Source organism: Lynx canadensis, chromosome A3 (assembly GCF_007474595.2).
Source record: "Lynx canadensis isolate LIC74 chromosome A3, mLynCan4.pri.v2, whole genome shotgun sequence".
In the NCBI taxonomy this organism is placed as follows: Eukaryota; Metazoa; Chordata; class Mammalia; order Carnivora; family Felidae; genus Lynx; species Lynx canadensis.
The window spans coordinates 31,408,686-31,480,774 of NC_044305.1; the positions used below are offsets into that span (position 1 = coordinate 31,408,686).

A 72,089-nucleotide genomic window follows, 5' to 3' on the forward strand; every position below is an offset into this window, starting at 1 on the left:
GGAAAAATAGGCAAATCACAAAAAGAGGGGGGAAAAAGTATAAAATAAAATAGAAAAAACTCCTTGGACAAGAAATCAAAATGATGCTACCAAGCGACTCTGGGATGGAGTACAAATGTCCCCACTCTCCTTTTGGGTAGTAATTACCAGGTGCAATCATATACCTGGATTTACACTGAGGTCCCAGAACTCCTAAGGGAGCCAACCACAAGACCAGCAGAGAAGCTGGAAGCAGGAAAGAAACAAGAGCATGAGCTCGTGCACCAAAACTCCAAACCACACCAGAAACCTCAATGCAAATAAAGATAGCCAACAAAATCAGAAAAAGAATTCATTCCAGAAAGGCCTAAAAAGTATAGGGTAAAATGAAATAGGTTGAGAATGTTTAAAGAGATAAGTGGAAGTTACACTTCTACTAAAAAAAAAAAAAAAAAAAAAAAAGAACTGCAAATTATTCAATAAAAATGGAAAGTAATGAAATAAAATCAGATGGACATAAAGAATTGATTAGAAATCCTGGAAATGAAAAATATAGTTTAATATTTAAAAATTCAGTAAGAAGTGTAAATGAGATACAGTGGAAGCAAACAATTGGAATACAACACTGAGGAAATCAACCATCTCACTCACACACGTGCACACACACACAACCTTTCCACTTACACGTCTGACAGGCATCTTAAGTGTTTTTAGCCAAGGAGCCCTACCTTCAAATCACATCTCTATTAGCAGAACCAAAACAAGTCAGAACAGAGTCACTGTGGCTGAAGTGTGGTAGGACTTATCTGTCATTAAATGAGCTAATATCAGGCTAATGCTTAGTTACTTTCCTTCTGTTGCCCTCTTCGACAACTGCTTTACAATCTTAAAACATACATTATACCTCAACTAAGTAATAAGCATGTTGAAGACAGAAGCTACTTTATTCTCCTAAGCCCTCAGTCTAGCTAGAAACTAAAACATAAGGTTCACACTTTATACATACTTCCATCATGATAGAAACAATAGCTCCTTGTATAGACTTTTTTTTCAAAAAGTAAAATTCTTGTTCCCCTTTGATTAAAACAATGGTTTTCCAGGGTGCCTGGGTGGCTCAGTTAAGTATCTGATTTTGGCTCAGGTCATGATTGCACAGTTCATGGGTTCGAGTCATGTGTCGGGCTCTGTGCTGACAGCTCAGAGCCTGGAGCCTGCTTTGGATTCTGTGTCTCCCTCTCTCACCACTCCCACCCCCAGCTCATGGCTCTCTTCTTCAGAAATAAACATTAAAACATTAAAAACAACAACAGTATTTTTCCAAGGCCAACTCTATTATGTTGTTATAGTATTGAGGGAGGTTCAACCCAAGAAAAGGTACCAAATAAATCTACATTAGGTAAAATTTTGCACACTAAATTTAAGAGTAATTAATGAAAAAAAACAAAAACAAACACTGCTCAATACTAGTAAAGCCTAGTTTAAAAAGTAGATCTTTAGCAATCTAATCAAGGATAACTCACCCCTTCACACCAAAGAAAATATTAAGAAAAAGTGATTGTTTCTTGGAAGACTTCTTGGAAGTATATACAAATACATATATATATATATATATATATACACACATACATACATACATATATACACACATACATACACATACGTATGTTTACATACACTTATGGTATCCAGTATTTAGTATGTATTATAATGTATATAATGTATAATATATACACACTATACAGCTGGATGTACAGGTAATTTTTTTTTTTAATCCAGGAAAACTAGCTGGTGTGCCCAAAAAATATAAATTTAATAAAAAAAAAAAGTAGAGAGGGGCACCTGGGTGGCTCAGTTAAGCATCCAACTCTTGGTTTCAGCTCAGGTCATGATCTCATGGTTCCTGGAATCAATCAGGCCCCCATCAGGCTCTGCACTGACAGGACAGAGCCTGCTTGGGACTCTCTCTCTCCCTCTCTCTCTGCCCCTCCTCTGCTCATGCTCTCTCTCAAGATAAATATTTTTTTAAAAAGTAAAAAAAAAAAAAAAAAAAAAAAAAGAACATTAACAGGTTCTAACTAAAGAAGTAACCGTAAGGGTAGGAATACTTCAAAATATGCACATAGTTTTATAGGAGCACTTATCAAAGTGCCAATGAACAGACTATACTAACATTACATAAACTGTTCCAAAGACAGAAAAACCTGAAAAGCTACTCAACTGACTTTATAAGGCTATCCTAATGGTCTCCAAAACTAGACAAAAATAGCAAAAGAAAACGAAGTCAATCTCATTAATGAATACACATAATAAATCCTAAACAAATCAGTCAATACCTGTCAAAAGAACATTAATAAGTGTTATACCAATTACTGAAGGGTAATTCAACATTAGAAAATATATTAGCCTCATTCACTCCATTAATATTAACAGATGAAATAAGAACTATGATTGTTTTCTAATTCCTCAAAAACCCACAGAATAAATTCAGCACCTATTCCTTGGGGGTGGGTAGGGGCTGGGGGGAAGGGATCCTTTAGCTAACCTAGAAGAAAAAGAAATTTCCTTAATTTCATAAGGGTCACCTCTATAACTAGAAACTCCAGCAGCCATCATATTATTTCCCATGACGGTAAAGAAATAAGGACGCCTACAATTGTTATTAGCTACTGAAGTAAGACAAGATAAAGAGAAAGCTGTCATTAAAAAGTAGAAAACGTATTTGATAATATGATCAACTAGAAAACCCCAGTTAAATAACAAAATGTTTTGACTAATCGGATTCAGCAGAGTAGCTACAGATGAGAGCAGTAAACCAAAATTAACTGATTACTGAAGAACATACTTAAGGAAAACAGGAATTAAAAAACAAATTTATTAAGTTTTTCTAATGTAAGAATAAGCTTTAAAAAGTTTAAAACACCTATGTGAAAAACTAATTTTACTGGAAGATGTAAAAATTTTGAAAAAAAATGGAGACACACACTATGTTCTGGATAGACTTCATACTTGTAAAACATTAAATCCTTCCCACATGTTAATCCAGAAAATCAACCCAACACTGATCAAAATCCCAAGGGGACTGACTTTTCTGGCACTTGATAAGGTAATTCTATGCAATTAAAAGAATATGTGCAAGATTTTTTTTAATTAAAAAGTAACAAATGGGCAATTGACCTATCACATACCATAATATAAACTTCCATGATTTTTCTCTTCCTGGTAACGAGTGATTAGTGTAATACTCCTGGATGTCACTTACTAAGACTCGGATCATTGCGGGAGGTAGAATGGGAAGTTTTAGCGGAAGGAAGGAGGAAGAGTTTTTTGGAGGCACATGACGTGTGAGGTGCCCATTCAACCTTCAACTAGAGATGTGCACAGACAGTTGGATGTGTGAATCTGAGCTTACAGAAGTCTGGGCTGCAGACAGACACTTGAAGCCATGGGGTGGAACATTTGCTAGACTTTTAGTTATCTTCTGGTGACATTACATAGTTTGGCTTTGCAAGTTTAGTTTCAGAAGTTCACTTATCCTGTCTGCATTTGTTTTCTGAGCAAACAGGTAGATGTATGCTTGGACCAATTTCATACAAGATTAGATAAATTAATCTCTGTACTTCTTTTATTAATCCTGTACTAATACTACTTTCCTCATTATTTTAAAATGCATTTCTCTCATTTCCCTTTAAAATCAGTAAAAAAAAATATCCTCCACACTGTCAGGATGGCTTCTTCATTCTCCCTAAACATACTACAAATACTACCTTGGCCTGAGTTTACAATGATTATGCCCCAAAGTGGCTTCACAACCACCCTGATCTCTACCCCATTCTGCAAGGGCTCGAGAGCTTTGTTTCAACTTAACCTCTTTCTCTCATCTCTAACACATACTTGTACGGTCTTAATCATATGCTCTCTTGCATTTTCAACATTTCGAATCTATTTCTCAAACTATGCAAACCCACTGAGATATTTGAGGACACTTCCACTCATGAACACCAAAATAATGCAGTGTTCCTCCTGTGTTTACTTTGCTTCCTACCCCAACACCACACAATCCAAACCGAAAATGCAAAGGAGTCGGCTGTAGCCAAATCTAAATGAACAGGACTCCACTGCCAACCTAGAATACCAAGCCAGTGATAACATGAAAGACAGAAATGCGGTCCAGCTGTGAAGAGAAAGAGCCAAGGCACAAAAGACAATGACACTCCACCGGGACTAATGAGACAGCCACTCCGCAGGTCACCCAAGTCCTATCCAAGGCCGCGTACCCTGCCCTATCAGGCCACCAGCTGCAGGATTTAGGTGTATTCCCCAGGAAGGGGCAGCCGGGCCTGGGGGGAAACCTGTACCTCATCTTCCACTCAGTCTCATAATTGTCCTCACTTAGCATGAAGTAGAAAATTGGTTTACAGTAACCCACCTGTGACCCCAAGCAACTGGGGCAGAGTACACATGCAAACACACATGCACACGCATGCACACGAGCACACACACTCCAGACAACATAGCCAAGCATGCCATACAAAACCATATGTATACTGTGAAACAATCTGAGTTAGGAAACTAGGATCGTTGCCACCGCCATTTATTTGTCTAGTTCATGACTAAGTATGGAACACTATAGTAGTGCTAGAAATGCAAAGAGGTCCCTGCCCTTAAGGGGCTTACAATCTTAGGGAAATAGAACAGGCACATAGAGAGACTGTAAGAAAGCACATGCTAACAAACGCCACGAGAATTCAGAAGGCAGCATAGTTCAAGAACACGGGATTAGGAATCACAAAACCCAGTTCTAGTCCCAACCTGGTAAAAAAGTCAGTTCACTTCTCTGGGTTTACTGGCCCAGCTACAAAACGAAGCAGTGAGATTTAGAGGCTGCACGTATTTGTTTGCATCATAATTCCAATCAGAAGCTGAGCAAAGTTTTATGGAAGAGGCGGTACCTGAGCTGGACACTGAAGGAAGACAGAGAAGGCATTTCAGACAAGGAAAGGGGTACTAAGGTACTGAGGTAGGCCTAAGGGGGGGGGGGGGGTTGGGAGGAGAGGAGACACAAGGAACAATGGCAGTGAGGTAATGAGCGGCTGTGGTAGCCCTGAGGCACTACCGACACAGGAATGAACTGTATTCCTCACATTCACATCCAGTCAGTTACAGTACAGAGTTCCAGAGAGTAGAAAACACCAGAGAACAATGGCGGCATTTTATCAAACATTGCAATTTCCAGAAAATATAAAACGATTTTAACATTATACCTCTACATTGAAAATTGACGTCAACAAACTGTTCCCACTGTCAAAATGTAAACCAAAGTTTACATTCTTAGTAAACATAATTAAATCTCTTAATTCAAAAGGACATTTGATACAAATTATTATCCCAATAATTCCAACATTTTTCTACTATGTTCCATGCACTGTGGAAATAAAAAGCCAAGGTCCCTGCCCTTGAAGAGACTGCAGCCTGGTGAGACAAACCACCATGCCTACCTAGAATGCACGGCATGATCCAGGTATGGACATGGCTATGGAGTAAAAGATGGACTCATCCCTTCTGAACAAGTTTCAGCAAGGACTCAGAGGAGAGGCCGATGGCTCAAGGAGCAAGGAGTCTGGCAGGGCGAAAATGTCTGTGGGGAGGAGAGGGCTTCCACGCACAGGGCGCATGGCTACAGACAGGGAATAGCGTAGGAGCATGGCGTGGCCAGGGGAATGGTGGGCACAGTGGGTACAGTGTGGCCAGAGCACTGCACAGGGCAACGGCTAGTGGTATGGACGCCTGGACTTAGTCCTAGAAAAGTGGGGGAGCTACTGCTTGCTATGCTTTAATTTTCTACTAACCCTGGTTTATAAGGTCAGGAAGGGATGCAAAGGAAGTGAGCAGTGAGGCTCTTTCTGCGTCATAAGCAGTCCTTGCGAGCTCTTTGCAAATTACATTGTTCAGGAACCGCCCCCCCCCGCCCCTCCCACCTCTCCTTTCCCTTTACGATCTTGAGTCTTCAACATGGAGCTGCACTGCCATGGGACTGGAAAGGCACAGGGGAGGAGGGCAAGTGAACAGGACCGAAAACGCACACCTACAGCTAACCGAGTTACCATAAGGTAATGGTCACTGTACTGTACACAGGTCTGCAGACAAAATGAATTTTTTCAGGAGTTTTCTAAAACTGCCTAATTCACACCAAAGTCACACCAAAGTGTTGGAAAATCTTTCAGTGTGGGAAAAGTATATAGAACACTTGTAGAAGACTGCATTTCCTAAACTCTTTTCCATTAAATATCAGTGTTACAGCACACCACCATAACATAGGATTTCAAAGCCTATCCTCACACGATTAAGACTGAACCAAAACCGCATTGTTTGGCTTAAAAGATAAAAAAGATACACCGTGTAATTCCAAGTCTTAGGTTCTCAGCTAGGATTCTCAGCTAGTACTAAAATGTGTCAATGCATGACTAAATTGCCTAAGTGAAGAACATGCAGTAAAAGGCAGATGCAAGTAGGGCATTACTTTAGGGCAGGAGTCCAATGTCTCGTAGTAAGAGAACCAAGTCTATAAAAGTAATACCTTCCTGAAATTTTGTTTTAAAAGGAGGAAAATAAATCTGTGTATTTTATTCAACATTCATTCTGAAGTTACAGTTAATGCCAGAACAATCAGCTTCTAAGGAAAGAAACCTTAGTATAATCCTAAATACATGCACATACATTTAGAAGGATCGTCTACGTTTCCTAAATAAGTTACATGCCTGATATACATTAACCAATAAAAAATACCAATGTGAGAATTCAGGACATTTATTTTTCTGCATGGAGATTTAACTGCTGTACAACACACACGCACACACAACAAACCCACAGAGCAACGGTGTGTAATAGGTAGTGAGAGACACTTAAAATAAGCATATTTAAAATGCCTACAAACAGGCTTTTTTTTTTTTTTTTTTTTTTTTTAGGCAACAAAATATTTTCAGTCCTTGACACCTTCTCACACTCACCTAGCACCACAGATGCAAGGACTTACAGTAAACATGTACAATCTCATGCTTAAAACCTAAAGCATGCATGGAATAGAATTTACACATTATGGCCTACTCTATTAAGTATGCACTACATACTTCTAATATTTTATACATTAAATTACCCTGCAGCATTTTGAAACTTTAACATTTATGCAAAACAACTTTTGAAAGACTTATGAGACAAGTTTTCAAGGATCACCTCCAGGCTGTTTACACAGGCATTGGTTTGGTTAAGTGGGAGAATGGCAGCAGCCTCAAGGTTCATACTGAATGAAAATGGTGTGTGTGCATGTCAATCCATGTAAAAAATACATATATACATAGATGGCACAAAGATTTGTGCAGTTGGAATCACCAGTGCAAATGCATGCATTTGAGGTACTTATTTTTTCCATGGTCAGGTATAATTATGCATAGTCATGTTCCTCAAGTGCTAAATATTTCAGACCCGATCAAATGAAAGTTGTAAGAACTGTAAATATAAGATATTTATATAGTTAATTTCCAAGCACTATGGTTTTAATGGACGTTTAACATTATATGCTTACATATTTAGTTTAAAATGTTTGCCAACCAATAAATTTTCTCATTGTAAAGAGACTGACTGGTAATTATACCTGGCCAAATGATTTAAATAGCATACTTGAAATCCTAGCAAGAATTGTAGTGAAATAGTAAAATACTTCATTATTGCTTCATTGGACTGAGAAACCTAGAAGGCATAGATAAACAATGCTCAGTGATGAAAAGTGAATCCCCACAACAGTGGTGCGTGCCCCAAAGGGGCCTCTGCCCAGTAAAAACTAAGCACTCCCCACGTTATCAATGCCGTTGGCATCCACATGGATATCAGGCTCCCCGCACAAAGATGAGGGAACAAAGCGGCTAACAGTGGGACACAAACAGCTCTTAAGCTCTGGCAATTCTTGCTTCAGGCGTTCCAACTGCTCCACTTGGAATATATTTGGCTGTTCAGGCATCCAATCATATATCCTATGATGAAACAAACAACAAACACATAAAATAGTGTAATTTCATGGTTCCCTTAAGACCTGACTTAACCTTTTCAGGAGAATTTGATTACAGAACGCCTGGAACATTCATAGTACAGGAGCACACCCTCCCCCAACTTTTTAGTTATCAGCTCTGTTTAAAAATACTTCTCCATCTTTCTAATAATGCGGCATAACAGCATTTCTTTTTGGGCCCGTGATGAAAAAGCCTGATTATAAAGCAACTGAAACAGAAAATGAAATAAATCTGTAGTTTACTGAGTGACTGATTCTTCAGGTATCTTCTCTCCAAGCGAATCAATCGACAAGGCCTTATTTTATGACGGGAAGCTAGAAAGAGGCAGAGCTGGAATCCATACCCAGTTGTGACTTCAAAGCACTGAAGATGTGCACTGAGAACTGTCCTGAAGTTGTGTGGCACAGGCACACGCACTCACAGTTGAGAGCCCAGAAAAAGCCCATGTGACAATGCCAGCACTGCACTGCCCATCAGCAGAGAGAGGACAGCCTCTCAGGCCTAAACGTGAGGGCCGGGCAGCTCACGTGAGGTGCGATGACAGAGGTCGCTGTGGTATCAGAGCAGGAAACAATTTCCAAGAAAATGAGAAGTGACCTCTGGGTCAAGACAGAAGACTGAACTGAAGCATCTACGTTTACTTTCCCTGTATATCCCATTAAAAAGAAAATAAAGGGATTAAAAAAGAATCCATGCATACAGGGAAAAACAGAAACAAAGAGACACAGTAACACAGTTTTGGGAGCTGGGAAACAGATGCGTAAGTAATAAAAAAGTATTTTAGTTAGCCGAGCGGAAAAGGCCAAATCACCAAATCACAAGCCAATAGTGGAAACCATGAGAAGGCAGAGTTAAAAGCAGCACCCGTTTCCCCTTAGAACTAGGGGGAGGGGAGACTAAAACAGGGCAGATGAGGTGAGGGCCTGAGCAGCAGTGAGCATCTCCCTTCCTCCTAACTTCCTGCCATGGAGGCTGCCCCACACCCCTGAGGTTGGTATTTCAAGAATTTAACAGGAAATGTCTTGGAATGGAGGACAAGACAACCAGGTAAGGGTTTGGGCATTTTACAAAAGCCACCAGCACCAGGAGACAGTCCACACATTATCACACATGCAAAATTCAGAGACATGCCTTCCCTTCCCCAGATCTCGTCCCTTACCTGATTCCCAAGAACCCTGGGAGCCAGATCTGGATCCTCTAGGTAGTTTATATAGATTCTTCTGTGAGGAATCTGGTCAGTCAAAAAGTAAAGTTCTGAATCTACTGACATCAGAAGTATGACCAAACAGGCCACTCACATCATCCCACAGTGAAATCCAAGTGAACACGCCCCATGCACACAGAGCCTCCAACAAGCTTTTTAGATCCCTATTTCTTATCACGAGAAGCAGTCAAGGGTTTCTAAGCAACTTGACGAAAGCTTCTAACATGTAAGATAATGAGCCAAAGAGAAGAAAATTCCAAACACACACACACACACACACACACACACACACACACACGTCCTTGATGCCTTCCTACAAATAGTTCATTAAGCCCAAACAGAATGTTATATATAGAGAAAAAAAAGCGCATTCAGAGAATAAAGACAGTTCTTAGAAATTAAAGACACAAAAAAGTCAAGAGAATGGGTGGATGATAAGGTTGGCAAAATCTTTCAAAGTGGAGCAAAAAGACAAAGATAGAAAATAGAAGAAAAAATAAGAATTAGAAGCCTGGTCCAAGAGTGTGTCATATGTAAACTAAAGGATTTCTTTTATAAAGGGGGGAAAAAAAACCCAGAAAAATGGGAGACAAAAATCAAAGAATAATTTACAAAATTTTCGGCATCTTCAAGGACACGCATCAACAGATTAAATGGGCTGCCATGTGCCCACCACAAGGGATGAAACCAGACCCACAACAAGACCCATCTCTATGAAATTTTACCACACTGGTGACAAAAAGAAGACTCTCCAAGCTTCCAGACAGGAAACAAAGAAACCACTCGTGCAGAAACAAGATTCAACATCGTTTCACACTCCTCAACAGTAACACTGAAAACTGTGAAGCTGACAGAGAAATGCTTTTAAAATTCTGAAACAAAATGGTTTCTAACATGAAAATTTATGCCCAGCCACAATACTTCCAAGCATGCAAGACCACATATTTAGTTTCCATGTCTTCCTTTCTTAAGAAGTTACTGAAGGGTGTGTTCCATAAAAATAACCATAAAGCAAAAAATATCTGGACCACAGGAAATGGAAGCTCAGACACAGGAAGGGTCAGGGAGCAGTCTTCACTCAGGATGACAGGAAGCAAAAGCAAAAGTTTTGCAAAAGCAAACTTGGCAATTACCTAAATGTTCTCAAGTAGAATAAACAGTGGTAGAGACATAGCCATGAATACTACACAGTCACGAAGATGAATAAATTATAATTACATACAATAAACAGATTGACTTTAAGAACATTATAACAAGTGGGGAAAAAAGTACAAATAAAGTCTAAAGCCATGAGAAACTAAATGATACTATTTAGTGATCGAAGTAAGAATTTAAAATTTTTAAAAAGAGAATAATAATTTGATAAAGTTGTATCTGAGAGAGGAGATAAGGGAATTGAATTAGGGAGAGGCAAACGGCAGACTGCAAATCTAATGCTAATATTCTTTAACATGCGTGTCTGTTACTGAATTTATATTTTAATTTTTTAACCATTTGAGCAGGTACAGTAATTATTTTATAAAAAAGGAACATTGCCTAATTACTCTATTTGGCAGGTATTTGCCCCATACCAAAATGAGAAACCACCAGTTGAGAAAGGTAAATTAAAGGTCATCTTATCACAAATGCAAAAACTCCAAATATCACCAAATCGAACACAGCTCTTTATATGCCATAATGTACTGCAAAAACATGATTAAATGTAAAATCTACGGTGTGTTAATACCTTTGTAAAAGGAGACTAAATCGGTTTTTGACCCACTAAAACACCTCATCTTATCAATAATTCCCCCAATGTAAAATAAATCAAAGGCTCCCAAACCACTAATCGTTCAAAAACTTCTCCACAATGTCTAAATTTGATGATTAAAAAAAAAAAAATAGTAACATAAGCACATTACATACCAGAACAAAATAGCTTAAAAAACATCAGGGCACAGGAACTCAGCTAAAAACAATGAAAGGGATAACAGGCCCAGGGGACTGCTGGTTTTCACTGTAAATCTTGTATACACATACAAAACACACATACATACTTATATATGTAGTTCTCAGATTAAAGTGTTAAAAAAAAAAAAAAAGTTCAAGGGTAAACACCAACTCTAACAGATCCTAGCAGGAGCCCCACCCTGAGCTATCTCCTCAATGTCTTCAACATAGTCCTGCCCTGAGTCATGCTATTGCTTCTGCCTGAAACTCAAATCCTGTCAAAGCAAACTTAGCCACTCCCAAAAACCAACTCAACACTTCCTCTTTGAAAGCATTCTTATTGGGGCACCTGGGTGGCTCAGTCGGTTAAGCGTCTTGATTTCAGCTCAGGTGGTGATCTCACAGTTCATGAGTTCGAGCCCCCCCAACACAGAGTCTGTTTTGTATTCTCTCACTCTCTCAAAATAAATGAATAAACTTTAAAAAAAGGTACTCTTATTGATCCTTAGCCAGGAAGAACTCTCTTTCTTGGGGGCTTTTTATCACAAAGTATATTCCTGTTCTCCATTACATGTCACAATTTGGCTCTAAGTAAGGCCCTTCAGATGAAGGGAAGTTATTATACACGGTATGTCTCACAATACATTTCCTTGCCTGAAAATATTTGCAATCATCCCTTCCTTCTCCTCAGAGAAAGAAATATTCTCCAAAATTTTGCTTAAGCCAGCACTTCTTTCAAATGATTAATGTAAACATTTTATCTTCCTTTAATTAGTTGGAAATGTCTCATATAAGTGATGTAAAATTTTTATCTTCATTGAACTAGTTGGAAAGGTCTACTATAAGTGATACAACTACACAGGACAAACGGTAAAGTGAACTAAAATCAAGGAAAGTATTTTTTTTTAACGTTTATTTATTTTTGAGAGACAGCATGAGCAGGGGAGTGGCAGAGAGAGAGAGAGAGGGAGATACAGAATCTGAAGCCGGCTCCAGGCTCTGAGCTGTCAGCACAGAGCCCAACGTGGGGCTGGTGATCATGACCTGAGCTGAAGTCGGACACTTAATCGACCGAGCCATCCAGGCGCCCCAAGGAAAGTATTTTTTAAAACAAGCCTGGTAAGAATTTCATCACTTACTCTTTGTACGATGTTGCTCAAGTATTAGTAAGATTGCCCACCCCTCAGTGGACTAAATGACATCCCTTCTAACCCCAAATTTCTTTATATTAAGCAATCTTTTCATCTATCAGATTGGTGGCTCTCAAACTTACATCAGAAACACCCAGGGAGCTTAAAAAAAAAAAAGAAAAAAAAAGTTCAACAAATACTTGAACCCCTACTGTGTATCACACATTATTCTAATTTTTAGAGATAGAATAGTGAACAAAACAGGCAAAGAGCCTGTCCTCATGGAGCTTGTTTGTGTGGGCGTGTTGGGGTGGGGGAGGGGGGAAAAGAGATGGAATCCGCTCACACGGGGCCTTGGAAGGGCCTGTGATTTTACTCTAGGTGACACAGAAAACTGTGCAAGTTATAAGCAGTCATAGGATCTGACTTTAATTAGAACAGGCTCCCTCTGGCTGCTGTGCTAAGAACAGATAGCAGGGAGGCATGAGTAAAGGCAGTGGCCAGTGAGCAGACAACTTCAATAATCCACGTGAGAAATGAGGTGTCCTTCTCAGTGGAGACTGACTATATAGCAAGTGTGGCGAGTGGATACATTCAGGGTAGATTTTGAAGACAGAATCAACAAGATTCTGTCTGACTGGTTTTGGGGTATGAGTTTAAGTACAGTCACGAAAGACTCCAATGATTTGGCCTGAGAAACTGGAAAGACAGAGTTGTCATACTGAAATCAGGAAGTCTACAGAAAGAACAGGTGTTGCTAGCTGGATACAAAAGTTTAAGCAGTTAGGGGAAACGTCTGAGATGTAAAGGTTGGAGACATAAAACTTAAGGATAAAGGTATGAAAAGCCACAGAACTGGATGAGACCCCCAAGAAAGTTGGTGGAGAGAGAGAAGCATCTGGGGGAGAGAGCCCCCCAACCAAGACAAGAGTACATCTGGTATGGAGCCCAGTGATCTGAATGTTTAACAAGCTTCCCAAGTGGTTGTGCTATACTCCAAAGTTTGAAAAACTCTACAAATAAATGTTAAAACTCAGGCTGAACTACAGAATTTTAACTAAGTTTAATATTATTTTTAATTTTATAACTATTTTTTTCCTAACAATACATGAAAACTTTTCATGAAAGACAAATACCTATCATAAATTAGACCATTAACTCCAAACTCCTTCAATTTCTTTCTGTTTTCGGGATCATTGGTATCATCACCCCAGCAGAATATGACTAGTCCCTTAGCTTTTGCCTCTTGAATATAGGATGGGTTTCTTAGCAGGTCTTCAGTATGTGCATTTATTCCCTAAAAGAAGAAAAATAATTTACTCATGAGAAAGTAACTTATTAACTGCAAATACTAATTGGTCGTACTCTACATCAGTGTTCTCCAAAGTAGAATGCACAGGGAAAAAACTGTTAGGACTTTTTCTTACAATTATAATTTATTTATCAAAGAAGTCTACAGTCTAGCCATTTTAGATGATTCATAAAATCCACTCAGAAAACTAAACTACAAGAACTTACTTAACCTAGGCCTGGAAGAAAATACTTTAATGTTCATTTAACTGCTTTTTATTTTGAGATCTAATATCCTCATTTTTAAGTAGAGCTATCAGCTTGCTACACATGGGTCAAAACTAACCAATCAGATGTGTAAAACAACACAAAAACTTATTCACTACTGCTCTAAGACATTTCTTAAAAAATTAAAATCTAAAAAATTCAAATGTAACTTACCAGTAGGTTTTCAAACTGTGCAAAGCTCATTGCAATGGGGGTTGTCCTAGATCTGAGGTCCATGAGTTCAGGGTAAATATCTGATTTTCCTTGAGTCAAAAATAATATGGGGTATTTGTTCTGCTTTTGCCGAACCCTAAAGAAGACAATAAGAAAGTACTTTTCATCAGGGAGATAATTCTTATATATCATTTTAGAATTTTAGGAAACTGTGACTATATAAAGAAACCGCCCCTGCCCCCCCCACCAAAAGAGCATAATCCCATTACTGAGCTATAATCACCATTAACGTGTATTGCATCTTTCAATCAATAAAAGAAAACTTTTTAATTATTCTATAAAAAAGCTAAAATATTTTCAGAAATGGCCAACAAGAAAGCCCTCGAGGGTTTATATTTGGTAAGGAGGATGTTACCTGCCTATAAAATGAACACAGAGTGTGAGGTACTAGGACCCTGTGGGTGTGAGGTTTGCTGGAGTAGAGGGTAGTTCTGAAGAGGTGTGAGAATATATAGAACCTAACTGAGAGGACAAGTCAAGGGTGAAGTCTGGACAACTTCCCCACCTCCAATCACAACCTCTGTCCCTAAATCCCAGCTACGGTTTAAGAGTCTAGGTGAAAACAATTTAATATTACTCACATAGTGCAAATATCTGCATCGAATGAAGAAAACACTATTCTCCTCTTCCCAGAATTTTCTAAGACAGTTTTTAAAATTATGTCCAAAAACAGATTCATGTCAAAATACGTTGATAAGTTACCATCCCACATTCCATCCTATATGGAAAAAATAAACAGAAAAACAAAGGCCATTAAATATCCTAGGATCACAGTGCCAAAAAAAAAAAAAATCTTGGGAACATCTAACCCAACTCTTATTTTACATGGGGAAAGCTAAGGCTTGAAAAGATTGAGTGATTTGCCCAAGACCACACAGCTGCTTAGTGATGGTGCAGCTGTCATATTTCAGGTAGAGACACTTATATGCAAAGTGATTATATCATCAATAAACTTTTGCTTTAATAAGTTTAACAGAATAAAAACCAGAACTCTGGAAATCTGCACCTTATTAACTTTAAAATATTTTTATATAATCTTCATGAACTGTAAGACAAAAGGACTCTACTTCACTTGCTAACTCATTACAAAAAGTCCAGGTAATTATGAATTACTAGTTAAAAATCTCATTCTTTGGCTCTAAGGCATATCAAGTACCCTCAACACGTAATAAAAAGTCTCTAAATATAGCTAAGATACCAAGAGTCCTGTTGATATTCAAATATTAGGCATTTTATATATTAGTCATTAAAATAACCCTAAGATGGGTGATGGGTATTGAGGAGGGCACCTTTTGGGATGAGCACTGGGTGTTGTATGGAAACCAATTTGACAATAAATTTCATATATTGAAAAAAAAATGATAATAAAATAAAATAACCCTAAGAGCTCAGAAAACTAAAAATCACTTATTAAGAAAAATCACTATGTTAACCAGGACCAGCTTATCATAAACAGCTACTTAGAAGGCATGATTTGAGGGCAGTTGTAGATTATTCTGATCAAAACAAATTCTAGGATATTGCTCTGATTGCCCAATCATACCTGAATTAACCGCTTTCAGTGCCCTCCCCACCCCAACAACCCTCTTACCACACATCCCAACCATTTACACACATCTCCATCTGATATATTCAATAGCGAATTATTTTCCTCAACTACACTATTCCAAGAAGGCAAGTTTTATTCTGTTTTGCTCAGTACTTGAACCCAGCACCAACAAAATGCTCACCCATAGCAGCTTTTCAATATATAACTGTGGAACAACAGCAAAAAGTCTAAATCTGTGACTGATCTAAAACACACCTGCAGAAAATTTCTTTTCTTGATTAACTATTACTAGCTACTATTGCCACTTAACAGAAAACTGCTTAGGAAATTACTGAAAATATATGTTTAAATGGAGGATAAGAAAAAAAAACTCATCAGTTATATAAAGCTCTTAGTTTCCACTGTTCATTTTATAAGTATGTCCAGAAACCACCATATTAATATCCACATGGGACATGTTTAAACTGAAATTTACACTACAATACATTCATCACTCCTTTCAAGTACTCACATATAAGGATAAAGTATGCTTTTATTAAAAAGGTCCAACAAGCACTGTGCTTGCCGCAAGAAGCCAGAGTAAGATTTCAGTCTTACCTTTCCACTAAAACAAGGAGAGAGGAACAAATGCATTTGAAGAAATGGGGAGAAAGAGGAAGAAGAATGTGTTACGTCAAGGATTACTTACCCTTTGTTGGCAGATCCATTTTATTTCTATGTTAAACCCTACATCTTCTGGCAAAGACTCTAAAACCTAGAGTTTTGTTTGTTGGAGGTGAATTTTGTTTTGTTTTTGGTGAGATGAATGGTAGAATAAGAGAAGAAAAAAAGGAAAACAGAATTACTACAAAAAGCAACCGATAGTAAAACATATCACTAAGTAAGGATAAAATGTTTTGTGCCTTCGGCATAAACCACTATCTTTTCCCATACCCCGAATTACAACATGGTTGGTGATTAAGTTAAACAAGAGATTAAGCAGCAAAAGCAGTGGTCTATGGCAAGATCTGGGAGGGCAGATACACTACCACTACAAAAGACACATCCTTAACCTAAAGTCCTTTCGCCATCAGGGATCTTGGGTCTGCCCTAACCAGCTGCATGACAAGTACCTTAAACAGTTTGTAAACAATTTCATGTGTGCCTGTTTGACCTTCTTCTCTGGTATCTTTAGCCTTATTTTATTTAATGTACCTATCACATTGTTACCGAGCTAATACAAAATTAGAAAAATAAGGAAAATACTGTATATTCGTGTTAAGACTCCTAAACATCAAAGTTTCTCCTTTAAATTAGGATTGTATTTATTAGCCTTTTTCGGTTTTAAAACATCTGTGATTAAATTACAGCGATGGTGACAGAGTGAATAAATGTGTGTTTAATTTATCTGGTTAAATAAATGTTAAACTGTTAATACACAATTTTTTAATAATTGTATTTAATCACAAGTCTAGGAATCATGTGATTTCTCAGAACCAAATGATTTCAGAATTCTGAACTAGAAGAAATGATGTAACTTAACGGGGCTTCATAAATAACTGAAAAATTACTCCAAATCAGGTTTTAAACACACTACAACAATGTCCACTTTAGGAGCTCTCTGGTAGCTTCCTCTGTAGGGTGAATAATCGTGATAAACTGAAATGATATACTGTTGCCTAAGATATATCTACTGTACCTGACATCACCAGAAAAAGACAATGGAGAAAAGCAGAAGTTAGGAAATGGAGCCAGTGGGAAAAAAAGCAGACCCAGCATGACCAAGGAGTGCCTGGCATCCATATAGGCTTGCCTGATAATATTAAAGAGATTCCTGTATGAATTGTGTCTAGTTTTTAAATCCTCATGCTAGTATTTGTTATGTTTTTTCAGGGGAGTTCTCAAAATTTGTGTCTCATTTTATGTAACCAGGGTACTCATTTTCTTTGGTTGGGCAATCTCATTTCTCTCCAAATGCTAAGGAACAGTTTGGTTTTTTTTTCAAGTTTTTATTTATTTAAATAATCTCTACACCCAACGTGGGGCTAGAACTCACGACCCCAAGATCAAGAATTGCAGGCTCCTCCAAGTGAGCCAGCCACATGCCCCAGGAACAGTTTTAAACATTGTAAAAATACCTCTCCCACCATCACATGTCCCTCTCACCCTTTTCTGTGCCTTCTATTTCTTGTTTATATACAGAAATGTGTGAATTTCCTATTCTTACCAAATTAACCCATTGAGGTGAGCATTTTTATTCATCTGAGCAGGTGAATTATTCTTAAAAAAAAAAAAAAAAGTAGGATAGGTACACAAACCAAAAATGTATCTTCTCTAAAAAGAATCAATAACAAGTTTTTATAAATGTTGTCCTTGACACAGCCTTGTTAGTGCCCAAAATAAATTATTCAAGTTATAACAGAATGAATGAAGTAAGTCTTGTGCTAGTTTTCCTAAGAAACTTACCATCTTAAGAGAAGGAAATGGCTGATTTTCAGAAAAAGAATTTTCTTCCTCAACCACAGATTCTGAAATTTTAAATTATAAAAACTCAGTAGATAAAATACCATTTTATCACTAAGATCTTTTCCTAAACTCTTAGGACAAAGAAAGAGATGTAGAGGTAATTAGGAGATCCTTTTTATGCAGTATTTTTTGAAAGCTCGTATATTTATTATGTTTATAAAACCTCCATTTTGAAATAAGCATCCTTTATGAAGACTAGTTTGCAACATTTCATAGAAACACCAAGTTTGAGAGTCCAACAGTGATTATTTCTTACTACTTTTACAAAGTAGTCACCAGCAGTGATTAGTTATTTCTCAATGGAATTAAAGAGCAGGGTCCTCTTGCTAAGGCTTCTATTTGAAATATCAAAATCAGTTTAGAAGCTAGAAATTAAGAGAATCTAAAGCTACCATTGTGCTTTTGTTACCACTACCATTTAATTCAAATTTTATCTCAAAACATGTAAGAATTTTTTTCCAAGAGGGCAAAAAAATTTAATATCAAACTTTTCAACTTTTCCTTTCTTAAAAAAAACAGAAGTGTATTACAAAGACTAAAGTCATATAATATTTTCCACGTAAATATTAAGTAATACTAATAAATTAAATGAATAAAATATATTTTATTTTTAACAGTCATGAAATAGCTACAAAGCTTAGAAAGTCCTATCTATGCTCTAGGGATACACTCTGGTCTTTAGCACTTCACAATTTCTTCATAAAGGCATTCCAACTATCCTGTTATCACCACTGCAAGTAAACATCTAACGAGCACCTACTATATACAGAGCACTGTAAGTGTCTCAGGGAATACAAAAACATTTTTCCCACCCTAGAGAGGTTTACATTCTAGTTGAAGAGACAGGACATGTACACAATAAAGGGTTAAAAAAAGGATCCACTAAATCTCAAATGAATGACACAAACTATAAAGTTCTATGAGAGTACAAAGTGGAGTTACAAAGGGATTCCACAGGCAGGACAAGCTTTGGGGAAACTGAGGCACAGAGTGGTTAAAGTAACCTGCCCAAGGTTACAGTAGGTAAATATTAGAACTGGATTCAGACTCCTGGTTCTGGAGCCAGCTTCTATACTTGATTTTTCCTCTATTTTGTCATGGTTACAAATGTTTGGAAAGAGAAAAGAAAAAGAATGTTTAGAAAGAATGATAGGTACAAAATCATAAAGAACTTTGATGATCAAGCTAAGAAAACTCGTAACAGTAAAAACATGTAATTACTATACACACGACATAAATGCATTTGAAAATATACGTAAAGACCTCATGTCTATAAAACTATTTAGATAGCCCAGTATTATACACATTAAAATGACCAACAGTAATTAAAAAGAATAAGGAAATACCATATATATGTTAACTATGAAATGAAAACAGCGCTTCCATATCGGTACATACCTTTCAGATCTTTAGATTTCAGTGCAGTCACATGAGCGAGCTAGAAAACACACACACACACACAAAATGCAATTGGAAAAAAGTCTTAGTTTATGAAGGTGTATGGTTAACAGAACTGTAACTTGAAAAGCTAGCAAGTTAAAGAAAACTGTAAAATGTAGAATTATTAGTAAGAATAATCACTAACAACTGTATATATTTCATATGTGCATACATACACACAAGATCATGATCAAATACCCAAGTAGGGGAGAAGAATATAAATAAAAATTCTTAAGAAAGTGTTTATATTCAATCAACCATTTATTTAGGTATCTAACGAGAACAGGAAGAGTCATCATATAAAATTAAATGGTATAAAAGATACACAAAGCTTAGATAGTAACAGAAATATAAAAACCAAGGACAGCATAAAAGGCCAACTGTAAAATAAAGACAGTTAGATAAAGAAGGGCTAATGCCGACCAGAGGCGACCTGAGACTACGAATGAGAAAGAGGGCTAGCCCTTATGGTCTACCTACAAAGGATTAGAGCCAAGCCCCTTCACATATGCAGAAACAGTGGGGTCCATGGAAACTGTTAGAGAAGACAAATGGATTAGCACAAACCCATTTTTCCTAACAGAACAGAAAATCAAAGCATACGCTCTATACATGCTGAATATACAGTCATCTCCATGCACAAAGAGAACACTACCATAAACAAATAAGTATAAATCATTCTAAAACTGAAAGATCATTTACACTGTATGCTATTGTGACTACCTTTAACAACTGGAGTTGGTCAAATGTTAATTCCTTTACTGGAATTTCAAATAATTCAACTGGATCAGCATCAAATTTCTAAAAAGAAAATAAAGAGAAAAATAAGCCTCAAATTATTACTTAATGTTGACCCTAGTCAGACCGAACATCCCAACTTAGTGAATGATGAGAATAATTGTTCAGTGGCCACAGTGAGCCCACGTAGGGGAGCTCCTCTCTTTTAGCACCACCTTCCAGCTCTTAAATTCTGGCTTTTGTTTTTGATGTAGGTGGGAGTGCCTGGAAGAAAATAACAGCTGGGGGGAGGATAGGGCCCTGAAGACACAGAGAACAAAGCCAGAAATCAGTTATTTTCCCCTACTTCCTGTCATTCTGTTCACATTTTATTTGACCTATATATCCATGTTACATGACTACACAATCAACATGTACAAGTACTATGTAAGGATTAATTTCTGTCAGTAAATTTCTAAACTTTTCTCAATCTTTCATACTTAAGTTGGTTAAAAATAGCCACAGAAATCAATGGTCACGGGAAACAAATGTCTGATTAGCGCTAAGCAGTAATATGAACTCTAATCTATTATGTTTTCCCCATGAGCAAATGTTTTATATTTTAATACCATATCATATGTCACATTGTTCAGGCATGAGTTAATGGACCACCAATAAATCTTCAACAAATATGCTAAATCCTTTACATGTATATTCATTCATGTACATATGGTATGAAGCCATGTATGCATAAAGCTTTTCTAGAAGGATACAAAATAAACTATTAAGAGTAAGAGAGTGTGACCAAGGAAAAAGGGGAAAAAGGAAGGCTTACTCTTCGTAATCTTTTGCAGTTTTTTTAAAAGTTTATTTATTTTGAAAGGAGGGGGGGAAGAGAGAGAGAGAGAGAGAGAGAGAGAGAGAGAGAGAGAGAGGGAGAGGGAGAGGGAGAGGGAGGGAGGGAGAGGGTGAGGGAACACAAAGCAGGCTCTGCACTGTCAGCACAGAGCCCAAAGCAGGGCTCAAACTCACAAACCATGAGATCACGACCTTAGCTGAAATAGAGTCGGACACTTAACCAACTAAACCACCCAAGCGCCCCTTCTGCTGTTTTATAATGAACATGAATTTATTTTATGAAATAAAACTTGCTTAAAGTACTTGCTTAAAATACTTGCTTAAAAATTAAAACTAAAAATACATACAATTTGATACTTTGATTCCCTAACTCATCATCCAGGTTCAACTGAAGAGCAAGACAAAATCTGATTAACAATAGGATCAGTAATACTCTTCAGGTAACTCTCACAGATTTTTAGAAATTACAGCTGGATTCATTAACCTCCATCTTGGTTACTAAGATCTTTAGTGCTCCATTCCTTCTTTTTCTATTTTGCACTGATTTTTTCCCCTATGGCAAAACCATCTGCTCCTTTTCTACTAAGTTATATTTTACCTCTATCATCTAAACAGGTTCATATATATCCTCCCCTCCTTCTTCTAATACCATTTCACAGAAACAAAACCACGCTTTTCTATACATCATACTAATCCAAATCCCCATGACTGATTCGAATTCATGAGTAGGCAGAGCCAGGTGCCTTGCCATATCCACATATACCACAACAATAGTGTCTGGTAGAACATCATACATGATAGCAAATTAGCCTGAACTTTAAATCATCTCAACAGAAAATGATACTCAACAATTTTAAAGAAAATGGCAAATGATCCCTCCTAGTTTAAGTCCTTAAGAAATCACTTAATTGGTATACTAAAGTTTAAGCACTATGTAATTATCAATTACATTTACACAACAATTACAATTTTTAAGAAACTATATGGATTTTCAAATCTTCTGGACTCTATCCTCCACCATGCCATTCTCCATTCTATCTCCACTCCAGTCCAGGCATACTGTACCTCTGGCCACATTACCACTCTCCCTGTCTCTCATTTCTGTCCTCTTAAATTCCCCTTATATCAAGTACTTACACCGGGAAGTTTAGTTCTGAACATTTCCCTTCCTGGCTCAAAAGTCTGTCACATCTCCCCAGCTCTTAGGTCTACACCCCATTACTGAGGTCCTCCACTATCTGGCTCCAAAGCATTTTTCCACTGTGGCTCTTCTCATTTTGCCAAATCATATCAGCATATTAATTTGAGAAAAAGCTGGAGGCAGAAATAGAAGGGAGCCTAGAAAATAGACACTATAAAAGCTTCCTCTCTTGCTTCAATACAGGAACAGTGGCAGACTGACATAAAAGGCACCTGGAACGTCCTTTTGTTAGATAACAGAAAAAAGCAAATTGAGCAGTACAGAGATCCTGCTCTAGGGAATTATTATTCCTGTCTCCTCACTCTCTTGATGTTGCAAAAGCTTGACAGAGGAAAGAATTGGTAGTAATCAACTAAGAAAATGAACTGATCAACTCTACTTAATAACTAAATATATACATATACCTAAAACCAACTTTCTAGTGTTCAAACCTAAGTAACTCTAAGAGTTAAAAATGAAGGAATTTCAACATACCTTTTTCATTGTCAAACAACAGGTGAGATCATGATACACCACAGGCACAAAATCTTTTGAAAGATGTACATCAAATTCTACAAAAGCTGCACCCTAACAAATAAAGGAAACAGGGATTTGAAAAACACTACCTGGCCCACAATACATCCAAAACTACAAGGACGTAAAAAATTTACTGTTCACTATAAACTTACAGACTTGTACATAAAAACAAAAAAACTCCTCATGAATTAATGTTACACTTCAAGCTTTTTCTAAAAACTAATTTCTTCTCTGAAAACAATTTTAAGTATTTACTTCATTGTGATAGCATAGCAATTTTTTCCTGGCAAAAATATGGGCACTGATCTTCTTGAACACATCCCAGGGCCACTCTGTGGCAACGGCCAGCCTGTCACCTCCACCACTACTATTAGCAGAAATGGAGTCCACCAAGAGCCAGGAGTACAGGGCCAGCTGGTGCCTTCTTGCCCCTAGGTCCCAGAGCTGGACAGCTGGCCCTTGGAGATGAGGAGGGAAAGGAGTAAACTGCCGTGCCTTAGCTCTGCTCCCTGCTGAACATGAGCAGCACACCTTCCAGCCCTTCCAGGCAAAACCCCAGAAGCAGCGTCAAGAGGAAAGGACGGTGCTGCTGAAAACACAGAGAGCAGCAATGGGGTCAAGAACTGCACCGCACAAGCCCAATCTCCGGACAGAGCCGCAACAGGATGGAGGACGACAAGAATGAGTTAAGGATGCATTTTTCCAAGTCGGACCCACTCTGACATAAGAATTAATTCAAATAAAGCTGAGAACATAAACTGACCCACAAAGGTGTGAGTTCACTGAAAGAAAGCCAGTTGGGATCAAAGGAAACAAGGTCTGAGAATTCTGTTCGATATTGCAGCCCAGAGAAGTCCCGTGTGGGGACGGATGATACACTTGCACCCCTCCCCGAGCTTTAGGTCACGGAGGGTATTCAACTTGTGAGCACACGTGGATCCCAGACTAGAATCGAAGGAGCCCATTTCCTTAATGACTTCTGAAGCAGGAAATAAGTTTACCTTCTTCTAGTACTGTAAACAAGACAATAACACAAAGCTTTTCTACCGAAGGGAACAAACCCAAGCACCCTTAAATAATTACAAAAATTAAACGAATTATGTAGCTCTTTAGTTTAAATGTTTAACTTTACAGGATCACCATCCTTCAGGAAGATAATTTTACCAAGTGATAAAACTTGATCCCAAAATCCATGTGTGAGTGAGCTCTAAGAAATAAGCCAATAACGTACCAGAACCTCTACAGGGATATTTGTAACATTAAAACAAATAAGCCATTAATAACTTGCATATGGCATTCTGAAATGTGATCAGCATGAATTACAAAGGATCTCATCAGAACATGGAAGAAAAAAAGGCTTAATGACATCCTCTCTCAAAAAGCATGGAGACAGCTAAAGTTCCTTAACAGGGATCTTCACGTACTTACAGCTAATAAACCAATGTTTAGAACAGTTAGCTACAATGAACTAAAACTGGTTCCAAATGATGAACTAGAGCCCAACATACTCATAGATTTTATATAATCCTTTCAACACAAAGATGGAAGTGTCCACTATTAATATTTTTAAACATTAAAATAATTAATGTAAGATGTAATGAACTATAAAATGCAACATTTATATACAACTAAAAGGGGAAAAAATGGTGCCAAACCATGATGCAAGGTTAAGAAAGTTGTAAAACCCATACCCATTTTAGAGATGCTAAAATATGAAAAAGTATGTCTTAGAATAAGTATGCTCATATAAGTGATAAAGTTAAACATCTCTCTAATCAAGTTTACTTGCTGAACTCTTTTTTAAAAGGCAAAGTTTAAGGCATGTGGAGGACACTGTGGGGAAAAAAATGATAATAAGAGCATGAGATGGTCCTCCGTTTTCACCTTAGCCTAACTTGGGAGCATGAGGCCTTTTAGTCAGGTACAGGGCAGCAGGGAGCCACAGGGGAATCTCAGGTTCTTGATTAAATATGTCAAGTTGCAGTTGCTGGAAAAAACTACAAGCTAAAAAATGGACACTTTATAACTGGATAAATTTCTTAATTTAACATAATTTAACTAATCAAGATGGTATGCAGGATATAAACTGACAGACTTAAATGTTAACATAAAACCACTATCAAATCCTTCTATAAGCATTATTTCCAAAGTATCTGAATGAGCACATTACTGAGTTAATGAAAACGAATGCTTACTGGGGAATGTTTTCCTTGCCCCCATCACTCAAAACTTGTAACCTCAAACAGAGATGCTAATGAGTCCATTGTTTTCATGCCAATCTTCACCAAGAATCTAAAAACAAATGCTTAGAGATACTTTATCTTCACTTAGATATACATTCAGAAGAAGCATACAGTTTCAACCTACTTAACTTTTTTAAGCTACTAATGGAAGAGACTCCCCAGGCCCACATTTCTCTACTTTCCTACCTTTGGACCAATATTCCCAAGTTGTTTAAAAGAAGAGAGGGTCACTTACATGACTAGCAGCATTTCTCAAAGAAGCAATAGTATTCTCTTGAACTTTAGCAAGCCTGAAAGAGAAGAACTATATATAGTTATCATCCACTATAGAAAAGACAAAACAAATGTAATAAGCCAACTCTATCTTCAACAATGGAAACAGTTCTTATCCTGTTTTGAGGCTACTTCTGCCACCACCAAATTAAGATTGTGACCATCACTTAGTTGGTGTATGCATTTATTCCATAAATGCGAGCTCTAATGATTATAGGTATTTACAAGCTTAATATAAACATATCCCACACCCACGCATACCTCCCCGAGTTGACCTATCAAGGAAAACAATCTTGCAGCGACATGAAGTATGAGAGACGCAGATACTTGCTCCTTGCAATGGTGCCTCAGAGGACTTAAATATTGGCAGACCAGGGGAGTGGGGAAAGGCTGACACCCAGCAGGGCAGAAGTATGTAAATGATACTGAGAATAGGTGAGGAAACTGAGCCCCAGAAAGGGAAGCATGCCAAAAGCTGGGATCACAACACACAGACTGAGGTTTGGGCTGCCTCCCCGCATCAAGCTTTCCTGGATTTCTCTTGTTAATGTCCCTCTCGACATCAGTTCAGCAGACATTAGATTAACCAGATAGTCTTAGGAGAGAGTCTCCAATTAATTTGAATTGGGAACCCTAATCACCAAATTACATTAAATCCCAGGTAATAATAAAAGGCTCATTTGACCTTTAGTGGGCCAAACTAATGGAACCTTACCATGCATAAGCTACCAAATGCTAATACCACTCAAATAGTCAACCTACTGAGCAGTTGTTGTAGAATTCCCTGCACCACGATGTCCAACATCCAATGGTGTTCTTGGCTTCCAATACTTGGAAAATGAAGATTTCATATCACAACTGTATCCTGGTAATGGCTTAATAATTATATAGTCAACTTTCATAGAAAAAAAGGGGAGAAACAAAGACAAAGATGATTAAAAAGGCCACGATGAACATTTAAATGGCACTACATTTCAATACCAATCAAACCAACTTTATCTCTATCAAATAGAAAATAACAAGTCAAAACTGATTCAAATAAAGCTTCCAGAAAATGTAACTGATGCCCCTTGTTACTATAGTAGTAAATATTCTAAAACAAGTTATTAATTTAATCACCACCATTCGCAAAAGCTCAATTTGACCCTAGCTAAAATTTGAACTTAATCTTTGCTCATTTGTAAAGGGACCCTCTGCTTCTCCAGGCTTACCTCTCACTTTGCCTATTGTTTTTCTGGAATTTCTGCTCATGATGGGAAGAGTGAGAATTCCAGCACTCTTCCCACTCTCAGCAATGGTGGATGATAAGAGACATGCTGTCCCCACGTGCCCAGGAAGAGCATCACCCTGAACTACGTGTTCACTGAGATCTTCCTGGAAAAAAAAAAAAAAAAAAAAAAAAAAAGAGGTATGAATTCAATTTCTTATACTTCAATATTTTCCATTAATTCAGAACCTATGGAGGAAGATCCATAAAATATGAATCGAACTTATATTCAAGTAATTCAGATAGCTTCTTTGTAATATAAAAGATACATTTTCTTTTAATATATAATATTTTAAGATTTTATATGGTACTTGATTAGTTGTAACTGTTGATTTGCACTTCTGATCCTCTAACGTGTATTAGATGAATTTAAAACACTGATGAAGTTTCTAAGTACTTTTACATTCAAAGACTAATAAGTATCTGTAGTGGGCTGTTAATGTGTATTATATTCTGTAAAAATGAATCCACACAGGTGACATAAAGGGATAGTTAACTCTCTAGGAAACTGAATACTCACTTTGAGATTACACTGGATATTTTATCAGCCTAATCTATGAAAGAAATAGTATTTCCAAAACTGCTCACCAAATGAAAAGGAAGTTAGGATGTTCAAGAGAGTATTAAAAGGTAGGTCCTGAAGAAATAAGGAAACAGTCAACCAAAACCTCACATTTTTATAATAAAGTCCCACAGATCTTATTACTTAGGGAACACTGAATCAGAGATTTTTTTTAAAAATAGAATTCTTTATTGTAGTTTTTTGAAAGGAACACTTTAAATCCCATACAATGCAAGGTAGCCAAAATGCCAGTTGCAACAGCTATGCATAAAGACTATTAAAACTTGAAGACTATAATGATTTTAATTATGGGTAACAGGCGCTACCTGCGAGCTTAAATCCATTCTGTATTCTGCTATTTTCACAAAACTGTGGTTAGGTGCTCTAATCTAATGGAAATGGGAGTGCAAGTGACAAAGAGCAAGAGTGTCAGGAAAGCAGTACACGTAACTACTAGCCAGGCACAATAAAGCAAGGACCTCAGTGGAGGACCCCGCATGACTTGTGGAGAGGAGAGCACCTGTGCAGCCAGCAAGCCAGAGAGCTCTAATGTTGAGAGTCACAAGCAGCTCTAGAAAGCTGGTAGCAGATTCTAAACAACCTGGCGCAATTTTCACAGTAACTATGTTTTACTACATATTTATAATATCAAGTAAAGTTGCAAAAATGAGTTCACTGTTATGATGCATTCTTATAATAAAATGCCTCAATAAACCACAGACTTCAGTCATAAAGAGGACACAATCATGCTGGTTACACTGGGTTGCCCACCAATAGTTATACAGTCTGCTTGTCCCTCTATTTACCCTTAGCGGCTCCTTTGGATATTATTCATTTACATTTAGAACAGGCACAGGGGCACCTGGTTGGCTCCATTGGAAGAGCACGTGACTCTTGATCTCAGGGTTGTGAGTTCAAGCGCCATGTTGGGTGCAGAGATTACTTAAAAATAAAAAATTCTTTGGGGCGCCTGGGTAGATCAGTGGGTTGAGTGACTCTTGATTTCAGCTCAGGTCATGACCTCATAGTCTGTGAGATCAAGCCCTGCATCAGGCTCTGTGCTGACAGTGCAGAGCCTGCTTGGGACTCTCTCACTCCCTCTCTGCCCCTCTCCCTTGCTCTCTCTCTCAAAATAAATAAAACAAAACAAAACAAAAAAGAAAAAATAAAACGTTAAAAATCTTAAAAAGAAAAACAAAAAAACAGGCACTTACATTGATGTAAAACATCAATTCAGCTGAAATTCTTTTTATAGTACTTGAGTCTATCAACTCCAAGTTTTTTAAGCCTGCTAAAATGTATAGAATAAACATCTAAAAAGATGTATGATCATGGGTTTACACAAATCAGACTACAAAAATTAAAACATATAAAAATAAGCCCATGCTTGCATTCTTTCTCAATCCCCTAGGTGAAATAATCACTTACCTCAAAAAAATCAAATATTAGTTCCAGGTTATCTGGTTCCATTGTCTGTATGCTGTACTCTGTCCAACGATCAGGCTGTAAGCCATACCCACACTCTGGCTGCGAATGCCTGCACTTGAATTCATTGTCGCTTATTAAGGATATCTCCAGGCTGTTGGACATTTTGTGAAGAACAGTAGGAGACACCCTATCATCGTCATCTTCTTCCAAGCCCTCTAGTGTCAACTTTACCCTACATGAAAGGAAAAAAATAATGAAATGCAAAAAACAAAAATGGAAGAGGAAAACTCATACAAATGTTACCTAAATGCTAAATTCAAAAGTGTTCCCTGGGGGCACCTGGGTGGCTCAATTGATTAAGCCCCTGACTTCGGCTCGGGTCATGATCTCGCGGTCTGTGAGTTCGAGCCCCGCATCGGGCTCTGTGCTGACAGCTCAGAGCCTGGAGCCTGCTTCAGATTCTGTGTCCCCCTCTCTCTCTGCCCCTCCCCCACTCACACTCTGTTTCTCAAAAATGAATGTTAAAAAAATTTTTTTTAATTAAAAAACAAGTTTTCCTTGAAAATGCTAATTCTTTAAATAACACAAATACCATATTATATAAGACTGCATCATACTACAGGTTATGGCATTAGTTGTTTCATAAAATACTAATGTTTTTATCTACATATATTTCTGCAAAGTATTAAAAAAAACAAGATACATGCTCATTATGCCTGAAGTTGTTTTCATTGTTTTTTAAAAAACTGAATCTACAGAGGCATTTACTATTATCTCATTTATAACTGGCCATGTCAAATTCTTCTGAAATGTCTTACTAAAGAACATACGTATAAAACAAGCATAAAATTGAACCATATTGTTAGTGTACATTAAAAGACTAGAGTTGGAGGCTGTAAATTAAAACTTTTCTCTTTTCTTCTACCTTATCCACAGTGAGTCCAGGTACTCTGGGAAAAGTACATTATTAAGGAAAAATATTGTATTAAATCTATTTGTGTGTATGCATACTTTTTACACGTGTTATGTATTTATATTTATGTGCTTTCTAAATGAAACAAATGAACAAAAAACAGACCAAGAGTCTAAAACTTTTTATAGGCTTCAAGCAATGAAAACAAAGACCAAACTGTCTAAGCCACAGAGCCACAAAAACCAGTCTCCTCCCAATGAGAAACAATTACTTGCATAGCATACTTGTAATGCCAAAGAGTCAACTCAATTCTAGAATATTTCTTGCACCAATTGAAATGTACATAGATTAGGAGCGCCTGGGTGTCTCAGCTGGTTAAGCGTCCAACTTCAGCTCAGGTCATGATCTCACAAGTTCAAGCCCCACATCGGGCTCTATGCAGACAGCTCGGAGCCTGGAGCCTGCTTCAGATACTGTCTCTCCCTCCCTCTCTCTCTCTGCACCCCTCCCCCACTCGTTCTCATTCTCTCTCTCAAAAATAAACATTACAAAAGAAAAAAGTGTACATAGATTAAACAATTATAAACTATGAACATAGAAGTGATGTTACCTGCTGTATAGAGTAACAGTTAAGGTATGAAAACTTTTCACTCTAGATTTAAATGAGATCTGATAACACAAATAATGGAACTGTATTAGTGGGGCCTGCTCTCTCTACATAACCTACTGCCTCCAACCACTGCTGAGGCCCAAGGTCTCTCAGAGGGTATATCTACACAACTCAATTAGCAATACTGTTCTATAATCACACAGTAAAATCAAGAGTAGTATTTTAATAGAAACAAAAATCATCTTTTCTCAGAAGTCTAACTCGTAAGAGTTCTGGACAACTGACTCTATTAGTTAGCCTGAAGGAACAAACATTCTCTACCAGGATATATGAAAAGAGATCACAACTGCATAGTAATAAGTGGGCAATAAAGGCATAAAGATTTTTTAAAAAATGACTATTAGGGCACCTGGGTGGCTCAGTCAGTTGGGTGACCGACTTCACTCAGGTCATGATCTCACAGACTGTCAGTTCAAGCCTCACGTCAGCCTCTGTGCTAACCGCTCAGAGCCTGGAGCCTGCTTCAGATTCTGTGTCTCCCTCTCTCTGCCCCTCTCCTGCTCACTTTCTGTCTCTCCCCTTTCATAAATAAACATTAAAAAAAATAAAATAAAAATAAAAAATGACAATTTTGCTAACAGCAATGTGTTTTAGCAAAAAAAAAAAAAAGTTTTAATAAAATAAAAAATTTCAAGTTTAAAGGGATCCATGAAAGAATTTTAGTCATTTATGTTAAAGGTTTTCTTTAAGTAGCTATATGAAGGTTATAATCTATCATGAAGAGACACTGCTTTCCCCTTATTGATGAAGTCAAATAAAAGAGAAACTTGCATTTAAAACTTAGTGATAATGAGACAGAACAACATGTCTAGTGTTTTACTTAAAATGTACAAGCTTTTGGGGTGTCTGGGTGGCTCAGTCAGTGGAGTGTCCAACTTTGGCTCAGGTCATGATCTCATGGTTCGTGAGTTCAAGCCCTGCGTGGGGGCTCTGTGCTGACAGCTCAGAGCCTGGAGCCTGCTTCAGATTCTGTGTCTCCCTCTCTCTCTGCCCCTCCCCCACTCCCGCTCTGTCTGTCTCTCTCTCTCTCAAAAACAAATAAACATTAAAAAAAAGTGTTAAAATGTATAACCTTTGCTAGATTTTTAAAGTCCTGATATTCTTGCAGGTAAATTTATTTCCTATGCCATGAGGGTTTAGTCTATCACTAATATGAATTGGGGGGTGGGGGAAAGGTGGTCAGAACAAACACAAATTTCTAGTTATGCAGAATTTTTTTAAGTTTCTTTTTTTTAGTAATCTCTACACCCAGCATGGGGCTCTAACTCAGGACCCTGAGGTCAAGAGTCACGTACTTTTCCAACTGAGTCAGCCAGGTGTCCCATACACAATTATTTCAATAGGAATCAGTTACTTAATTAGTAGAGCCCACCAAAGTATGGTTATACAAAAAGATTCCAATATAAGCCTGAGTAACACAATAATATATACAAATACTCAAAGTAACTTCTACATAAACAAGAATGGTATAGGACTCCGTATGCATTTGCAATCCAAGCAGAACCCCAACCATTAATTATCTACTAATTCCTTTAAAAAAAAAAAAAACACAATTTTTTTTTTTTTTTTAATGTTTTTGAGAGAGCAAGTGAGCTCGAGCAGGGGAGGGGCAGAGAGAGGGGGAAACACAGACTCTGAAACAGACTCCAGGCTCCAAGCTGTCAGCACAGAGCCCAACGCAGGGCTCAAATGGCAAGTTTAAATACTGCAACACTAAGAAATTTTAAATAGTAGAAACTACAAAGATACATACACTTGGAAATCACTTATCTATATAAAACCAAAATTTTCCGGTTTCAAATTTAGCAGTTAAGACTAAGAGAAGTGGGGCACCTGAGTGGCTCAGTTGATTAAGTGTCCAACTTTGGCTCAGGTCATGATCTCATGGTTTGTGGGTTCAAGCCCCATGTCGGGCTCTGTGCTGACAGCTTGGAGCCTGGAGCCTGCTTTGGATTCTGTGTCTCCCTCTCTCTCTGCCTCTTCCCTGCTCATGCTTGGTCTCTCTCTCTCTCTCTCAAAAAATAAATAAACATTAAAAAAAAAAAAAAAAAGACTAGTATGTTTAACTGTAACAATCTGAGTCAGGGAGGCAGTTCACTCTTACAAGACCCTTCAATTAGAAAATGTAACATTATCTATAAGTGTGTTATGTTCTTAGTTTATACACTTAAAGGCTAAAATCAAATGGGTCAGGGGCACCTGGGTGGCTCAGTCAGTTAAGTGTCCACCTTTGTCTCAGGTCATGATCTCTGGCTCAAGAGTTTGAGCCCCATGTCGGGGTCTGTGCTGGACAGCTCAGAGCCTGGAGTCTGCTTTGGATTCTGTGTGTGTCTCTCTACCCGTCCCCCTCTCATGTGCGTGCACTCTCTCAAAAATAAACATTAAAAAAAAAAAAAGAAAAGAAATCTACAGCATTAGTAAAAACAAATGGTCTAAGTAACATATACACATTGCAATACCTAAATCTAGATTTCTTTAATTTTTTCTTTGTTATTGAGACAGGAGGTTTTTCAGAATAATGCAAACGTAATCTTATTTCAGTCTGACATGTCAGCCATCCAGAATCCAGAGTTTCAACACCATCTGGCAGAGTAAATATGAAAACAGTAATTATTATACATATGTTTTGAAGCAATCTGTTAAGTACAACACACGTTGATAATTCTAGTTCATGTTCACATTTTAATACACTCAAGTTATATATCACTGGAAGTTCTCTCCAAAGCAAACATAGAGATAGTCTTAAATTTATCACTGAAAAACACTTTTATATTAAGGGGAAAAAAGTTAAATGAATATTAACAACTAACCATATGTAACAACTTACGTAAATTAAATTTAAACTTAAGTAAATTCTCACTGAATCCATTATCGAAGTTATACAAATCTATTTCTGGAAGAATATATGTTCCAAATATCTCTAACCTAGCAGCTGTTTCACTGGGGATCACACTTGCAAAGCTTCACATGAGCTATGCAGGTGAAACTACTCATATCACTACAGCTGAAGCTTCAAACATGAGAAGGTAAGGACAAAACTGTGAGTGAATTATGTATTCTCACATTTATATTTTCTGCCATAAATAAATTGCATGATCATGGTAACACTGTTAGCATTATTTAACTTGAAATTTCTTGCTAACATATGTAATGAAAGTTTCATAAATACCAGAGAGTTACCAACTGTTCTGAACGTGAATTGTTTTTGTTTTGTTTTGTTTTTTTATCAACAGGATTTGAAAAAAAGAAGAAACCTTTTCCTTTAGGTATAACTTTAAAAGGTTTAATAATTTTCAAATCTTAAAAATAAAGAGAAACCATTATCCTTTTTAATTTTAAACTCTTCTCAGAAATGGACAAAGTTGGAGAAATGGCTTTTCATCCTGAAAGCTAACTTAAGCTGAGTTTTAAGAGAATAACAACTACAAAGGAGGAAAGAAATGCCATGCATTTATAACTACACATAGTAACTAACATACAATAGAGGGATGTAATGTCATGCACTATAGTTAAGGACATGAGAAAACTACTCCATAAACCAAGCTCTCTAAAACATGCGACATAAAAATATAATCTTTCGTAAATAAAGAAGACAAGACTCTAAAACACTACATGCTAAAGCTATTCAAGTATTTTAGGCTACCTTACAATGTAACATAAATACTGTAATCCCAAATAAAATTAAGGAAAAGAAGTTAAATTCCTATCCAAATACTGTCAAAGCATGTATATTTTTGAAATGCATAAACACAAGTATCTAGGATCAGCAATTTATCTCTGGTTCACAGTCACTGCAAGCACACATTCTGCTCACCCCCCCCCCCTTCTATCTTTGACTTCTACAGTATAGGTTCTAAAATAAAAATGCAGTTTAGCATGATAATGCTATTATACTGTGAGAATTCCAGTCATTGAAGACAACTTAAACCCTCAGGATGAAGTATTTACTGAAGCAAAAAAATATATGAATGGGTAACATTTTCAACATATTCAGAAGAAAAAGCGTTGTCTACTATACTGTAAGTTAATTGTTAAAAATCTCAGGAGAATTACTGGAACGTTTTGTTTAATCTGGATCTTACTGTAAATGCATATACACATACACAAAATGCACAAGCTTAGCTGAAGAGTTTAGAATGTTTAGAAACAATATCAAACATAAATATCAAAAAGTGATGATATATTAACAGTTAGGTATAATACTTTCAAGTTAAGTACGTTAATTCATATACCCAAAGTCACCAGTCAAATAAAAACCGAAAGGATAAAATTTTAAAGTTTAAGAATTATATTGGAAACTATTACTTAACAGAATGTACTTGTTTCTTGGATCTAGTCTCTGTTTTCAATATCATGCTCTGTCATAGTTCCCTGTGCTGTTTCCAATGAAATGTAAAGTAACATCTCAATTATCAGTAGTAAAGATCTTCAAAACTCAGTCTCACTTACTGTGGATTCCAAATTGTCCATCGTCAATAATAATTTCACTTTCTAGAATTGAAGGAAAATAAAAAAACTTAGTTAAAATTCATGATGTATACAGATTGAACAACTGAGAAATCACCCACCTTAAGGATTTTTAAAAATATTAAATCTAAAATTTACAAGCAGCCCAAAGTGAATAAGCATATTTATTGTAGCCCTCAATAAAGAATTCCCTTTTAAGGAGACTCTCAAACGGTAAAAGTGCTTACAAACTTGGTGATGATTCGTGGTGTTACAAGAAGAGAAAGAAAACTCCTCAGAGAGGTGCTCTGGAGGCTCTGGGGCAAACCTCTGCACCCACCAATTTATGAGACAGGCTGCTGGACAACAGTATCTCCCGGCTGATTGTTTAAACCAAAGGTCTTGGCACAATTAAAATGCTTATTCTTATGTAGTGCATATTCTGAACTTATCTAAAAGGTAATTCTCCTCAAACCCCAACTATTCTCTATAGCCGGCTACAAGCTTTACAAACAGCACAAACTTACCTGCGTATACAGAGCTGTGAGGAACTACCAAAAGAATAAGTGCTAGCACATTCCCTTCTAACAGAAATTTCAGCTAAGTAAGAAAAGCTGGTAAGCCCCACCCTCTTGAGTAAAACGCTATCTCCCCTTCTACTTCCTTTCCCAGTTTTACGATAAACATAAGTCTGATATATTCCTTAAAGTAAGTGTGATAGTTTCCAATAAAGATTTTTGGTAGACTTCACGCAGCTCTTAAGTTTAGAAGTTATGTTTTCTAAAAGTATAACATTAATTTTTAGAAGACCAGAAACAAACATCTCACTTCTCACAATAAGTAAATATATATTTAACGGCAAGATGCTTCCAAACGCAAATTATTTTTTAATCTTTAATACTAATTATTTTCCAACCTCAGTATGGGACTATTATAATTCTAAAGTACACTATCACGAAAATTCTAAATATACTATCAAAAATGTATTACAACAAAAAAAGAAAATCCAATAAAGAGGATGGAATGAAATATCTGTTTAAACAAAGATGTGCCCTTGCCACAGGCTAAAGCAGGATCTCTCACTACTTTCTAATCTAAGATAGCTACTAGCAAGCCATTTATTATCTTTAAATGCTAATTCTCTCTAGAAACTAAAAGAAACAGTTTTCAGCACTGAGTCAATTTACAGATGAATCCAAGTGGGGAATTTACGTATGTGAAATGAACTTCAAATTTTATAATCTCAGTATGGAAAAGGAAATTCAAAAATACTTGTATGAAGAGAAATGCCATTTTTAGGCACAAGAAAACTGAATGATGTTTAAAAAACAAAACAAAACTGATTATCCATTTAAACATAGCCAGCAGGTATTTAAGTAAATTAGGAGGAAAATACGTCTGCTACCACCAAGAAATCTGAATGCGTTCATACAAGCTTATTCAAGTACTTACTAGTTAAAAACAAAACAAAACAAAACACAATAAATAGGATAACTTATTCTACTGCTCTTACTACTCAAAGTTAAAAATTTAAGAATCTTTGCTTTGGATTAATTCTTTCCTCAAATGTTCTCTGAAGCTCTCTGAGCAAATAATCAAAGCCATGGATGCTCAGTCAAGAAGAATGGTATTTTACAAACTCTGTAACTACTCCAAATGAAAATAAATATTCCACAATAAATCAATCTAACCACCCCCCAAATAACTTGGCAAGCATTTCTAACAAAGTTTATAAAGAAAGGCAATTAAGAACTGTTTAGTTTTAAAAGATCCATGATATGCTAAGTGAAATTTGCAGTACTGACAATGCATTGACCTTAAACTTTAGAATAAAAATTTATTAAATCCCACTAAGCCATTGTGCAGCATATTAGTAACTTTAATGCATATGCCTCAAACAGATGCAGTTAATGCCCATACCTAAAGGGGTTATTGATCGTGGTTGTAGATGAGTCTCCCACTTGTGAACTATGACTTGGCATGGACCACCGATAGTCTGCAATTTAAAAGTTAAACGTCTGCAATAATTTCTTAGATCTTATTTTCTACCCATGACTCCATTAGATGTTTGTGGCCTAAGTCTTATACTAAATATGAAACCAAGAGATTCATCTTGTTATTTATCAATGTTATATGCCAGAAATCAGGAATGTACCAGGTCACAAAACATGATGAGTGCTGGAAGAAAATGAGGGTGAGGCAGTAAACAGAGAAAAATGAGATGAAACTGGCACATAAAACCATCTTAACCTTATTCTTAAATCTGCCTACAATATTCAAAATATTTTAAAAGAAATTTTCATCTTTAGCTGATGTTCTGTCTTAAGTTAAACTAACACCAAATATAATTTAGGCTTGGTTATGTCAGCAGTCAAGGAATAAAGTAGCTCATCTTAAGAAACTCTCCAAGTGTTTGGAAAAAGCCTAAACTCTGTGATAGTAGGAACAGTAGGTACAAGTACTTCAGGATCAATGATCACAAGTTACTCAAGGAACTAGAGGGCATAATAAAGTGCTTTATTATAGTAAGTAAATAGCAAGAAGAACATAAGATTTCTCATAGAAACCAATGTTTCTAAAAGCACAGAAAACCCTAAAATAGAAGACATGTACATGAGTAACTTTGAAGAGTAAGTTTGATAAAAGGGGAACTAACATCTAGTTTTACTCTATGCCTTAGAGTTTATAAACTCATACAGTGTGACAACTAATATTGTCTTCTGTTATCAAGCTCTCTTACTAAAAAAAGAAAATAAAGCTTTATGTGTTAATATCTACAGCAATTAAAAAAAAAAGAACTATCAACACCTAAAGGCCTGAAGTACTGTTTCCTAATTTCCCTTTAATTAAAAAAAATTGACTAAACTTATGTGCCAAAACCCTTAAGTACACATTTTAGAAGCAAAATTTCAAACTGTAACTTTATAAGGTATTTTACATTTCTCTTCTTTTCACATCTTCAGAAGACATTTAATAAAATATAAAGACGCAAAAAGAAAAAACAAATCATTCATTATCATACCACTTAGGGATAATCACTGTCAATGTTGTCATACATAATCTTCAAGCCCTTTCCTAAGCATACTCTTAAAAAGCACAGAACACAGAAGTTTTCTCTCTATATACTGTACACTTTCAGATAACATTAAATACTCTTCTATATCATTTTACAGAATTTCAATATTGATAAGTATTAAATGTGCCAAATGAGAACAAATGAGCATGAGACAAATTAGGCACAGAAAATAATTAAACACAAGAGATAATTCTGCCACTTAAAAATAACCAGAGGTTGAAATCTTTTTTAAAACTTACAAACCTTTGAACTTGAAAACTAAAATAGCATTAGGTATTCATTCAAATCATTAATGCTGGGATAATATAGCAAATCCTTATTTTCTCTAGCTGAATACTTCCCTGTTTTAAGGGTTCACTTATGAACTGGTAGACTGGGCAGATGTTCGTGAATTTTTTTTTTTAATGTGAAACTATTCATCTTAAATATGGTGAATTTCATTTCCACTAAAAAAATAAAATATAAAAAAAAAGGAGATACATTTAACCCTACATCCGCTAGACATTTTTTACTACAACTTTTCCCTATCACATTTTTCTGTATTTGTGTTTTAAACGTCAAACTTTCTAATCCTCAAAAGATGATGCAAATGTATATATCAAAAAAGGAACAATGTTTCTTAGCAATAAACAGCAGCCAGAAAGATCTAATGTATTCCCTTCCTCCATTCTTCTCAGTTCCCCTGCATGCCCTCCTTCCCAGAAAATACCCTCTTTGCTACAAAGATGGTGCAATCTACAGTCTTATAGAAGTTACTAAACCACAGGTGACTTCAAAGGGTGCCAGGAACATAATATTAAATATCAGCAGGGATAAGAAGTGGATAGAAGAGTTTGTTTTTGTATTAATTCAGGTGTGGGGGGGAACTTTACAAAGTGTTAGCTACAATATCTACATTTAATCACGTAAGAATAGCCCTATGGATAAAATATGTATGATAAAGAACATATTTTAATAATATGTTAATAACTCCACCCTCATCTGCTTTAGTAGCAAACCACTACTCCCAGCATAAAATAACCTGGGCTTGACAGAATGGACCATTTGAGGAGCAGTCCAAAGAGCTCATTCAACAGGTGACTTATTGTGTATACAAGTGTTCACACTACAAATCCATGTTGGTTGGTACAATAAAATGTTACAATATAGAAAAAAATCCACCAAGTTCCAAAATACACTGAACTTTCAAAATTGTTGTGACTACTTTATTAAACTTTAGAAGGTAATCTTAAATTTTAGCTTACTGAAATTCTTAAGAAATTTAAGACTTAAGCACTGGGAAATTAAAAATCTCAGTAATGACCCCAAAACATGCAATCTTTTTTAATATGCTAACTGTAATAAACTCATTCTTCAAGATCTGAAAAAAAAAAAAAAAAGAACAGTTCCATTCTGTAAAAGGCTGCCACAATTTTAAGTACTTTGGAGTCAAGTGTACGTGGATCTTTGAAGAAAAAAATAACATCATCAGTCCAAGACAGTATTCCATTACTGATAGTTGTTTCACAATTTAGCATATATTAAATCAGATAGTTGCTGAAATGTTTCCAAACATACATATTAACAAAAACACCAATAATCTATTTCTGAAAAGAAAGAAAAAAGTATAATGACTGCTTTTTTAAACAGTGACTGACACCAGTCAGCAATATCAAAAGCATGGAGAAGAAACAACATGCAGACTGAGGTTTTTGGTCTGTTTTGTTCTGAACAAACCATGTAGCAAAATTATCAACTAGTCATGCAATATCGCTGCTTTCAAATATGAAAAATGCAAATGTAAACTTCTAAAACTTTATTGACTATTGTTTTTCCACATTTTGAAAAATCAAAAAAAAAAGATGCATATAAAAAGGGGTTCTGAGCAATTTCTATCTATGATGGCAGAGGCTAGACCTATAGCTATTTAATAATTATTTTTAATAAGACCAATAGGAAAATGGTCACCTATGGGTAAGTAAGCATGAAGTGAAGAAAGCGAGACAGACATTTCTGAGATGGTTCAAATTTGAGGTTAACAGGTGAAGGTATTTCACATCCAAGAAAATTTTATTAAGAAAACTACTATACAAAACAAGAATCTGGGCTACTGTAAAAATAAACAATCGGGTGCCTATCACAGATGATTCTTTTGTTACAGGATTTAAACAAAAATCAAGGGAGATTAAGAACAAAGTAAGAGATTATAACGACCTAATTATGAGTAAACATTAACACCTATAAAAATCAGAAGCAGATGAGTTGCTGAAAAATAGCTATTTCCACTGAAATGAAGGAAAAATCTCTAAGACAATATAATAAAAAATTGGGTAACATTTCAGTATAAGGTTACATTCCTAATTCCAGCCACAAATATAGAGGGACAGACATGGATAAAAAAATGTTACATGTTCACTGAAAAATCATCTTAGGTGAAGATGTGAAATTAATGGACCATCTGCAGACTCACACCCGTGTTTTCATTCCAGGAATATCTACCACCTTTGTGTGCTACGTTTAAGATAATATTTTGATTTGTCACTTATGACATTATTTTAAAATTCAACATTATTAACATGTTATTAGAATTCTACAAAGTAAAAGAGAATAGCTAGCCATGAAAAATTGAGAGAAAAGGGATTTCAAGACTCTTAACCTCTAATCTAAAAGGAATATGCTACAAAGAGCAAAAATGGACAAAAAAGCATGAATGGTAAAATTTTATTTATTTGCAATAAAATTTTAGCAATGCAAGGGACCCAGGAAATCTATAGTTCAAGCCTTTCGTTTTATAAATAAGGAAACTAAAATATGAAGGTCAAGTGGCAAGATCACAAGATTTCTAGCTTAGGCTCTACAAATGCTTGGGTAGACTACCTCCTAAAACTTGTGACTCAGCAAAATTAATCTCATTACTCATTTCAGATTTTCAATGTTTCATAATTACTTTGCTTTCCTATCATCCTTTATATTCATAAAATATATATCCCAATAGCTTGTGTCATTTTACAGTTTAAGGCTCTTTGCACATTAGTTTTATCATTTGACAATGCACAATGGAGACAAAGTTTCGTAATTATTTCTATTAAAAATGTTTCACTTAAAAAGCGCCACCAACTTTTAAAAGAAAGGAAGTGTCACTTTAAGCTGGCATGTGGGGAAAAAAACCCTGCAGCTATATGCATGGGATTTTATGTAGCTATTTACTCTAGTCCATGAAAAACATACTTACCATGGCAGCCCCTGCATCACACGGTACATGTGTACACGATACAGAGCACCTACTTAAAGAAACACACTCACCAACACATACTGTGAACTTTTGCAAGTATTACAAGGGGAAAAACTTGTTTTTTACTGTAAGCAGACTTCTTGCCAATTTTTTCAGAAAGGCAATTTGGACTGATTTGCTGCTTTTGGTTACATTTTTAATGAAGACGAAAAATACTGTAGGTTGGCTTAATTTGATCCATGTTGACAATAGTCTTACTTTAGAAAACTACACCCAAAAGACTCATGATTTTTCTTGTCCAAATACCCCTGTAAGTAAAATTTAGTTGATTTCACATATTACAAATTTCACATACCAGGATCCTCAAATAAACCTTCAATGATACGAGTGTTATGACCTACTGTCCCTGCACAACTGTTCAATTTATACCAAAAAACTTTGCCACAACGCATAACCCCTATGCCAAATAAATGATCTTTTCTTAAGTCATTAAAATGAGACTATTGTCAAGATAAACCAACACAATGATCAACCATAATGTAGTTTTAATTACTGAGTATTTACAATATATTCTTGGAGTAAGAAACGTAATAGGTGCAAAAGACAGCTGAAGTGGCTTTGTCAGTTTTCTTTTCTGTAATGGTGGCTAAGAGAATGAGCTAACAGTGGCTGCTTGCATTTTTTCACATGTAACAAGTATTAAATGATCCCAAAGGGAAATAAAACTTTTAAAAAGGTTATTCCATGTTTTGCTTCCTAGACTCCTGCCTAAACCCCTGTTCACATGCAGCCCAAGTGTGCTCAAAGATAAAAATCTGAAGGAAAAGAATCCTTTCAGGAAATAAGCATCTTTAAAATAAGAGGGAAGAATCAATTTTTTTTTCTTTTCCAAATATGAAAACAATCCCCAAATAATAAATCATTGTGAGCAAGCAGATTAGGTTTAACAGATATTCCAAAAGCCTTCAGAAAAGATCCTAATCTATCAACACCATTGTTGAAAAAATCTAAAGAGGAATGACTTCAGTTTTGATAGGAGTTAAAACAACGCAGCCACTGAGAGATGGCTGTTATGAAATAATTTTTTTAAAGAATTACTCAAAGCTGGCTATATATTCCTCCAAATGTATTCATACCACATAAGGATTAAAAAAATGAAACAAAAAGAAAACCCTTGTAACTGGTTACTAACAGGTTTACAAAAGTAACAGAAAATGTACAGCTACTGACAACATTCACTTATCATTAAAACCAATTTCATAACAAGAATACTGCAGAAGATACTTACTATTAGTCTTTTAAAACTCCACTGCAGACATCGTCTGCCTCTGAAGTGGCTACTTCCTTGATTTTTAGTACTAAAATATTATTAAGCTAGAGTTCTGTTTTCCTTATTTGATCCAAACTCATATTACTTTGAATGTTTCCAAACTTAAATTAGTTGCTTTTGAAAGAAGTAAGTTTGTTAACGAAACTGGAAACTAGATAAAGAAAACATACCTTTGGTTCTAAAAAGCACCCTCTGAAGTAGCGGTACTGAACTGACACTCCTCTAGTGAGTACAATGGTTGCTTTCCATAACATGCTGTGACAAAAAAGAATTAGAGCAGCAGCATTAAGATGAAGCTAAAGTGCACAGAAACTTCACAATTCATAAAATCCCTCAAGCAAGGTCTGTGACCAACAGCATTTATTTATTCCCACACAAAATTTTACTCCAGGCCTACCCTGCACCAGGCACTGGGAACACAGTGATGAGTAAGGCAGAAAGAGCCCTATCTTCAAGCAGACTGTTTTCTGGCGAAGGTAGACAAATAACCAAACACACACAGTAAGGCTGGTTGGCCTTTCTGACATGACAGGAGGTTTTGGAAGAGAAGCCTCAATGAGGAAGAATTGTCTGACAGGAGTCCTACGTGATGAGAAGGAATCAGCCATAAAAGAGCCAGAGTGTTCCAAACAGAAAAAGTAGCCCAAAGTTGGAAGCCAGAGTCAGAATCTTCTCTGACTTGCCACCTATTCAGAGATGTTACAGGCCTAAGAGGCTTTAGGGCTGAGGCAGGCAAGCTATACTCATGTTCCCAACTGTCCCTTGTTCTGACTGTCCCGCCCAGCCTCTGGCTATTCATTCCCCCAGTCAAGCAATCAGTATCTGTATCTTACTGGTCTCAACTCAACGTCTTCCTCCGAACAATGCTACGGTAACATAGTCTATTGCTGTTCTAAAGTTTTGACTCAACAGTGAAAGAAATCACTACAATTCATGATGATAACTGACTTTTACCTTCCAGTCATAGACCAGTGGTATCCAAAGTGTGATCCAAGGGCCATCAATATCACCTTGGAGCTTGTTAGAAATCCAAATTTTCAGGCCACACCTAGAGCTACTGAATTAGAAACTCTGGAGGAGGGTCCAACAATCTGTAATTTAACAAGCCTCCAGGTGACTCTGATGATGAACACTTAAGTTTGAGAGCCACCGTCACAGGCCGTTACCCAAACCTTAATTCAGCATGAATAGTTCGGTGAATAAACAGCAGCTCCAAACGTTCTTCCATGACACCAGATGGCTAGCACGGCTCCCCACCTGGCTCTGCCAAGACAGGCTTTAGGGCATTATCCTCACTCTGACTCAATCCTGGTTCCTAACAAAATCTCCACAACCAGCTGTCACCCATGGCCAACAATTAGATTCATCTGGTAGTAATAAAATACATATGCCTTGGCTCCACCCTAGGAGACTCTGATTTCATAGGTCTGGGTGGAGCCTGGTCATGTGGCATCTGATCAAACTTCACAGAGTATCTGAACACGTAAGGTTGGCCGAGAAGCACTGCTATAAAACAAGAATAGCAAATGCTTGGCATACGTGCCCCACTACTTTTCCCTGGTAAGCCTCAGAATCTTTTCAACACAGCACCCCAGGCAGACTCTACCAACTCTGAGGTGAAATTCTCTCTCACCTCTGCTCCAAAAAAAATAGCAAATCTCTAATACTATTTCATTCATAGTCAGCCAGACTATGTGAAACTAGCCCCATGTGTACAATAAAATTAGTGGGAAGCTTTGAAAAATGTGCTGGGCCCCTCTCTCAAGCATTATTTATTCCTCATTGCCCAGGGGTAGGATCTAGACGTGTATTTTTTAAAGCCCTCACAAGTGGGTCTAATGTGCACCCCTGGTTAAGAACCACTGAATGAAAAGAGATGGGGAGAACAAAGCAATGAATTTTTTTACTCCATTTCCCTTAAATAAAGGTTGCAAAGTTAAAAATGAACCAGAACTGTTCAGTGACATCAAAAATGAACATAATCTGATGAAATTCAAGAAAAGGGAGGACACAGGGACAATGAGGTCTAGTATACCTGCCTGATTTTGAATAGCCCCCTCATATCCTGCCCCAAAATACTATAAAATCTACAAGAGCAAATAAAACCACAAGTGACCCACATTTTCTGCATTATTAGAAAACAATACTACAACCTTCAAATTATCTTTAAGTTGAAAAAAAAAATCCTAATAGCCTGTAGGTATGGAGAGGCTTAAGAGATTCTAAAAAAAGAGGTACAGAGGGCTTAGATGCAGACCACACTGAGGGGGTACCTGGGTGGCTCAGTGGGTTCAGCGGCCAACTCTTAATCTCAGGGTCATGAGTTCAAGCCCTGCATTAGGCTCCATGCTAGGCTGAAGCTTACTTAAAAAAAAAAAAAAACAAAACAAAAATGCAGAGCACACCAAACACTCTTCTAAAATACAAGAATGGTGTCCAAAGCAAATGTCTTTTCTATCATCTTGTATCATCATCTTCTTTCCTTCATGTGAAACACTGTTTATCTACATATATGAATCAATTACATTTCAGTGTACTTCAGTAAGGCAAAAGTGGCTGGTCCCTTGAAGTTATGTAGTTAAGTGTTATCTGTTCACATAATTTTGGCCAGGTTGGCGGAAAGGGACTTAAGACATGTGTTAAAACTTGTGTTTTAGGAACAAGTTCAGAAAGACATGAGGTTTTACTTCAGATCAGAATGGCTGATCTGAAACTGGAGGAAAAACCAGCCACTAAACAGGAACGAACATCTCATTCCTCTGTGATCCCAGTATTTACCAATAAAACTTCACTTGCTTTGGATTCTCTGTCTTCCTCTCTGCCCCTCCCCAACTTGCACTATTTCTCTCTCTCTCTCAAAAATAAACATTAAAAAAAAAAAAGCTGAGAATTGGCTGAAAAATGTATTACACTAATGACAAATAGGGAAGAGTGTTTTATAGATGTTTTTTCTTTTTCTTAGCTTACATTATGATACCGTATTGTTATTTTCCTTTGCTTCACCATTGGTGCTCCTCAAACTATTTGCTGCGAAGGGCCAATTTTTGTTTGCTTGCCTGTCCTGCAACCAATACTTCTGGTCTATGTATACAGTACAAGAGATGAATCCACAGTGACATGCATGAATGTCCCAGCAATGTCAAATTGCTATAAACATTGCTTGCTCTTAATTTCTGTATTTCTCCCATAATGCACTGACAATAAAGTTTTTTCTCTAGCACTGGCCCACAGGCCACATTTTCAGTAGCACTGCTCGACAGGAAAACAGAATTTGAGCCTAATAATCACACAATCTGGTGCTTCTCCCTTAGGCCATTGTATGTGTTTGTATACTATTTAAGATTTCATATCTCCTTACCTCCCACACATAACATCTTGACAACCCATAACACTTCCAAATATCCCCAACTGAACAAGTCCCACCTTTATCGACATTCATGATTCTTTACTGTGTAGATGATGTGACCTAGGCCTAGAGAAATCAGATCTGCCCAAGATCACAGTTAACTACAGAACTGAAACCAGTACCCAGACCCTCCTTTCCCTAGGGCAATGCACCAATACACCCATGCTAAGTTTAGTGTTGTATTTAATATTGATTGTGAATTCATTTCAGTACATTAGCTAACATACTTGTTCCACTCTCTGCTACAGAAAATTATTTTATAGGCTAAAGCAAAAATAAGATCTTTTATCAAGAACATGTACTGAGAGGGGCACCTAGGTGGCTCAGACAATTAAGCATCTGACTTCGGTTCAGATCATGATCTCATGTCGGGCTCTGTGCTTACAGCTCAGCACCTGCTTGGGATTCTCTCACTCACTCTCTCTGCCCCTCCGCTGCTCATGCTCACTCTTGCTCTCTCTCTCAAAAATAAACATTAAAAAATAAAATAAAAATATAAAAAAAAGAATATGTACTGAGAGCCAAAAGATAATACCTAAAAAAAGTTAAAAAAAAAAAAAAAGAAAGAAATAGCAATATAAGCCAGTTATTTAGAAAAATGGTAGTCACTACCAAAAGAACTAGCCAAAAGCTGAAAATGGTTGAGAGGCAGAAATTGAGAAACAGAGAAACTTGTTTGTTTACCACCAACCTTGTACAACTACCTCACTCTTTGGCACATGTGAGAACTGATAAAAATTAAAACTAGAAGAGGAAACTATATGAAGGTATCTTATAAACCCCCTAAATTTATAATGTGAATGTCACAAGTACTCTGTCAACTGTTGTCTTCCTGCTTACCTTTCACCTGTCTCATTTTCTGGAAGAAGAGCCACAGCATTTTGAGGACTCCAGTTTCCCAAAGCATCACAGCTTCCACATATGGCAAAAACTTCTCCTGAAGAAACAGAACAACCTGTTACAGTGGGATAAGTAAGAAAGTTTCAAATTTCAGTTTAAAGAAGAAAAGAACAGTCCGTTGCACTAGATCACCTGGATACAGAGTCCCCTTTAGCAGATGGAGGAACCTTACCAGAGACATGTGTTGGACCCTGCGTTCTTAACTTGACCTACCTCTACAGAACCAAAGCCAAAGAAAAGGAGGGATGTGTAGGGATGAACTATCCTTCGTTTGTTCAACTCCTTAACTGAGCCAATAACAAGCACCAAGAAGACAGAGTGATCAGTCTGAGTGATCAGTTCCTACCTTCAAGGCAGCTTCCAATTTAAAAAGGCAAACACTAAATGCATGTTAAGTATTCTAGAGAAATAGTAACCAGTATTTTCCAGGAACAAACAGTGGCTATTAACACACTAAACGTCAAGAAAATGATCAATGGGAAAGCAGCGATGTAACAACAATAACAAAAACTACTCAAAACAGACTCAGAGGGGCGCCTGGGTGGCGCAGTCGGTTAAGCGTCCGACTTCAGCCAGGTCACGATCTCGCAGTCTGTGAGTTCGAGCCCCGCGTCGGGCTCTGGGCTGATGGCTCAGAGCCTGGAGCCTGTTTCCGATTCTGTGTCTCCTTCTCTCTCTGCCCCTCCCCCGTTCATGCTCTGTCTCTCTCTGTCCCAAAAATAAATAAACGTTGAAAAAAAAAAAAAATTAAAAAAAAAAAAAAAAAAAAAAAAACAGACTCAGAGTGTGACAAATCTAATTTTCCTTACTAAAATAATGACTACTGCTTTACCTGAACACTTACCATCAACAGACAAACCAAAATACAGCTATTGCCTACATTTGCTGAATTTTGTATATTCGGTAAAAGTCTACAACTTCTTGGATAGAAGTATGAAGAAGTCTTTGACTTATGTATCAATACATTCTGAATTACTACAATTAAAATTCATAAAAGAAAAAGATGAACTGAGCCCAAGTGAACAAAGTTCAAGACAAACTCCTCCACATTCTGAGTAATTTCTAGGCACTACTCTAGTAAAACGAGAACTATAGTTGGGTTCAGCCACCTGCATGAGTACTCTGTAAGCTTGGACTGTCTTAAACTTAACTAAAGTTTCAAGTGCGATAGTCCTTCAGGAGTTTTCGGGGTTCTAAATACATGTTTGTCAAGCACAGAGCGGTTACATATAGAGATTTCACATCAAAATACTTACCAATCCTTTAGGGTAACCAGATTTTGTTTTGCAGTAAACTTAGGTTATCACTACCCTCCCTGATACAAAAAGAAAAGATAAACACTGTTGCTAAATACAAATATTCTCTTTTGCACCTACAGATTCATCTACATTCACATCTGCCACGATCTTTCCTCTAGTCATTAAGATTGAGACCCTCATCAAGCTGACCCTTCTGTGGCTAATTCTGGGCTTGGTCCATTTGCCTGGTAGAGCCAAGCTCCTCCTCCTAGTTTAAGCTGCCTGTGAACAATTCCCTGAGAGAGTACAATACACTTCTGCAGTCTTCTACCCATAGAGAAGGCTCCAAACTGGACTAGAGGTGAGCTCTTGACCCAAAGGAGCCAACCTATCAGCTGACTAGCAATCTTCAATCTGCAGAATCCTGCCCAGAGATGGAGCTTTACCAGATCTTCTTGGCTAAGACTTTGAACTTGGACAAACACACATTCTGTCAACTGCTCTGATGGCTGCTATACCAAAGATGCTGGATATACACAAGTGAACCACTCATTCATTCTTTGAACACATATTTTACACCAGCTCTGAGCCAGGTACTGTGTTAAGTGCAGGCACTCAGCATGAACACAAGGTCAAATTTTCACAGTGGTTACATTCTATCAATCTCAAATAAAATCTTTTTTTTTTTACATTTATTTATTTTTGAGAGACAGAGACAGAGCACAAGTGGGGGAGGGGCAGAGAGAGAAGGAGACACAGAATCTGAAGCAGGCTCCAGGCTCTGAGCTGCCAGCACAGAGCCCGATGCGGGGCTCGAACTCATGAATCGTGAGATCATGACCTGAACCGAAATCGGACGCTTAACCAACTGAGCCACCCAGGCGCTCCTCAAATAAAATCTTAAAGGTACTAAAATTCTGAATTTCACAGGGATCCTAACCTAGCTAAATGTGGGGTTAGAGTAAGGAGAGTTAAAGGGGAGAAGGGAGGTCAAAGATACAGACAGAGGTAATAATCTGAAAAAGCCCCCAAAAGAGGGAAGGAATGTAACAGATTTGAGAAATGGTCAGTTTAGCCAGAGTATATCAAATAAGGAGATCCATATCCCAGGCATGATACTGTTTTGATTTGCTGGCTTACACTAAAATTATTTCACACTGCTTTAATAGACAGCAAGAAATACAAGTAGCCAAAAAAAAAAAAAAAAAAAAAAAAAAAAGGAACAAAGTTATCTTAGCCAACTAATTTTATTTCACCAACTTCTTGCACTAGCAAAACTTCCCTCATTTTCATAGTACTTAAAAATCATAGTCCAACTGTCTATGGAAAATTAAATACATTCACAGTTTTCTTGGAAAACATGAGACTAAGATATTTACTATTTGGGGAAGTATGGGTTTTTTTCATGAGTTTACTATACTCCAAGCACATTTCTGACATCAGGCAAGCCCTAAAGGTATCTTCATCTAAAAATTAGGCCCATTGTATTAACAAACTCTATATTTAAGACATTCCAGATAAGAAAAATGCTCATTTAACTTAAAATTTTGTTTTAAAATAAAACTTTACAATACCTGGTAAAAGAGTTCCTCTTATTTCAAAGGTGACCTGAGAAGGTGTCATTCTGATGGATTTATTTTAGAATGTTGTGCTAGAAAGAAGAAGAGAAAACGTCATTTACAGTATATAAAAATCTTAGCTCTAGATAGCTACCTCCAAGAAACAAATTAAAAACAAACAAAAAACCCAAAATACATCTCAATTGTGAGCAAAAGGTTTCAGAAACTTACATATAAAGACTTTTTAAGAAGTACCTAGCAATTTTTAGGGCCTAATGTTAAAACCTAGTCTGTGTGTATGGGCCAGAAAGACTGCAAAACAGGTGTGTCCAAACGTTTTTTTTAAGGATTCAAGATTCTCTTGTTACAAACTTTCTCTTCTGATAAGCAGCTGGTTTGAACTCAGCCTATCTTTCCAGACCAGGCTCATGTTATGAAGAAGAAAAAAAAAGCAAAACAAAAACAAAAAAACTACAGATAGAAAAAAACTTGGCTCAAGAAAAGATTTCTACTTCAGTAACGCTTCAACTTTAATAACAAGGAAACAACTGAAGAACTTAAGTACCATTCACTGAAACAAACTAGTTATGTTCTGCTACAAGAGGGAGATTCTGCTTCTAAGTAATGTAACTAATAACTTAAAATGAAACACAACCCTCCCCCATAAATCATTCTTTTCAGATTTTCTTTGTATTAACCATAGGACTGTCATTACTCTAGTTCTATAGACTGGAATTTAGAGTCTCGACTCTGCAATCTATTACCAAATCCTGTTGTTTCTTACATCCATGCCTATCTGTCTACAGTCTGAACTTCATTCAAACTCCTAAGTATCCGTTATAACCTGTGTTTTGGTTTCTAAATGTCTTCCCAATAATATATTTATGTCAGTTAGAATATTCTTCCTCATGTCCCTGGCTTGAAATTAGCTTGATTACTTATAGAAATCTAAACCCCTAAGCCTAAATGTCCTATCCACATTTTCTCTTTAGTTGATTTTTCATTACTTGGTTGTTTTCCCCACCCAAACCAGTCTGTTTACTATCCCCTAATTTAAGTACCTGAGGGAAGATGACAAATAGATTTTTAAAAATATATACAATATCAATTCTAAAATGGGTTACACAATTTATATAGAGAAAAAACCCATACTCTACACAAAGGTAGATCATATTCCACATAATTTCTCCAACTCCCTCTGAATTTCACCATTGTGAACCAATGTGTTCCTAAAAGAATTTCAATGGCTCTACTCTGCATCATTTCATTAATTTACCAGCATAAATGTTATTTGCATTTATACATTATTTAAAAAATCATAAGGTAATTTTCACAGCTATTCATTTTTCTGTACCCCCCCCCCCACCATGAATACATGCACAACTATGCGATGGGCATTTAATGAACACTGCTACTCCAGTAACTACACTTCAAAGTCAAGGTGGATCTATAGCAGCAGTTCTCACTAGGGGCAATACCGCTGGCATCTAGTCAGTAGAGGCCAATAGTGCTGCTAAACACATGCAGTGCACGGAAGAGCTCTCCACAAATCATTACCCAGCTCCAAATATTAATATAGCTGAGTTTGAGAAAGCTGATCTATTGGGGGCTGCTATGAAGGTCAAGAATCCAGGCTCAATGTTAGCTACGTATTATTTATCATCCCACTTTCATCAATTATAAGACGCAAATGTTAAGTGTATTAAGCAAGACCACCCGTCAGTGTCATATCACCTATATACAGAATTCCCTATTTGATAACTCTACTATTTCAGCTAGAAAACCCAAGACCGTGCACTGGAGAAAAACCTGTCCTTGATCAAAATAATTTCTAAGATGCCTTAATCCACTTTCTGTGTCTAAGAATAAACAAGATCTATTTAAAGCATATACATCCAGTTCTAGCAAAGAATGTTCTAAATCTAAAAATAGCTCTACATTGTTACCCCCTCGTCAACCAATCCAAACATCTTATTAGCTCTCCTTTAACATGACATATCAATCTGAGTATAACTCTAAGAGTAGGAATAATCCTTTTCTAATAATTAAATAGTTGACTGAAACACTGCCATCTTACATTTAATTATTCATGTAATATAAAGAAACTTCAAGGCTAGCAAAAGAGCTTGGCTTTTACGTAACTGAATTAATTTAAAGACACAGCAAAAAGCCCCATCATCCAGCAAAACTGCTGAATAACCAACCTCAATCTCTACCTAGAATTGTTACTTTCACCCAGTGTTTACTGTCACAATTTTCAACTAAGACTACATCATCTCGTCTACATAATTACATAGGTGGTACTTAACTATTTTTGATCACTTTTAAATATCTACTTCAGCCAATTTTAGGGAAATCAAATATAATTATTCCTATATATTAAAATCAACAACTAGTACAAAATTACCTCTAAATTTCTACTGCGTTAAATGGGGAACTTACACAATAAATTTAATAAAAGAATTCAACTGATGATTAAAACTGACTTTCAATCTTAAGGCTGCTTGTAAGAGTGGCCATAGTAACTTGTCTGTAAACAGCTGCAGTAAAGGTACTATACAAACCTATATACACAACCACAAAAATACCACCCAAAAAAACCTCCCTGGACATCAACAAAGCATCATTTTCCGCTTGGATTGCCAAAAGTCCTATAGTCTGGTTTAATTTCCACTCCCCTTCCTCCCACAATTTAATATCATACCAAATAAAAGCCTGGGGAGCTGCTCCTACACCAGTTTACTTGATCGTGGACAGAGGCCAAAATTCTGGTGCAGGACTGGCATGTACAATTTTGACACCCAGTTACCACCAAAACAGTGACAAAGTAAAATACTGTCCTGTCATGGAACGCAAAATTTACACACTCACCAACTCTTCTTCCATACAAGCCAAAAAACCCTAAATCAAACCAAACCAAAAAAACCACCCCAACTTGGAGGGGGGAGGTCTTCCAGACATACACAAAACAAGATGAAAAATCCTAGTCCTTTTTATGTGTATGAGCTGACTGTAAATGTTATTTAACCAACTCAATTTGTTTTATATATAACTTCCATTTTGCGCTTTTTGAAGACAAATATAAAACAGTATTCTTATCTGAGATTTTGAGCAGCATTTAACACTATTTTAATAGTTTTTTAAAGACACAAGCAATTAGTAAATATGACATTCAATTTACATTCAAGAAATATTTCAGAGTTTTACACTATCTGCCAAAATAAATTCTACTCTATTCTTTTTGTCAAATAAACTATCCCAACACATGATCTTACTGGTTTACCAGCTTGGGGAACAAAAGGGATAGTTAAGCAAACCAAAGGTACAGGGACATTTAGTTTAGAGCTAAATTGAGGTCATAGATATTTTTAGCTAAAGTGTGTTTTCCTGGCCAAAAAGAACATCTCTGTTTTCCTTCAAAAAGAAAAAAAAGCCATTTCCAAGTCTTGCTCCTTCTTAGACGCCAGCAGCTCTGGTCCTCATAACTGGCCATAAGGAATATATGAAATGCCTAGGTTTTTCAGAGTTCATTTCTGTTCACTCTGTCGTAGGATCCCCCCACTATTCTGACCCCAGTACAGTTGAGCCAATATTTTAATCAAACGTATGCAGACATGAATGGACTTTTATAAAAGAAAGCGTTTCTGGAGATTTCACTCAGGTTAATTCCTTGTTCAACTTTGTAAACAATGCAGTAAAACTCTTCCAAATGTTTTCCATCTCACTTGGTCTTGGTATTATTTCACGTATAACCCACATTCTTTTCCTGGCGAAGTTACATACAAAAAGATTTGATTCATCAACCTACATTCTGTAAGTATCAAATTTTACCCACTCTGCCGCTGTAAGACTTCTTTCGTGGTCACTATTTTTCTGAACACAACTTTTTCCTAAATCTTACTTTGTCCAGAATACTGGTTCTCCCTAGTCCTTAGGTCCAGAACAGATGAGGCCATGTGCAGGTTGACCTGTTTGCTTCATCCTGACTTACTCCTCGTCTCCAGAACATCAGGAGTTGACAGAGGACAGATAGCTTGTATTCACTTCTTAGCTAAGTCACAACTGTCAGAAATGTAGCAAGATGGAGACACATGCAGGGGCAGCGGAGGGGGGAGCTGCTGGGGACACACAGGGAGCCCCACAGCACAGTATGAAGAAAACATCATCAGGTCGAAACATCCTGCTTGGTTGGATCTTGTTCTACGTTATCACCGCATCAGACGGCACGGCACGGCGGCCTCAAAATGAAACAATTCTCTACGATTCATGACTGAACGCATGCATGATTCCTTTTATAAGCGGGCAGTGGGGTAGGCGGGGGGGCTTTGGCGCAGAAGTCATCAAGGCAATCCGAACAGCTCTGGGAAAAGTACAGCTTTGGCGACAAGGTGCAGCTCTCCCAAAACTGCATGGACAGCAGATGTCTATTCCTGGAACCTCTTCCCAGGACAGGAAGGCACTTTGGGGTTTTTTTTTGGAATACAGCTGAATTACACAAGCATGCCTTCCACTATGCGGTTGGGCAATTTCAGAAAACAAGCAGCCGCCAAAACACCGGGAATTACTTATGGACGGATCGAGAGGTGGTCGGCGAGGGACACGCTGCGGGTTAGGGGTACGCAAACGACTTCAGCGCCAATTTGTGTTTCTTCGTTCCTTAAGTTCGTCTCCTCGTGGTGGTCTTACGCTCCACGCCTTCTGCTGCATGGAAGAGACTTCACACATTTTTCAGAGGGGAACTAAGCACCAGGCAGGCCAGCGGAATCGTGGCAGCAAACAATACAAGTCGAATAAACAGAGACTGCCCACCGAAGTGCGGGCGCCAAGGTCCAGGCCGCTGTTTGCACACATACACACACCCCAGGGAGGGGGGTGGGCAGCGCCCGCCGGGGCCGGGGCACCCTGCCCACCCCTCGCCCCGCCACGTCCCCGGCCGGGCCGCCCTGACAGCTCCACCGCCACGTGAGCTGCCGCCGCGGCCCCCGTACCGAGCGCCGGGCCAAGCCTCTGGCGGCCCGCCTCACCTGTCAGGTCCGCGGGTCCGCGCCGTCGCCGTCGCCGCCGCCGCCGCTACCGCTGCGCCCGAGAGCGAGGGCCGCGGGCCGAGATGCCCGGCGCCCGCCGTCAGCGCCTCGCCAGCGCTCCCCCAGGCAGCCCGCGGCGGCGCCGAGCGGCAGGAAGCGGATCCGCTCAAACCGGTTTCAGCTGCTCCAGACCAAACCGCTAGGCCACCCCGCGGGGCGGGGCCGGAGGGGCGGCGGGGCGGGGCGGGGCGTGACGTCACGCCGGCGCCATCCTGGCCAATCGGCGGCCGCGCGCGGGGGGCGGGCTCGCGCGTTCCTGGAAAGGGAATCGGCGGCCGGGGGCGGCCGGGCATCCCCGGAGTTCCCGCCGTGAGCGTTTTCCGCAGACCTCGAGCCGAGGCGGGATGCCGCGCAGACACCCGGGCTCGGGACTTAGACGCGTTCCTTAGTCGGTTCCCGAAGCCGCCTTAGGACGACCGAATGTGGAGGCCGGAACCGCAGTTCTGAGTTGCATTTTTTGCCATTCAAAAGTGATGGAAATTAGCAGGCCTAAGGTTTTCTGGAAACTTTCTTTCGTTACAAAACAGCAAGCACATTTGGACCAAATCTTTAAAGTTGAAAACGAGAATTAGGTGACCTAAGATGTTAGAGCGTTTATATTACAGAGCCAGCAGCGTCACCTGGGAGCTGTCAAATTCGCATTCTCAGGACCTTTTCAGCCCTCATCTAATTTGCGTTTAACGAGATCCCCAGGTTATTTGTAGGCAAATTAAAGTTTAAAGGAACTTTTCCTAGAGCAAGAAAGACCCTCTCATCAAACGTAGTACTTTTTTGTTTTCTGAAAAACCGACCCTACAAGAAAAAAAAAAAAGAGAAGTTTTTTCTCTCCTTTGATGGTCCCAGAAATATTAATCAGCATTTGCCACTTACCTAACTTAAACTGTTACCTGTCCGGCATCAAAGTTAACCTCTGGTTAACCTCTAATACAAAATTACGTTAGCAGATTTCATTTAAATCAAGTGAGGTCCTGACAATTAAAGAACTACCTTTTTAGTGAATGTTGAAGGACTCTTGCAGTTAAGACATAGCTCCGAGTCGCAAGTTGGTTGAAAAAAAGCGTTTGTACCGGATAAACGCTAGCTTTAGAAAGTTTCTAGTTTTATAAATCAAATTGCTCACGACCACATTTGATGTTTGAGCTTGGATGAGATCCCAGGGCTCTAATGACAATGTCACCCATTCAGTTAATAAATAATTATCAAGTGCCTGCTTTGTGTTAGGCACAGGATGCAGTGGTTTTTTGATAGTGCTCATTTTAATCCCAAATTTCTTAAAGACTTAAAATTTCCTCCCAATTATGTACCATTATCTGCTGAAGTCTGCTATTGTACATTTCTTAATAGCTTGGAGTTTATATCATTTCTTTCTGTTGTTAGTCATACTTGAGCGATGGATTTCTTCACCCCAAGTTTGCTTCCTTTAAATGTGTGTAATAGATCTTTGTTTTCCTGTAATCACCACTTAGTCAAGTTATTATTGGCTGATGTTCATGGTTCAAGTTGATGGACCCAGTCTGTGTTCCTTCCCTAAATCCTGTTGAAATTATAGAAGCATTACATAGATTCGAAAGATGCCATCAGTGGGCTGGAAGTTGAGGAATTTCTACAAGATCTAAAACAAGCCAATAGCATTAGATGATTGGAAGAAGAATAAGGACAGAAAAACCTGGACCCACACAGGGGAAGAAGGTACTCCTGGAGATGCCATATTACAAAACCTTGCTTAAAAACTCTTTAATAGTGCAAGATATTTTAGATTACATCATATATGCCCCATTCTGATTGAGATATTCAGGTAGAATATAAAACATTCTTTCCTCCTGCCACTTCTGTGGAATGTTATTATTTTTTAAAAACATCATTAATGAGATTGATTTACTCATTATTTCCAGAAGAGCTCCATATATATTGAATATTACAAACTATTAACATCTTATTTGATTACATAATGAAATATGGTACCTCATTTGTCTAAAATCAACACTGCATGATCTCACTTTATACTATAATTTTTTTAAAAGTGGTGATGTCATCAGCTAGATCCCAACACCTGACCTTTACTGCCCACTTGCTTGTACTCACAAACCATAGTCTTGCATTTTTCCTTAAGCTCTTCTTACAACTTACCTCTTATCTCAGGCCAGTGAAACTCAAAACCACCCCTCAGGTGATAGCAACTGCCTTGACAAGACCTCCCACTGGCCCAGACCACCTGCACCCTTTGAGCTAAACCCCAACTCCAGCCTGCACAGATGGGCCATGGAGTGACCTCTGGAAGGATCTACCATGACCTTTAACTCATTAAAGGTAAATCTCCTCCCAAGGAATGAGCCCCAGCCTCATTTACGTAACATACAATGTATGTATATGATGTTTCCTTAAGGCGCATGCTTGACCTTATGTCCGCCTCTACATTTGATGACAAGGCTTCCCTATGGAAATATTCATCATAATCCTACACAGAAGGTACCCATTCACCCTCTCGGGGAGTCATGGCTTTGCAAGCTATTCCAAGTGATCTCCTTATTTGCTGCAAATAAAGGGTTTTTTTCTTTGTGTATCAACTCAACCGGTGTAGTTTCTGTGACTCACCAAGGAGCCAACTCACGTTTGCTGGGTTAAGGTAATGATATTGATGGAAAAGCTCTAGATTTAGGGGCCAGACTTCAACTTGAAACCTACCCCTCACCCCCATCTGACATTTTGAGTATAAATCATTGAATATAAATAACCATTTTTCATAAGTAATTGAGGACATCTTCAATTCAATTTTGACTAAAGTAGCTTTTCATCTATAAATAAGTCATGTGTGGGCCCCATTTGGGGTCATTTACCAACCCCATATAAATGTTAGCTCTAATTTTCATATTTAGGAGAGTAGAATACCATTTGTAAATGTACATTGGTAAAACTGGATATCATCAGTGTCTAAAGAAAAATTACTACATGTAACGTAATTTAACATGATTACAACTCTAGAAGGCATCTATCTTATGGACTCTAGGAGACAAGACCTCGTAAAACTAAAAAGCACAAGTTATTTCAGAAAACGCTGAACTGAGCCATTTTGTTTTTAGCCTCTTCTTCTCATTATTTTTTGTCTTTCTAAATGCCTCTCGGTCTTGTGCATTCTGCATCAGAATGGATTACCCAAGGGAATTCCCTTTACTGCTCAAATTGTTCAGCAGTCGACTGGCTATCATTTTATCATTTTAGTGAAAATACTGATGACTGTCCACAGAATGAGCTGTTGTTTTCAGGGCATATCCTTACTTTGAACAAAAGGACTCTAACAGCACTGCTACCACACAGCAGCCTCAAAATCCCAGCTGCTCACTCGAGGCTGGCAACATGCCAGAGAGCCGGGATTGAAGTCAGGAAGGCAGAGGTTCTTGGCAATAGTGGTGCATTTATTATGTGAATGATTTAGATGGGGGAGATTAGAGGCAATGATTCTGCCCTTTGTCTTACTCTTGACTTGTTGGCTTACACCATACCATTGTTATTTTTCCTATAAAACAAAAATGAGAGTGAGAACGTCCACTTGATTGCTTTTATCTGTGATAGTGCTATTCTGCCCTCCTGTAATCAGGCTCTCGAGGGCCAGGATTACGTGTTATCGACCTTCATATCCCAGCACAGTGCTTGGCACATAGCAGGTATAAACACGCTTACAAAAGTCACTGAAAATTTTAGGAAAAAGTGTTAAGTAAGTTTATCAGTTCTAGAAGTCAGTATTTAATGATGAGCAATGTTGTGTATACCCACCGGAGAAGCAAGGATTCAGTTGCTATGGGTTCCATTGTATGGCCTCTCCTTGCACTCACATCACTCACTCACTTGTCTTACAGGATTACTGCTCTGAGTATCAACACTGACATTTAGTTAGATGACATTCTGACCTACAGCCATGGATATATGGCTCACACAGTGTTGGTTTTTTGGTTTTTTAAATTTTGAATGCACACCCCAGCCCGACACAGGCCCCACCATTCCCTATTACTTATCCATTGTCCTCATCCTACAACTTCTGTCTTTCCTGGCCCAGACAGCCCTCTGAGTTTGGATTCCAAGGCAACCCAGCTGGATTATCCTAGTCCAGTGGGGCTCAAGAGAACCTTGTCTTCCTTTCATGGAAATAAGTGCATGCTATGGCTGTGTTCCTTATTGCATTTTCCTTTAAAAAAAAAAAAAAAGCAATTATAAGTCCCAACCCAAGGAGTATAGAGGGTAAGAATCATTCAAACCACTTGGGATTCATTAGCTTCACCATGCAATCAATTAATGTGACTGTACGTAAAAATGCTAAGCCATCAAAGATTAAAGTAATCAAAATAGTTTCCTAAAGGAAAGAAAGAAAACTCTAAAGACCTATGAAAGTGATGGAAGCTAGAATTTTGAGGCCATCTTTTTCCTCCAGATTTAACAAACTACTAGGCATTTTTTGTTGTTTAATCTGAATAAGTGGCCTTCCTTTATTTAATACAAACATCATATTTATGATTCATGGTTAGAGGACTAATTTATAGTGTGTCAACCAAAGACCATCAGAAATGGAAATTGTCTCCCGAAGTATTGTATTGCCCAGCCAACTACAGAAATTGAGCATTGATAAATTCAGCTATTTGGTTGTACAGATGTTGATTTTACTGAGTTTGGGGAGAGAAGTTCCAGGTAGAGAGTTTACTACAGAAAAGTTCTATAGGAAAATGGACTCAGAGTCTGAGAAAACTTGTCAGTAAAATCAGTGATTATTTCAGGTATCAGATCACAGTCCAGAGAAGCCACTGTCGACTCACTAATTCACTATTCAAATCATAGAATTACAGTCAAAGCAGACACCCAGTGTGTAAGGCAAATAGCCCAAAATTGTTTTATAGGTAGAAACTCACCTTGGAAATTTTAAGGAATTCAGAGACCTAAGAATCTGTAATAACCAAAGATCTCTTTTTTGTCTTCACAATAGTGCTGATTTCACTGTGTGCCAAATTCAACCAAACCAAGATTCCCTCCAGGGTATCTATTCACCTCTTTGTAAATACTGCTGGCATATGTCATCTGTGTTCTATCGGCCAAGTTGAATCTATAGTTTTAGAAATCTCCTTTGCCTGCTTCAAGTAATTCTCCACTTTTATGGCCTCAGTGCAAGATGATGATGATGATAATGAGAAGGGAGGAAGATAAGGAGGAGGAGAGGAAGAACAATTCTTAGAGAAGGAGAAAGGGAGGAAGCAGGAGATTTATTCTCCATAGTCTGCTTCTCTGAATTAGATTCCACGACCTTCCCCAACTCATCACTCCTCTTTTTAGTGTCCCAATGGCTCCCCACAATTAGATAGCTATTCTTCAGCTATCTCCCACCTACCTCTCAAGCTTTATTTCTGACCCAAGCCACTTCTTTCCTTCCCAGTCATACTAAAGGATTCAGAGCCTCCTCAGTCTAGAACTTTGCCATTCAAAGTGTGATTCTTGAGCCAGGAGCATTGACATTCACTGGGAGCTTGTTAGAAATGTTCTCGGGCCTCACCCCAGACCTGCTGATTCAGAACCTACATTTTAACAAGAACTCCAGGGATTCACGTGTACAAAGTTTGAGAAAATCTCTTACAAGACCCTTCTTCACTGGCCACCCACCCACCTACTTGAACCAATGTAAAATTAGCTCCAAGAAGCAATCGAGTGATCTGCTACTCATCTTGGAAGCATTATCCTTCCAAACATCCTCCTACCTCCTTAGTTCTTCCTCTGTGGGTGTGACAAAAATTTATATGGGAGAAGTTTACATAAGCAAATGTTCCTCATGCCTGGATTGAACTCCAGGGAAGGTACTGGTTTCTGGTTTTCAATCTCCTCTGCACTCCCCAGCTAGAGTAGAAACTCCTTGGAGTCAGGAACCTTATCTTATTTCTATTTTGAAGTCCCAGTACCTAGAACAATGCCTATAAGATAGTGTTGATGAATTATGTTGCCTGAGGAAATAAAAGATTGCCTTCTAAAGCCCAGCCCACCCTATCTTGTACTTAGACTCAGTCACCTAAAGGATCATCTAATCTTTAATAGAGTTTAAAGGGATTTCAGAATCACAGATCTTTAATCTCACAGGACTACTTAAATTTGGCACGGGACTGAGCACTAAACTCCTCCTATCCTGTTTCCAGTACACATTAGTTCCCCATCCTGTTTCTCGTACAAGAGATGCTGCCCTGAGCCAAATGCTGGCACTTACCATCTTACCATGCCACCCTACTGCCACCACAGGCCTACACTGTGTGTAGTGCTTTAGTCCTTGAGGTTTGAGGGCAAGCATGAGTCCCAGATCCCAGGATGGCCCCCTTTGACTCTAGGTCGAAAGACCTCTCCTAGCAGCCCATGGAGCAATCTGTTCCATCCCATCTGTAGTTCTGTGGCCTTCAACCTCCTCAGTTTCCAAGAATCCTTAATAAGGAGGAAATCATGGAAACTTACCTGTTTCTGTGATAAGGGTTTGTAATACCCATTGTTGGAAGGATGTGAGGAAATGAGTGTTCTGGCACATTAATCCTTATCAGATTCATTGATAACCCTTTTTTGGAGAATATTTGGATCATAGCTATGAATAATTTAAGTGTGCATAGCTTTCAACCCACAAATTGTACTTCTAGAAATATATATTTACAAAAATACTAATACAGGCACATAAAGATATACCAAGAATATTCATGTAGCATAGCTTGAAATTGCCAAAAAGAAAAAACTCCACACACACACACACACACACACACACACAGAAATGAAAAACAAAAGTAAAAAGTAAAACAATGTAGGGGCACTTGAGTAACTCAGTTGGTTAAGCATCTGGCTCTTTATTTCATCTCAGGTCATGATCTCATGGTTTGTGGGATTGAACCCCATGTGGGCTCTGTGCTGACAGCATGGAGCCTGCTTAGGATTCTCTCTCTCTCTCTCTCTCTCTCTCTCTCCACCCCTCCCCTGCTCATGCTCTTTCTTTCTCTCTTTCTCTCTCTCAAAATAAATAAACATTAAAAAAAAAAAAAGTAAATCGGGGCACCTGGGTGGCTCAGTCTGTTAAACATCCGACTTTGGCTCAGGTCATGATCTCTTGGTTCATGGGTTTGAGCCCCACATTGGGGTCTGGGCTGACAGCTGAGAGCCTGGAGCCTGCTTCGGATTCTGTGCCCCCCCTCTCTCTCTGCCTCTCCCCCACTCGCTCTCTGTATCTCTCTCTCTCAAAAATAAATAAATATTTAAAAATTTCCAAAAAAAAAAGTAAACCAATGTAAACACCCTTCAGTTGGAAGCATGGTAATGGATATATAAGTGATACATAAGCGAAAGAATGTGATCATTCCTTACAAACTGACTTGGAAAGATGTTCAGTCTATTTTTAAGTAAAAGAAAGCAAATGGTAGGTGCATAGTATGATCCCGCTTTTTGAGAAGTATATGTTGATATTTGTATATCTACAGAGATAGATGTTGCTATAGCACTTTTTCAAAAAATATAATTTATTGTCAAGTTAGCTAACATATAGTGTATACAGTGTGCTCTTGGCTTCGGGGGTAGATTCCTGTGATTCATCGCTTACATACAACACCCTGTGCTCATCCCAACAAGTGCCCTCCTCATTGTCCATCACCCATTTTCCCCTCTCCTCCACCCCCCATCAACCCTCAGTTTGTTCTCTGTATTTAAGAGTCTCTTATGGTTTGCCTCCCTCCCTCTCTGTTTGTAACTATTTTTTTCCCCTCCCTTCCCCCATGGTCTTCTGTTAAGGTTCTCAAATTCCACATATGAGTGAAAACATATGATATCTGTCTTTCTCTGACTGACTTATTTCACTTAGCATAATACCCTCCTGTTCTATCTACATCGTTGTAAATGACAGAATTCCATTCTTTCTCACTGCCAAGTAGTATTCCATTGTATATATAAACCACATCTTCTTTATCCATTCATCAGTTGATGGACATTTGGGCTCTTTCCATAATTTGGCTATTGTTGACAGCACTGCTATAAACATTGGGATGCATGTGCCCCTATGAATCAGCACTCCTGTATCCCTTAGATAAATTCCTCCTGGTGGCTACAGCACTTTTTAAAAGGCTGAAGAAATGCACAAAAAGGCAGTGAGGCTATGTGACATTGTTGCTTTTTTTTTCATTTTTCTCAGTTTTTCAAATATTAGATGTGAATATGTGTTAATTTTTTTATCATGCCTGAGAACAACAGGAAAGATTCTTTCATACACAAGCACACTAAACTACCAGCCCATCTTCTAAATACTGAGTTACGGTAACAAAGGAAACAAAAGCGAGACAAGAGAATGTAAAATTTGGGGAACAAAAGAAAAGTATCACTTCGTGTTTCCACTGAAAATCCTCAGTCAACTCAGAGAGAGAACTGCCACCTACCAAAAATAGCATGTCTTTGGCATGCAAACCACCGCTCCCCCTCCTCTCCATGGTAAGCTTGACGTACACACAGCCTGCTGCCCCCCTCAGAGGATAGGCCTTGCTGTCCTTTGCAACGTAGCACACAGCATACAGAGCATTTACCAATGAGCAGGCTTGGAAGAAACACATTAGCTCCCCCTAACTATGAATTTAGCTGACTCTGTTCTTTCCCCATCTCTCTTGCAACATTCATGGGAGGTATAGTTTACAACCACCATGTGTCCCCATGTCCCAGCCCGTGGCCCCAGCTACATCTCCTTCCTTAGGATTCCCACTCCAGAGAGGACATCATAGCACACTCCAGTGACAACGACATTATTATTCCAGCTCTAATTTATTTTAAAAAGTAATTTGCATACATCGGTATGCGACCTAAGCTCCCATGATGAACCAAACAGAATTGCACTCAACGATTGTTCAGATACTTCATCACTGAAAAAATATTTCATATGCTCAGCCTGCCCTTCCTAAGTCGTATGAAGCCAGAACCAGAATTCTGCACCAACGTTGTTATAATATTTTAAATGGGAATTTTTATATTTTAAGTTTTCTCCTTTTTTTTGCCTATTGGTACTTTCTAATGTTCTACAATGAATATTTATCGCATTTGAAATAGAGAAGAACTGCATACCAGGCAATGTGCTAAGAATTTTACACGCATTATTTTATTAAACTCTCCCCACCATCTTTGAGATGCTCTTATTAAACCACTTTGCAGCAAAGGAAACAAAGGGCATTGAGATTAAATAACTTGCCTGGTTCAGCTCTGCTACCTGGCTTCATCTAAACCCCTCATTCTCTGAGGCTTTCAATTTTATGGCCTATAAACCTAAGATAGCATCGACCTCATCAAGTATAAGGATTAAAAAAGGACGTCAACTGTGAAGGAGTTTTTCTGTGAAACACCCCATATAAAGAAAACATCTTTTTTTAGGTTCTCTACAGATGTCAAGTACAACTATTAAAATAAACTCCTAAGCAATAGCATGCAGGAGCTAGCTCACAAGTCAGTTGTAGACACCTCTTCCCAACTTCAAGTTCACTGTCTTTAGGGTGGTGACTGGAAATGAAGTCATGGTGGGAGTAAGAAACCAGCAAGGGCTGCAAACCAGAGCCTTTCCCTCTGGAGACTTGGTTGTTGGATATTTACCAACACACCACAGCTCCTAGATTGAAAGATAATGGATTTACTGGTTTGGCTCAAATTCAGGTTTTATTTATTTATTTATGGCAAATGATTCATCACTTGGCTCTGCATGTCATGAGGTCTATTTTCCCAGTGCAATGTGGAGGAATTTCAAGAATGGCAAAAAAGCCCCAGAAAAAGATTTTTCCCATTTCAGCTGCTTCAATCTGATTAGAGAAACAATACACCACATACAGTATCTTTGGGTGTTGATGTGAGCTTTTTTTCTTCTTTTTCTTTTGACTCTCTACCCTGCTTATTGGTGCCAGAAAGGGCCCAGATTAATAATTTTATGAATAGTCCATTTTGTTTAGCATATTTGTGCCTTGGAACAGCTAGTTCATTAACCAGGCTGTGTTTCTTCTCCTGTGGAACCATATCTTGCAAGAATGCCTGGCATGGAGAAATTAAGGTATTTTATCAAAATAAGGCAGTATTGGTCAGCATTATTTTAGCGCTTGGTATTCAACCCTGGAAAGCTTCCCTTTCTCCCGTGATAAAATATTGAGAGTTTCTCATTATGGCTGAAGAAATGAGAGACTTTGGGGTTCATTGTCCCCTTCTAAAAGCCGAGTTGCAAGTCAATGAAGATTGAGGGTAAGAGTCCTGCTTTCCCGTATGTCTTCAAGCCACTGGCCACACTCACTGGTCTTTCTCCAGTGGGTCCTAGACTGTCAGCCTTCCTATATTAGACACGTAGGTCAAACTGCCCCACTCAGAGTTACTCAGGCTGGGAAGCAAAGCTGGCCTCTGAGTGGACCAGAGTTAGACACCCAAGAGGCTTCTCTCAGCAACTTCAGCTAGGAGACTGTAATAGTTTCCTAGGACTCCTGTAACAAAGTACTGCACTCTTAGTGACTTAAAACGAGAGAAATTTATTCTGTCACAGTTCTGAAAGCCAGAAGAGCCAGCAGAAGAACCATGCTGTCTCTGAAGGCACTAGGAGAATCTGTTCCATGTTTTTCTCTTAGCTTCTGGTGTTGCCAGCAATCCTCGACATCGTGGACTTGTAGGTGGTTCATTCTCGTCTCTGCCTCTGTCCTCACACAGCATGCTCCCCTGTGTGTCTGTCTGTGTTTCTTCTCCTCTTTTTCTAAGGACACGGGTTATATTGGATTCATACCAACCTTAACGACCTCATCCTAACTCGATTTTATCTGCAAAGACCCCATTTCCAAAGAAGGTCACATTCACAGATGTGGGGGTTGGACTTGAACTCATCTTTTTGTGGGACACAGTTCATTCCATAACAGACACTGAGGAGGAAGTCCTCAGCAAGTGCTGTACATTTAGGCCAGGAGGTTGTAAATACTCAGGCCGAGTCCAAGATGAGTCAACAGGGGAAGGCAGTAGAAAGAACAGACAGGCAGGATAGATGTACAGAAGGAAGCAGAGGGAACAATGTCTGAAATATGGACCATGTGATCTCCACTGCATCCTTGCCATTAAACCATTCATTTCCTTCTTTATGTTTGTTCACTTCAGAGACTGTCTCTTTGTATATTGTAAAACCATTGGAACTCTGATCAGAAGAATGATTGCCCCAAGCAATGATTCCTTGGAGACACGTTCACTAGTCAGAAGAAAAATGAGAAATCCAAAGGAAGTGTCATTAATTCTCCATGAAGCCGAATTTATCCCACAAAAATATATCCTGTAATAAATACTATTTATTCTACTTTTTAAAGGTTAAAATAGCATTAAAATTGAAATGACAGTAGTTTGTTTTATTTTATAATTTTTTTTCTTTTACCAATGGTAGATTGTTACTACCATATAATACTGTGGAAATTGAGGCATAAGGAGGTTGAGGTCACATGGCTAGTAAAAGGCAGATGTTTCATAATGCTCTATTTGGCAATATTAAAAGCTGGCAATCCTATGTCTAGATCCAGAATTTTATTTTAAATTGACCTTGTTGGATTAAAATTTCTAAAATCTGATAGCCACTGACCTGTGCTAAAACCCATGAATTCCATACACATAACACCCACAAGCTTTGCCGAGTAGGGAATTCAGTTCCTTTCTCTAATGAAGCCCACATCAGCTCCTTTTCCCCTTAATGCCCCATTTGAAATACATTTTCACCAGGCTGAGAGTTCCGTCAGGCCTCCTTTGCAGTGACTACAGGGCTCACAAAGATTCTTCATTGCTTGGAAACTGTAAGGGTGGATACATGGCCGCAGCTTTGTGTTAAGAGACCCAGCCTCCCTGGCTATAGCTAATTGATCCAGACGTGAGCAGCGGTGTCAGCTTGGAAAAATTTTTTCTCTCCTGTTGCTTAAAATTATTTTTAATGTTTATTTTTATTTTTGAGAGAGAGAAAAAGACAGAGTGGGAGTGGGAGAGGGGCAGAGAGAGAGGGAGACACAGAATCCGAAGCAGGCTCCAGGCTCTGAGCTGTCAGCACAGAGCTGGATGTGGGTCTTGAGCTCACGAACCTAAGCTTGAGATCATGACCTAAGCTGAAGTCAGACGCTTAACTGACTGAGCCACCCAGGCGCCCCTCTCTCCTGTTGTTTGAGTTTGCATTTCTCCAAAAGCAAACTCTGGGACCAAGATTTGTATGCAAGTAGTTTGTTTGCATAGTGATCTCAGAAAGTATTAAGAGGGAGTGAGGAAGGGGACAAGGAATGGAGAAGAGCCAGTAAAGAATGTGTAAGTTCATGGTATGGACCCCCCAGAAGGAAAAAAAAAATCTAATTTACAGCTTCTGCCAATTTCCATAGTATCAATACCCCCACCATGGCCATTTTCACCTACCAACTTAACATCACTGAATGTTGAGCTGGGATGAAATGCACAATTGCATGCCCTTATACAGCATTTCCGTCATACAAATATAATAGGTGTAAATAACCTCAAAAGCAATTAGGAAGTGAGTTTGAGTATGTATTACCTTTGTTTTTAATATAATTTATTTTAATCATGGTTCTAAGCTTGCCACATTTCTGAAAATTTAACAATTCGCTCTCAAGGGCCAGTAGAACATGTCTCCAGCCCATTACACGAGAGGGATTGACCGCTGTGGGCAACCAGGGCTCAATCCTCCTGGGGTGCACAGAGGCTGTGTAGAAGACCACCCTGTCCTGCTGAGGGGTGAGGAGGCTGAGGCTTTTATCCCCAGCCTCATGACTCTCATTTATCCCATCTCTCATTCTGAGGGCTGCTTCTGGGAGCATGAGCTTTGCATACCTGCTGGCCTGCCACACTTGAGGCAGGTGGCCAGAGAACACCTCTGGACAAAGAGAAGGCACTGGAAGCCATGAACATTGGGGAATGGTGTGCAGGTGATCTCTGGGAGAAGCTGAGGACCATGGTTAGGCTATCAACAGAAACTACTTCACTGGGAACTGGGAGTTTTGAACATAGAGACCAGAGCTAGGGAGTACTTGGGCTGAGTCTTTTTTTTTTTTTTTAATTAAAAAAAAAACCGTATTATTGAAGTGTAGTTGACATACAATGTTATATTAGTTTCAGGTGTACAACATAACGAATTCACAGCTCTCTGTATATTACTGCTCACCACAACAAGTGTAGTCACCATCTGTCGCCATACGACATCATTGCAATATCATTGACTATATTCCCTATGCTGTGCTTTTCATCTCCGTGACTTTGTGTTAAGTCTTCCTGACAGTGATCTCCAACAGGAGAGTCATGTGCCCCTACAGCTCCAGAATTGCCCTGGCTCTTGCCTCTTAGCGCTTGGTTTGCAGCTATTTCCATCTCCTTGAGACCCCTGCCCCACCCATGTCAGTGCTTCTCACTTGAACACGCAGGTGAATCACCTGGGTATCCTGTTAAACGGCAGACTGCCATTTAGTGGTTCCAAGGTGGGGCTTGAGGCTCTGCAGTTCTGACGAGCTCCCGGGTGATGGTGATGCCCTTGGTGCAGGGACCACACTTTTAAGTAGTGAGGCTCTAATATATTCGTTAGTATAGTCCAATATATTCCCTTTCTTAAAAGATAAGAAGAGTCAGGTTTTTGTTATTAGTAGCCTGAAGAATATTAACTACTACCAGGGCCTACCCTTTCTGATTAATCTTCATATTCCCTTCCCCAAGACACCTCCTAAGAGGCCAGTGTCTGGCCATGGCCTTGCCGAGTCATGTCTGTTAAGAGTCTGGCCCCACAAGTTTTCTGCATTTCCCAAGTCCATGCTGATATCTAAAAGGCAGACCATTTCCACTATTGCACAGAACTTTGTGGTTGTTCCAACCTGGGCATGGAAAATATTTTAGCCTACAGGGAAAGGAGTATTGATATGGAGAATCTGAAATTTTTATACTGAAACCTTAGACTCAAAGTTGTTAAAACATCTCTTGTGTGAGCTTTCTAAAACTTCCCGATTGTCATTTAGAATAAACACAGGCAGAAGGGCATAATAGCATGTGGAGTATTCAAGCCAAAAATGTATAATCTGAGTCTAATAATGTAAAAGTAATGATTGGTCTATACTGTTCTAAAATGTCACCCCATCTTTCTTTGTCTAAAAGCTGAGGAACTGTTCCAAATTAAACAACGCTACAGAGACATGACCATCTAACATAACATGTGCTCCCGGACTGTATCCTGTTCCAGAAAAAAAATTTCTATAAAGGACATTTGGGGACAATTAATAAAACTGGAATATGGACTATAGATTAGGTAATAGTATCCTATCAATGTTGAATTTCTGAATTTGATAACTTATACTTTAATTTCGTAAGAGAATATTCTTGTTTTTAGGAAATACACACTAAAGTATTAGGAGTAGAGAAACAGAATTGAGTGGTGTTTACCAGGGGCTGGGGGATGTGGGAGATGGGGAAATATTAGTCAAAGGGAACATACTCCCAGTTATGAGATCTGATGTACATGGGGACCTAATGTACAGCATGGTGATTAAAACTAATAACACTGTATTGTGTACTTGAAAGTTAAGAGAGTGGGGTGCCTGGGTGGCTCAGTCGGTTAAGCGTCTGATTTCAGCTCAGGCCATGATCTCACGGTTAGTGAGTTCAAGCCCCATGTTGGTTCTGTGCTGACAGCTCAGGACCTGGAGCCTGCTTCGGATTCTGTGTCTCCCTCTCTCTCTGCCCCTCTCCTGCTCCCGCTCCCGCTCTCTCTCAAAAATAAATAAATGTTGAAAAAAAAAGTTTTTAAGAGAGTAGATCTGACCACAAAAAAGGAATAGTAATTATGTGATAGGATGGAGGTTTTAGCTAATGCTATGGTGACAATCATTTTGCAATATAGAAGTGTATCAAATCAACAATGTGTATACCTTAAAGGTATACAATGTTGTATGCCAGTTATCTCAATAAGCTGGGGAAAAAAAAAACCCACACACACTCAAATGCAAAATGTGGTTAGCTCTTGCTAGTTTTCCCTACAGACATATCAAAAAAATACATATAAAAATGATTAGAAAGACAGTTTAAACGTGGCTATTTGTTCTCAAGGATGATAGAGTATGTAAACAGGCATAGAGGAAAAACAAAACAAAAGCCTAATTAATCTAAGAGTGGAATTCATGGACAAGGCAAGCTTTTTAATGTTGAGAACTTTGAATTTCTTTTTTCCTACTAAACAATCAGGATAATCTCCCAAATCATAAAATTCAAATCACAAGTTTGTGAAAATATGGTATGATCCTTGTCTGCTCCACATTAAAAAAATGGGGATAAGAGTAAGGGGCATAATGGATACAGCCTACTGAGATAATAATTCATGTGTGTGTGTGTGTGTGTGTGTGTGTACAGAGAGAATGAGAGGGAGCAGGGCAAATATAGTAAAATGTTAAAAATGGTGAATCTGGGGACACCCAGCTGGCTCAGTCACTAGAGCATGTGATTCTTAATCTTGGGGTTGTGAGTTCAAGCTGCATGTTGGGCATAGAGTTTACTTTAAAAAAAAAAAAAGAATCTGGATAAAGAATATACAGAAGTTCTTTGCATTATTTTTTGCAATTTTCTTTTTTTTTTAATTTTTTTTTCTTAATGTTTTTATTTATTTTTGAGACAGAGAGAGACAGAGCATGAACGGGGGAGGGGCAGAGAGAGAGGGAGACACAGAATCGGAAGCAGGCTCCAGGCTCTGAGCCATCAGCCCAGAGCCCGACACGGGGCTCGGACTCACAGACCGCGAGATCGTGACCTGAGCTGAAGTCGGACGCTTAACCGACTGAGCCACCCAGGCGCCCCTGCAATTTTCTTTAAGATTGAAATTATTTCAAAATAAAGTAGTAACAAAAGAAAACAAGGGGGCAAGGGTACAGAGTCATGATACCTTGCCTCTTCTTCAATAACTTCAGTTAAGTGATGACATCTCAGTGACCAATCTCAGGCTAGCAGAGGAGGGAGGCAAAACCCCCCTTTTGCCACGGTCCACCTGCCTTTTCCTTCCTTGCTCTGCTGCTGAAGAGAGAGCAGCTCCAACTCGGCAGAAACAACTAGAACCACTACCTTTCCATGCCCCAATCTCAGTTTCTTTACAGATTTATGCTTCATGTGGGCTGGGTTATTTGGCTTTGCAAATACGCATAGAAATGCTTGAATTGAAGGTCTCTATTTTCCTAGCATATGTTCTATAGATGAGAGAGGGGGAAGAAAAAGGAGAGAGGGAGGCAGGGAGGACGAGAGAGAAAGAGACTAAGAAGGAGAAGGAGGATGAAGAGATAAAGAGAACAGAATAGAGATGTGTGGAAGTGAGACGGAGAGAGGTGTCATGGGTCTTTGGATAATTTGAGGCAATTAAATACAATAATGGGATGGCCTGGAACCTAGGGCCCAGATCAGTGCCTCTCAAACTTTAACTTACCCTCAAATCACTGTTGAGGTTCACACAGTCTAGCCACAGTGGAGTAATACTCAAGGAATAGGTCATTTCGTAAGCCTTTTGTGATTCCTCTCTCACCTAACGTTCTTGGGTTAGATCAGGTATTTTCAGGAGCTCTAGATGGTGGAACACCAACTAGCTTTCAAGGTGATGCCAATGCAAGTCATGAAAAAATTACATGGACACCTAAAATCATAGGGTTGCCTCTTAAACAAAGGCATTCGTCCCTGCACATGACCTGATACTGCAATCCTGGGCTTAAAGAAATTTTTTTTAAATGTTTATTTTATTTTTAAGAGAGAGAGAGAGACACAGTGTGAGTGGGGGAGGGAAAAAGAGAGAGGGAGACACAGAATCTGAAGTAGGCTCCAGGCTCTGAGATGTCAGCACAGAGCTGGACGCGGGGCTCAAACCCACAAACTATGAGATCATGACCTGAGCCAAAGTCAGACACTCAACCGACTGAGCCACCCAGACACCCCTGCAACCCTGGGTTTAAATTGCCTCCCCTGTAGAGGCTGCTTTTAGGCAATAGGCTTGAGCAATGGAAACCTGAGTAAGATAAAGGGCCCCACAGTGACCCCCAACCTCCTGGCTGAATGCAAACAGGCCCATTCGATGACCCACCTCAAAATATCCATAAGCCCTAGCTGACCAGTGGGCCACTGCTCCCTTGCGGTGTATTCACTAAACTTCTAGAGCCTTTGATCTGCCTCAGGTGAATTGAATTCCCTCAGCCATGCACGGCTTGGCCACCCCTGCCATCAATCAGGTCACCCCGCTGGCAGAGGCCAGCTGACAATCCACACCCCGCCTTTGTGCAGTTGCTTTTACATAATGACTCATGAAAGCAAAGCAAAAGTGGGAAAGTATTTGCATAGAAGATAAATGACACACATCAAGATGATCTTCAACATCTTTGGTTCCAAATTCACTTAGCTTTCCCCAAGTTTGTGAAGACCTTTGATAAGTCCTCAAACTTCTTATGCTATTTCCACAGCCAGTAAGTAGAGACAATAATATTTACAACTCACCAGAGATGTTGTGAAACTGTGGGTTGGGTGATCTCTCTAAGGGAAAAAAAAAATACGGAGATAAATTCTACAAATTCCCCAAGTCAGGTAGAAGTTAGGCTGAACTAAATT

General features: G+C 38.3%; 1 protein-coding gene across 4 annotated transcripts; it reads right to left on the reverse strand.

The window, feature by feature from the left end:
* Positions 1-4,554: 4,554 nt before the first annotated feature.
* Positions 4,555-54,544, reverse strand: GPCPD1 (glycerophosphocholine phosphodiesterase 1). 4 transcript variants are annotated; one of them, XM_030310043.1, is made up of 20 exons: positions 54,423-54,540; positions 49,414-49,490; positions 46,542-46,638; positions 42,466-42,550; positions 36,599-36,674; positions 34,682-34,723; positions 32,692-32,815; positions 28,650-28,881; positions 26,604-26,766; positions 26,155-26,287; positions 25,355-25,409; positions 22,835-22,927; positions 20,308-20,385; positions 19,543-19,582; positions 18,085-18,146; positions 16,328-16,393; positions 14,672-14,808; positions 14,031-14,166; positions 13,436-13,596; positions 4,555-8,000 (listed from the first exon to the last, which is right to left on the reverse strand). In XM_030310043.1, the coding sequence occupies exons 2-20, from the start codon at positions 49,460-49,462 to the stop codon at positions 7,811-7,813; spliced, it is 2,019 nt and encodes a 672-aa protein (XP_030165903.1). In that variant the 5' UTR covers positions 49,463-49,490; positions 54,423-54,540; the 3' UTR covers positions 4,555-7,810. The 4 variants fall into 4 exon arrangements, with proteins under 4 accessions (XP_030165903.1, XP_030165902.1, XP_030165905.1 ...); XM_030310042.1 differs by having other exon boundaries at positions 46,542-46,656; XM_030310046.1 differs by lacking the exon at positions 4,555-8,000 and adding an exon at positions 9,199-9,267 and having other exon boundaries at positions 46,542-46,656; positions 54,423-54,544.
* Between the last annotated feature and the right edge of the window lie 17,545 nt (positions 54,545-72,089).

Excerpts from the sequence above, each read along its gene's own strand:
- GPCPD1 (XM_030310042.1), bottom strand. The coding sequence starts at position 49,462 with ATGACACCTTCTCAGGTCACCTTTGAAATAAGAGGAACTCTTTTACCA. Across the intron at positions 25,410-26,154 it reads AATTCTACAACAACTGCTCA|GCTTGCTAAAGTTCAAGAGA; the intron begins GTAGGTTGACTA and ends CTTCTCTTTCAG. Across the intron at positions 22,928-25,354 it reads TGAGAAATGCTGCTAGTCAT|GGTGCAGCTTTTGTAGAATT; the intron begins GTAAGTGACCCT and ends TTTATTTGTTAG.